The sequence below is a fragment of the Anopheles nili genome, chromosome 2 (assembly GCF_943737925.1).
Source record: "Anopheles nili chromosome 2, idAnoNiliSN_F5_01, whole genome shotgun sequence".
NCBI lineage: Eukaryota > Metazoa > Arthropoda > Insecta > Diptera > Culicidae > Anopheles > Anopheles nili.
In genome coordinates, this window is record NC_071291.1 from 65732003 (window position 1) to 65803720 (window position 71718).

Below are 71718 nucleotides of genomic sequence, written 5' to 3' on the forward strand. Positions count from 1 at the left end.
AGATTGCCTCGTACTACCCTCGACATATCGCCAGCGCTATCTAGATGTGAGAGAAGGAAATATTTATGCTACAATGTTGAGATATGTTTATTTTGAGTCAATATAGTGATAAATGTTATATTACAGAGCATACATGCAGTGTTATGTAACATTTATGTTGGTATAAGCCATTTCAAACCATTGTAAAAAGCTTCAAAATACATATAGATGTGATTAACATCTTTTGCAAATCTATAAATGTTTTTGAATTGTTTTTAAACAACGGAAATAGAATGGTAAGTGTAAATAAGGTAAATTCACTGCTTATCGTATATTTTACTACAAAAATTCAAATAAACATACTATTTTTCAATAATATATTCGCAAAGTGCAAACCTATTGAAATGTTTCTGAAATATTTCATCGCTGCAGTTTTGCATGCAAGTTCGTTGCATGCTTGTTGTGCTGTGCAACGATCTGCTCGAACATTTATAACGCTATAAACTGTATGTTTCTGTATAAAATTAAAATTACAACAGAAAAAAAGAAACTTATCCAAAACCTATTCAAAATATTTAATATGTTTATCAATATGTTTGTACCATAAATATATTCATTGGTCCTAAAATAGATAATCTTAGTCTTGCCATAAGTTTGCACATGTTGTTAAATTTTTTAAAATGCCTAAAAGCGTTAAAGATATGTGGTAATAATCAATTATTTTTAGTTATGTTAATTTTTTTACATTTTCATACACATCTCCGCTTTAATTTGCTACTTTTCTTTCAGATATACAACTGGACATTATTTGCAAAACTCTGCGTTTTCTTCCTCAGTCATATCGTTTTATTCTGCACCATTCACGACCATGACCCGACTGCATTTTGACGAGCGGTGCAGTTTTGCACAGTGTGTGATACAAAAAAGTGCCACCAAGTTTGTTTATTTGTTCCTCAGCTAGCTTCATGTGGACTCAATGTGGCAAACATAGTGGAACGATTGTGTCAATACCGATACGCTCTACAGAGATGCACAATATGTGCAAAATACGTTTAAGCACACTTCCTATCGAGCTACATATCAGATGGTTTCAAAAGCAATATTTGAAAGGATTGGTATTAGAAGCATGGTCAGAGTTACTAACCCTTTCGGCTTGTTTCTTCTCTCAGCGGCAATAATAGATAATAAACTCATAAAGCTGCATTGCAACTTGTCAAAATGTTTCGTTGTGCTATCTTCTTCCAAAGCTCAGCTCTGTGCAGATCATGGGATAATAAATAAAAATTCAACATATTTCGTGCCTCAAGCAGCCACCCTAATGCATCGCTGCACTGTTAGCAGGCTGGTTGGCCAATTCCTTTTCGCTGAGAGCCCTCGATCGGCTTCGCTGGAAGTCAATTTTTCTCCTCAATTCCTGCTTCGATTTCGTGGTCCGTTGTTGTTGTTTGAACCACCAACACAAGCGAGATCCGCCAGCTAGAGCACTGGGGCACGAATCGTGCGATGCACATTTTCCGTTAGTTCTATTTCTCGCAATCCCGGGCCCCGTTGCCGCGGTTTCGACAGCGATAAACACTTCTTTCTAGTGGTGGAAAACGTCGAAGAAAAACAAACACGGTAGCCCGAAAAGTGCGCCCCGTTTTCCTTCGGACTCGCTTCAGCTCTTACGCGCATCTCTCCCGCGGTGTGGTGGCATTTAAAATGCAACATTCAACCTGATGCCTCTATTTAGTCTATTTTGCCTAATTGACACTTTTAGCTCGCCACCGTCTGCGGGCGGAAGTGCATTCGGAAGTGGGAGGAAACGAGCGGGTAGAAGCGGCAGCGGAACGCAAGCGAGTGGAACCTGATGAGTGTGGAGCACGTGGCAGCGAAATGCAAGCGCTTTCCTTCATTTTTAGGTTTCGTTCTTTTTTAGTGTTTTTTTTTCTTCTGTTCACTCTTCGAGCAGCACATGTCGGGGAAGCTGCACCGTCCGCTCGGAAGGGGATTAGGTGCATCCGGAGCGGGCAGGAGGAGTGGTGCGTTTTTTTTTTGGTCAGGGAGTTAGGAAACACCGGTGATGCATTAGACTGTTGAAATGGGGAGTTTATTTCAGTGCGCACCGCTGAAAGCCTAATGAGTGAGCCCGATGAGCTGCAACCGATGTCGGCGCTGTCTGTGCTGTCGTGTCCGTGTCCGTTGCAGGGATGCACCGAAGTCCGAAGGCGCTCCTTAAACGTAGGGCTGGCCGCTACTTTAGAATCGCATGCGATGATGTCGCGGATGGGCATGAGTGGGAAATTTATAGACGCGCTGTGTTGCACGAATTCACGCATGCGAGGAAATTCTATGCCCCTTTCTATGAATTACTTCTTGCGAGGGAGTTTCGTTCGATGGATGGTAAAATTGCCAAAGCTAGCCTGCAATAGATAGCTGTGTGAAACTTACGAATGTATAGCTGTAATAGGCGATTTTTACTCTTCAAAATGTTGTTAAAATAAGTGTTTATTAATGAGTTTAAGCAGGAATGTGGCCTGAAAATGTAAAGACAATTATGTGTCAAAAAAGAGGAAACTTTGATATTAGTCAGTATATTTATTGCTTATCTTACATTATCATAGGTGTAAGAGTATTTTTGTTTTGAGACATTTTTAAAAGCTTTTTAAAGATACTGTTGCTCTAATTTTGTTTGTTTGTACAACAACCAATATTGCTGTTTTAAATTGGTAAATTACTTTTGTCGTTCTTCCTATTTATTTTTGACAAAAATGTGTTGTAAAATTTTTCAAAATTTCAGAGAGTTTTTACAAAAATAATAAAAAAAAACTTGTCTCTAAGAGGCAGGCAATACTTTATACATTATTGCTTTCATTTCCAGCGCATTATAGAATCACGTTTGTCGTATTTTCGTACCAAATGGACGCGGTTTTCCTTTAGCATTTGCAAGACATCGAAGATCGTGTTGCTCCTGCTTGGAAAATTCTCTCCCATCCAGCGAACAAACCCATCCCACCCCACTAACCCTTCCCTAGGGCACCCCGACGATCCGCTACGCTTCATTCCCCATCCGGCAACGGTCGATCGCGTCCAGCAACCAAAGGTCCCGCTTTGGTTCACCTCAGTTACGTTTTGCCCAAAAATGTTGCACCGTTCGGCCGGTGGAAACTCCAGCTGAAAGCCGCGGTGTAAACGAGACACGGGAAGGAGAGGGCGCGACACCGAAACATACCACCCCACGGGTGACCTACCACCCCAACCACCAGAGAAAGATCACCCCATCGCCCGCCCCGGTAAGAGTGCAGCGAACTCACCCTCGAGGGGGTGGAAAAAAAAGAAAAGTCTTGTGGCGGGTGCGCCATTCCCGGTTCGCCGTTCGGTGTTTCGGGGGCTATAATTAATCTAATTGATAAAAGCAAGCAACCAAAGCAACGGACGAGGAAATCCACGCCATCTCAACCGGCGGTCGTGGAAATGCAACCCCCGTACACCGGAAATTCGGCCGCGTTGGGGTGGCGAAGGTGCATCCACGTGTGTGTATGTGTGTGTGTGCGGGGGGAGGCGATGAAGATAAATTAAATAGGAAGGCGCAAAAGTTCGGATTTGCGAAAGTGTGATTACTCTTTTGTGCGGATTTTTTAAGCTCTCTTTCTTTTTCTCTCTTTCTTGCACCGACTTTTCTGCATCCATCGCTTTTCTGCTCGCAGTTTTTCTGGGGCCTTTCCCGCCCGGTTCCGGTGCGTTTTTGATCGCATTCATTTATTTGCTTCCTGCCCGATGCTGACCGTCCCTTTTTCGCGTGCCGAGTCTCTGACGGGTGGGATTTATGTGCGGGTAGGAAAAACTGGGGTGACATCAGCGCTGGTGGCCGCAATTTTCGGTTCGGGTGTTGTACTTCTTCCACTAGCCCGACTGCCGGCGGAAGTAAGAGCTCGAGGAAAATGCGCCCAACCCGCCCGATCGGTGGTTGACGATCGCCCGAGAGCGACGGAGAAACCAAAGCCACTCGCGATGGAAATGCTCGTAAAAAAGCGCCATCAAAATTCATTCGATTGATGGTGGGGTTGCGCCTAGCGGGTTGGGTGGTTGTTTCTTCTTTTTTTTTTCCTTTTCTATTTCATGCCCCTGTTTGACCGCACTCGGTGTTCGGACGCAGCTTTGGGGCGGGGAGGATTTTTCCTTTTCCTCCTAGCGCGTTGACACGGATTGGATGACTTTACAGTCTCAATTTTGGGTCCGTCTTTTTTTCCCCCATTCACCGTCATTTGCTGATTTTCTTTATCGGCGTTACGGGCTGCTTTTTTCCCTTTGTCTCTGTCTGTTTTTTTTTCACCGTAGGTTCATTTGCAGTCGATTCGATCGCGCGCAGCAAACACCCATAAACGCAGACATGCGTGGGATATATTCCATTCCCGTTAAAAGGGATGTTGAGGCATCAAAAATGCGTCACCCGGTACAGCCGGTATGAATGAGAAGTGAGCTTAATTAATGCCGTTGCTCAGTGCGCGAAACGATTTGAACTCTTTCTGTCACCCGTCATTTCGCACGAGGTGTAAAGCAACGAAAATGAGGCGCCAATGTAGCGAGAGGTCATTGGGAAATTTGATTGCATTTTTGAGTCCGAGTTTTTATGTTCCATGAGACTTTGATTAATTAGATGCTGATCGTGAAATGAAGGTTTATTACAGTTGATTAACAAAGCGAAGACTGATAGCATGCTGTTGAAGCAAAGCAATTCTATATCAAATTTTATTCCATTTCTATTCAGTATAGGTATAGAAAATTGTTTAACTCTGTGTGACAGTTTACAAAAACTTGTTCACCTTTAAATTGGCCCATACCGAGTACAAGAGAGGGCACTTTCTCGATTTTAAGCGGCTATCATTAGTACAGGATGGGTAGTTTCGATGTTTATGCCTGATGGATGGATAAACATGAACTACTTGTCGCTCTCATTCCGCAGATACACTAAAATCCACGGAGAGTGAAATCTATCGTATTTATGATAAAAAGTATGTCATTGTCAAAACGGTTCAATTGGAAGTACAAGAATAAATGAATAAAACCTTTTCTATCTGATCGAAAAACGATGATGACCTCGATGATGTTTTAATGTGACTAATCACAACAGATAAAATAAATATGGTTAAAACTATTTAGAAAAGGAAATGAAATTGTTCAAGAAAAAGCAATAAAATGGATTTAAAATTGTATGGAAAATAAGTGGAATTAATTTTAAATTGAACGTTTGAAGCTTACAAAATGTACAATAAATTAGAGAGCTAACCAATTTTAATAAAAAAGTCAAAATAATGCGTGCGGTCAAATTACTCAAAATTTATTTTATAAACACGGTTCGATCGCTCAACTGCCCTTTGATGAGTTATATTTATTTATTTATACTTTAAAGCAATAAAGTGTTACTCAAACGAGGTTCTAGCACGGTTGCGTGGGCTTGAAAACGTATCAGCACCACAAATCATTCGACAGAACCAATGAAAACGCTAATCCGATCGGTGGAAAAGCTAACAACGTGCCCGAATGCACTCGGTCCCGGTGCAGCATGCAACGCCGTACACCAACACCAACACCATCCGCACACCAAAAGGGAAATGGTGCGAAAAGCGATCGCCTCGGCAACGGCCACAAACACTCCGGTGCGGTTGGTTGGGAGAGTTTCCCGTTCGCTCCGTGGGGCTGCGAAAAATGGCTTGGGCTCCCACACCGAGGACTTAGGCCCCGGCAAAGACTGGGAATGATCGGTTAAAAATAAAATTATATACCTTTTTCCATCCCCTTTCCGCTACGATCGTGTTGCCTTTGGTCTTTTTGCTGGTGGGATGATCGCACCGACGCGATCGGTTCCCTGGGCGCTCAGCCTTCAAGCGATGCCAAGCCGCGCATCTTCCTTTTCTCTCCGGGGCAGTTTTCTTTCGGGTAGGGAAAACGAAGCTCCCGGTAACACGCCACGCGAAGACGGAGCAACATTCGAACGGGAGTTTTCCCGTCTTCTTCGCCGCCACATGGAAAGTGTTGGACCAGTGGAGGTTTTTCGGAAGCATATGTGCTCGCCGCCGATGCGTTGCGGTGTCTGTGTGCCTGTGTGCATGCTCGGTGTATGTGTGCGGGGGATTTTCTTTTTGTTTTCGGTGAGCAATTTCATCCGCGGTACCGTTGGACCGGCGTGCATTTCTGTGCCGTACCGGTTGTGGAAGCGAGAAGGTCGGACAAGTGCGCCCAATATGCATGTACTTGTATGAAGCCCGCGGGCGTGGAATTGGGCGTCCACGCCACATCTGCTGTTCACATGCAAACCGGCCGTACTGACGATAGGGTGTGATGAGGATTTTTATTTCAGGATTTAAATTACAATTATATCATGAGTGGTTGAATTAACATTTCACCAAACGTGAAGGAGTTGATTGAAAAGCGACGATATGGAAAGGAGTAAAAAAAAATTAGCGATCGCCATAGGCAAGTGGTCAAACAATTAAGCGAATCCATTTGCTATCAGGTGCTTGCTCATTCGAAACTCAAATTGCTTGTTTTGACAGTTGAGATTTTCCATTATTTTCTGTTGCATAATTCACATTAATTTTGTGTTTCTTTTATTTCCATTATGTTTTATACAATTAACCATGTGTGTAACAATATATCAATTTTATTCTGGAAAATATCGTTCCTTGATGTATTCATCACATTTTTTCATATTCAAGTTTTATAATTTATAAATATTTAAAATCCTTCAATTTTTTTACAAAGTTCGACGTCTAAACAGTATTACCAACTGTCGAAACATTCAATAAAATCTTCTAAAAATGTTTATTCTAATAAACTAATTAATTATTTGGACTATATATAAAGTAATTTTCTTCTACTTTACTACTTAGTCATTCTTTATAAGCATGCTAAATAAGGAGATCATGTATATATATACACTTTATTTGTATATTCGTTTGTCTGTGTCCTGTATATCCTATTACATTTGATCGTTTCTCTTGAACATGCATAATTCTGCTGCCACATTACATATATTGAAATCAATTTTACGTAGTGCCTTATATGATATATTAAGCTTACGATATTGATTTCTCAGCTAATTATAAATTTCAAATACAAAGCTATACGAGAGTAAAAAAAATGAGAATGTGCAGCACAAGCGATAGACGATCTTACTTACTGATTTTTGTGAACATCTGTTTCATCATACCTCCATCGGTGGTAGCAGAAAGTATAATCAATAAGTCATGCATATTAGTATGCACAAACCCATCCCGTATCGTGATCGCAATGTGACCGATGTTAATTTATCCCACCGTCACTCCGCAAAACGCCTCCAAAAGCCTCGTGAGCGAAACGATTCTTGCTTCATCGATCGCTTTTTGCTGAATTTTCCTACCCACACCCCCACGCACACACACACACACACACACGCGCCCACTGTCACATCCGATCGCGTGCCATCCGATCCGTGGGGATGCCGATCGGATCGGAGGATGATAAAATTTCCCCGTAGGCGCCACATTCCGGCCAGTTGCGGTGTGCACGTTGCGTCGAACGGTGGCGTTTTGCTCGTGGAAAAACTCTGCTTCGGGAAAACCCACTCCGGCTCTACTTCCGGTTGCGTTCGCGGTCTGCACGAGATCGCCCGCTCGAGAACACGCTCACTCGCACTAAGCTTACTCTCTTTCTCATCGTCACGGTGGGGTAGCTTTCGTTCGCTCGCCTGGTGAGAGCGGTTTATCTCACACGCACCTCGCGTCTCGGAGGCTCGATCGTTAGTCACTGTCGTTCGGTTGGTTCAGTTAGTTGGAAAGCCAGCTCGTGGTCGGATCGTGCTAACACTCGCTCGACACTCTGTCTCCGTGAACTGCTCGTGCACGTGTGCCCCCTTGGAAAAAGCGTCTTTGTGCCGCCAGGAAAAGCCAAGTGGAAACCAGTGATCGTGATCGGTTGAGTCTGCAGCTGCCCGAGTGCCGCTTCCGTCAAGTCATCCTTCGTCGCGTGGTCAAGGAGGAGGAGTCCTTTTTTTAACGTCAACATGAGAGAAATCGTGCATCTGCAGGCCGGTCAGTGCGGTAACCAGATTGGAGCCAAGGTAAGTGATCATTTGAAGGGCTTTGTTTGAGTGAAAAAAAAATCCTTCAACGATCGAGCACGATCCTGGTTGCTAGTGGTGGACTGTACTTCACGAAGGGCCGTTCTTATCGGGGTATTTTTCTCTCTCATTCATGCACCACTAACTTTCTGATAAATGATTCGGGGAAGTAAAAGCTGCATCGCCGTCCTTCGGGCATTTCTTTTCGTTTTTGAACGCGATAACAACCGAACTCGAGTCTTGCATTTCGCTATTAAATTCTCGACTCGTGCTATCTCGTGCGAGCAGTGACTGATTATTTTCACTAGCTACTACAGCCACTTCCATGTTGCCTGTCGAGCTGGAGTTGGAACTGGAATTTCCGTGGCTCTCCTTCTTCTCTCGGTGGTCTCCTCCCAACCCAGCCAGCTGACCACATCCGGTCCCGTCGGTTTCCCCCATCGGCTGTGTAATCACGGGCCAGTGCGCGAATTGCTTCCCATCGCCGACGGTTTTGCGAAATTGGCCACGTCTTGGGTGCCCGCGGGCCGCTCGATTGGCGTACCCGTTTCCTAATTAACGCCATTGGTTCGGCATGACTGACCGTTGGAAGCCCCCTGGCCGGGATGAAGGCTTTGTGGTTGGTGCCAGCGATTCCGAGCCTCACTGGTACTGAAAGCCAGCGAGGCGAGAACGAACGTTCGCCTGCAGCCCCGGCGATTCTGCAGTGTAACGACCTCCACAGCCAGGGGCCCGCAAGGGGTCTTTCCAGCTGATACGCAAACGCCCGGGTACGGTAGCTTTATCACCCTCGGCGAGTTTCTTTTTGTGCGATTTTTGCCGCCGTTTGCAGTGAAATATGTTTATCTTAAGATTATGCGAATGGTCGCTTCCAGCGCGGAATGCTGGCAGAAGGAACGTGCACCATTCCCGGTGCAGCAGCGTCCAGGCGTCCAGATGTTGGTCTGAGCACGAAGAAATAAAAACCCTGCCCTTGGGTGTGAGATAACAACCTTTCCCGGTGCAGCGTCAGCATCTCTTTGCGAACGTCACACGCTGGCTGTGACTAATTTCTGCGTACTTATTCCTTCAGGCCTGAGTAATGCGCTCTCCGAGCGATAAACTTCACTACATCAAGTGATTTTATTCCTCGAGCACTGCATTATTGTAACAACTGTTTGCTCGACGGCGCTTATCAATTGTACTGTGAACGGAAGAATTAAATGTGGCTCAAGTGGTACGTTTACAATGTGAGAAATGCCGGTTTATGGACGCTGAATAAGCCGCGCAGGCGAACCGTGCAATAGTCCAAAATGTGGATTTGCGTTTAAGACTGCGGTTGATTCTCACCATTTTGGGGTGTGAATTTCACTGCCTTCCTCCTGTTTTTTTTTGCCATCGAATAGCGCAGTGGCACGCATTTCTCGGGTTGCAGACGATATTATCTCTAATCGGACGGGAAGGCAGCTCACGCATGGGAAAATTTTATGTTATTTGACAAACAAAACCGAGAGAAAAATGCAACGCATTAAAGCCAAAATGATAGCGTGACCTCGGGGAGTACACGCGTGTTTTCAAAAACTATATAATAATATCCACGTTGTTCTGGAAAAAATGGAAGAAAATGTTTTGCTTTATTTATTTAGAGTTTTTTCGTGTAATTTGAAGGATGAAGGACTGCTTGGATTTGAAGCACAGAAACAACTACAGTGTGTGCCAAAAAACACGCATCGCAACCTTGACCCTCCCAGTGTCAGTCTTGGATTAGTTTTTTTTTTCCACACCTGTTTCACGTCGCTACTGTTGCGTGTTGATCCAGATACAACCCATTATTCCGCTACCATGCACCCTTGTCAGGCAACCAGAAAACAGGGCTTTTACTCACGCATTTCGCCCGTCCCAAATATTGGGGAGGTTCGCTTCACTTGGGAAGAAAGAAATCCTTTCACCAACCAGCCACACACATACCTGTGATCGTGATCGGATTGCAGTGAGAGTCGAGGATGGGGAACGTTGCGGGAAGTGAGGCTCCGGATAAGTCAGGTGCAAGTCGGGGGGTTTTAGATCATGATTAGTCGGGTGTCAAAACACCATTAATTAAGCCACGCACGGCCCCGTAGCCACGGGAAAGTTTTATGGGCGCCCTTTTTCCGCCCTTTCTCAGATTGGGTACCACTCACCAGCTCACTTGCTGGAGGTTGGAGGGCTTGCTTTCTTCCGATTAACCTTCTCCGGGTTACCCGCCGTGTCGCGACCCTTCGGTGGTACTTTCACCGAAAGAAAAGGGAACCCTCGAAGGTCGATTTCACCCGCGGGTCGATGGGTCACAGCCACCCGTTTCTCGGGTGCTCTCGTTCGATTAGGATCGGATGGAATTTTAAACTGCACTGCCGTGTGATTGCTTCATTTGCTGGAGCTGGACAGCGTTTGCTCGTATAAGGAAGCGTCTGTGCCCGCGGCGATGGTAGAGCTCGTTCTGATTACATAAATAGTGAGCCGGTTCGATTGCGTAGCTGGCCGGTTGCGCTCCATAAACGAGTTTATTTGCGAATTACGCTGGGGAATAGCAACCGAGAAGAGCAGGCAGCAAGAAAAAAAAACTCGCTTAACTCCAAATAGGGCTTCTATCGTTCGCGGTTCGAGGTCAGGGTTAAGTGGTGCTGCATCGATGCTGTTTTAACTGCTGCGAAATTCGCTCAAGAGCTCCCATTATGGGTGGGTAGTCTTGAAGTCGTCAATTTTTGACAGATGGTAGTTCTCAGCCGTACGGTTAAATAAAACATGTTATTGATAATCCAGTTTTCGAAATGACGATGATATATACTTTGACATTGATCATTTAAATTAATCGCAAAAGGATAAAGAAACCATAGAAAACTAAAATCCCCAGTTATCCTTCTAATGGCGAACCAAATTTGCAAGCTTTCGTCTAGTTTCCGCGAACGTTGCTGATTTATTAATCGCTAAATCTACGGGGCAAGAACCTTCGGCAGGGTAACGGTTCCGCTTGAAGTTCAGCAACAACCAAAAAAAAAGAGGCACGTTTGGAGATTTATGGCAAAAACCCCAAAGACACGCCTCTCGGACCGTGCCGGGCAAGTGAATCGTTTTACGGCGTCTTCCACCTGTACGGTTCGGTCGGTTTTGGTTAGTCACTGGGTTCATCAGTCTTTCCTGTGTCTATTTCCCGGACGGCTCGAACAGCGCAAGAAGAAGGAGGAAAAAAAGCGATAAAATGTCTGACCTTAAATGCACCGGCGGCGGCTTCTTCGGGGGGAGTCATTAAACCGTGGCCACCAGAATTCGCGCAAAAAGAGAAAATAAAACACACTAGAATACCCACCGGTGCTCCATCCACAGTGCACATGGTTTCGCGTTTCGTTCGCCCTGGCATAGCCGGAGAGTTAAAGCTAAATGAATCAAAAATTCATCCACGCTCGGTGTGAAACTTCTGGCCGTAGCAAATTCCGGTTATGAGTTATTGGCGTTAAGGCTCGAGGCTCGAGGCTCGATGTGCCAGGTGCTGGCGTAGATTCCGCGATGGTCGGCTGCATCGCCCATTCGTCTATTAGAACGAATTAAAGCGTGCTCGAATCGAACCGGCCCTCCAGAATCGGCCCTTTTGATCGATCTAGCTGGCGGGAGAGCTAATCCCTGGAGTGATCTGACGGCAGCGTACTCCGGTGGAGGCCGCAATTAAGGGCTGAAGGGCCGCCGGGCTTTCACGCTGTTGCAAACGGTGTAATGAACCGATTCCTCAGCCACACGGAGTACGATTTCGTTGAAGCGCGAAACGCTCAACGGAAGCCACCCGGTTCGATGGACTCCCCGTGAGCTACGGACTCAAATAGCGATTAGGTGATCTACTTCTGGTGCGTTATCGCAGGAACTCCACGAACACGTTCTGCGCGTCAGCGAAACATTGAGCGATGAGCTCGATCATGCTGACTTGAGGTCTGTCATTTGGCGTTGACAAATAGAGAAGCAGTTGAGAAGCGCAGACAACGGCTTGGATTGACACACACGCAGATAGCGGATTGTTTGTTGAGGACTAGAAGCGATAAGAATCGATGGCAGCTGTGTTGGATGTCCACCATGTTTGGAAGATATCTAACTGTAATCCGGCTGAAGGTTTATGAAGAAACTAGAACAAATTACCACCATCGTGGAAGAACCTCGAGATATCAGTCACGAAAACCTCCAATTCTAGAAGTCCCTTTTCGGTGCCTTCTAAGGCCACATCACAAGCAGAGATCTAGCAGATCGGTCGTACCACGAACGAACAATTATCGTCTTCATCGCAAAAGCCACTGTAGCGCATGCAACGCTGCTTACTGAAGCATGTCCATAGCCGTTCTAGCTAGAACACCTAAACGCTCTCTCTCTCTCTGACGTTCATCTCGGACAGCTTCATCAGACCCGTGCAGGTCCCCAGTGGTCCGGTTTTTGGGTTTGTTTTTCCCTTCCCCGGGTTTATTCCCCAACCCGCCACAGACAAAACGATCAGCTTCGTTCTAAACAAGTAATTAACATCGATAATTAACTTCACTCTGGCGCAACCCCATGGCTGCCGGCGCGACTTTGTGTGGTCCAGTGTCGACGACGGCGACCTGCCGCTGCCGAGATATGGTTTGACTAAAACGTCGTTTTCTTTCGGTGGCGGTATTTTTGGAAGCACACTACCCGGAAAACTAAACGCCCCGCACGCCGACCAGGCGGAGGTCTTTGGACTTTGGAACCTGTGCGCTTGGCGCAGGCGGTGGCGACGTCGTCCCACGTTCCGTGTGGCGTCTGTCCGGTGTAATTAGTGCAACCGGTTGCGGTTCGGGTCGGATGCATCCACTTTCCCCTTTTCGGGGGTTTTCCCGAGCAAAGGGGTCCGACCCGGGGTGGTGCGTAGGCAAATGTGGCGGCTGGCGCATCATTTTCTTTTGAGCGGTGACACGGAAATGGAACGCAACTTTTGGTGCTTCTGAAAACACCTTCTCATAGCTTCATCGAGGGGTCATTGACCGCCAAAGCCCGGTGCCTCGCTGGGGGTGGATCCTGGGAAGCGGAAGGTGATCTCGGAAAGAAGACCTAAACGTGAAACATGATACACGATCATACACGGGTGATCGACAAGCCGATCGTACGAAGCATAAGCCCCAATTATTGCCGCTCAGAGTTCGCTCGCTAGCGTGCGTTTCGGAGACGGAAACATGAAGGCTGTTTGTCAGGTTCTACGGTGCGATGTACGCAGCTGTCAGACGTGGATTTTGGAATTGGTGGGAGAGACCCGGGAAAGCAGAAAGGCAAGCCTAAACGATTGCTGGAACGCAGAGCACGGAGGCATCAATCGTGGAGATCGACATTCGATGTGTCCCTCCGGGCTAAAGTCGTCATTTGAGGTGCGTGACGCGAATGACAAACGTCAAGATTCGCACGCGTGTCCTTGGCTAGAATTGGCTAAGTGGGTTGCTGATCCGTTCTAGCTAGGGGTAAAAAGAAGCGAAGCAATAACAGCAGACATCACGGATCAATGTCATGGAAGTAAATGTCTTATTCATTTTCTTTTTGCGAATCTTTATTGGCTTGAAAAAAAAGAGAGATCTTAGAGCTACTGTGAGCATCAACAAAGGGTGTCTTTTGCATGTTCAGTCTCGGAATGTTTTGTGGGAGTGGATTCGTTCTCAATTAGCTATGCCATCGACGTACAATCGTATCGTTTCGAGTGGTCTATGATTGAACAATTGTCTAACACTTGGCATTTGATAGTTACCTGCGTAACGAAGGGTTCTTTTCTTTAAGTCTTTCGTTACAGGTTTTCTTTCGTAAATATCTCCACCGTACATGTGTAAAGTTTGAATGAAGAATCGATTCCGCATGAGGTTTTCAACGTCTTTAAATTGTTCTCACCTCATTAGAACCATCTCTAGTTCCACGACGTCTCGCGATGCGCCTTCGGAATGTGTGGCGTACTTAAAAATAGGCAGGTTGACAGCGAACAAGCGTTTAGGTTCATGTAGAACTGCACTTGCTCGTTGCAACAAGCTCAAACTGGCATCCAAAGTACTCCTGTTCGTCATACATTCACTCGGTGTTCGGACGAATGTGTCTGACAAGTTATCATCCGCCGAACCATACGCCAAACGCATTTCACGGTGCCACGTCGTGCGTAGAACACACTGAGTCAAGTGTTGCCATGTATTACTGCCAACAAAACACAGAGGTCTTAAGGGAGAGCATTCTGTAGGAGCTCTAAATTTAGACTTCAGGAACGTCGCCGTTGCAGAGGGCTCGTTTGCCTTCTACGGCTTCCAAAAATGTCACTCTCCCTCCAAGAAATTCGGCACAAACTGGCATGACTACTCGTTAGCGAAGCGCACAGTTTGCTGCAGTCCGGGAGTTTTCCTCTTAGCCAACCCAACTCTGGCACCGTTTAGCTGGCATTTCGCGAACGACTGAACGTCCCATGATTCGTGTTGCTTTGAAGACTAAAAATATAACTTCATCCCGCGAGTCTGGACGCGCGCATCTACTCTTGGGGACGCCTCGATAGCGTCGACCAGAGGGACCATGATTAAACACGAGCTAATTGCCGAGCGTTGTTGCGTTTCCACGGAACTGTGACTCACGCCGAGCGGGTCACGGCGATAGGAGCACACGCACGCGAAAGAAAGCGCAACCGCGTGGTCTGATTTGTGGCCCGTTTGTCGGCGCGAGGCGCAACGAAGCAACGACTTTAATTTAATTTGATACAATTAATTAAACTTTCCCCTCCAGCCGCGAACCAGCACTTGCTCAGTCGCTGCCAAGCCGGGTCTCAGTGTGACGATTGATTGTACCTTTTGTTGGTCACAAAACCGGGCGACCATCTCGTGCGGCTTCTTATCGCGGATGTCGTGATGATCGTGGTTTCTGGTGCTCGCGAAAGCGCTAGATTCCAATTGAAGCCTGGCCCTATCGGGGTCAGACCACCGAATTGGCGTGAAGAGCCACCGGCGTACGATCGGACGATCATAATCAGCTGCTACGGTTCTGCTTCGCCGGCAATGTGCCTGCTGTACGATCGATGAACTCGCCGTTATGCTTCGGTGGAAAAAGAACCAAACCACCGGCATTTCGGTTTCATGCTCCTGTTGCCTCCGTTTGCAGAAAGCCGAGCGATTCCGGTGCACTTTTTCTACGGTTTTAAGATTGCTTCCGACCGCTCGACGGATGCCAATTTCGCAAACAAGCTGCCCGCGCGCTTTTTAGCGCGCTTTCGGTCTTATCGATTTGCCGGTCGGTCGCGGGTATGTTTTTTCGCAAATGGATTTGGCCCCCATTCGGGTGCATTATGAGTTCAGTGGGGCTGATGAGTAGTTTGGGGTTTGTTGCCTTTTTGATTTTTGATTTTCGACACACACACACACGAAAAAAAATAAAGCAATAACAGCCCAGATAAGAGGAGGATGTGGGCTGAAACATGAAGCGAAATGCATAATTTAACGATTTCTTGTTCGTTTCTCTTTCTTCTCTAATTACAGGTAAGCACGCTGGAGAGGCTTTTAGCTAGAAAAATAAAAGCGCAGAAAAAAAGCTCTCGGAGACGCCTACTTTGATAGGCAAACATTGGGTGTTTTAAATGATTTACCACCGGAACAAGGTACGGTATTTATTTGATGGTACGCGATGCGCTTGTAATGTACAAAAAGAAAAGGAAAAAAAGGTAACTGCTACTCGGGTAATCCCCCCCCCCCCCCATCGGGAAATTGCCGCCTGGTCGCGCCGTGGCACAAGCGGGCAGGGAATATTCGCGCTTGGGAAAGAGCGAAGCAAATTCATTATCTCGCTCGAGAGCTCTAATTTGTTTCCGCTTCCCATTAACAATGTCATCAAACAAGCGAGTGCCGGTGCGGGTTCGCTTTGTCGCCACCGCATTATTTTACTTTTCCTTCTCATCCCACCACGAAACGCACGCGAAGTGTAGCTAACCATGCTCGCTGGACCGCAACATAATTCACGCGCGCCACCGCATTTGGTGCATTTAATCCGGCTTAGCGTGCTAATGCCTGCTGAAGGAGCTACTCCCGGGGGACACTTTTTCGATGGTGCGGTGCATGAGAAAAGTAATGGCACGTAAATGAGGCACAGACGGATCAAGGGGATCAGCGTGTGAGCCACGATCACGGAACGTAACAAACGGCTGCCTTCGCCTCATAAAGGTTGCCCGCGATCGTGGGGGTGATGAAAATGCGCAATAGTTTTATCTGCCAGCATTAATCAACCCACGGGGTGGCAAGTTGATGGTGGATGTTTTCAACCCAAAGTAGAAGTCTTTTCGCATGCACAAGCTGGAGATCAACCATGCACGGGTTAACCTTGAGCGATTATTATCACGATCGCATCGATCGTGAGTTTATGAACCTTGGTGGAAAGGTTTGGCTTTGATCGCGATCTCCATTTTCTCAAAACCGGGTCTCCTTCCGCTCGATTTAGTGAACCTGTCAGGTCGAATAAGTGCACGCGTCTGGTCGCGTTTGATCTGTCATTTCGGAAAGCGTTGACAGCTCACTTTCCAGCATTGTGAAGGATTGCGAGTGCATATTTTATCTAAGCCTCATTTTGTGCCTTCCTTCTCAAGGCGGTTGGTTCCTTTCGTTTTCAAAGTGGCTAGACACCTGCCTTGATTTATATCACGGCCCTCGAGGAAGGTTGAAGAGATGCACACACAAAAAAAACAAACCAGCAAACCAACGGAGACTCACGCGCGCATTCGAGCTGTCTGTGTGCCGGGAAAGCGAAAGTCTAATAGTGTACCGGCACCGGATGTGTTGCACGCAGCTGAGAAGAAAGGCTACTTCCGGTGGCATTTATTTGACCGTTTCCCACGGTAACTTCAATTTGCGATCGCACACATAATTGGATGTTCGTTTGGGTGGATTTTTTCTGCTTCTTTTGCTTCCTCTCCGAAGACGACAGAAGAGGGCAAAAAGCGCTCGTTGGAAAATCATCATAGCAGAGGTAATTATAAAGCCTAGCCTGATTATCGCGAACGGTTTCGATCCCCAAATGTGCTACACACATGCACCAAACCTGCCAACTCGAGGAGCTTACCCAAAACGGTAAGAATCTGCACGGTTCGCCCGAAATGAGACGTGGCGTGGAAAAGACGAAAAACCAATCAAGCTGAAGGTGGAGAAAACGGTCGAATTGAATTTCGCCGCCCGCTGAGCGGAACATTGAAACATCGAGATCAGTGATCGTTGTTTTCGCGATGTTTTGTTTTTTTGCGGTACCGTTTTGTCTAATTTGTTGCCACTTTTTTTTGCAAACAGCACACAGGTCGCTGTTGCAGACGAAGCACCGGTTTTTCTCGAACCGCGAGTCACGTTTTACCCCCCCGGTGGAGTTAATTGTCGCATCGTGATTTCGTTTCCGCCCAACCGGTACCGCACTCGAGCGATTTGCGAGTTGATTCGGCAGCGGTGCCGGCGCTGAAATTGGAAAATCAGGAAAACGGGGACAGAGCTAGGAGTTTCCGGTGGCGTGGCCAACGTCTGCGAATTGGAAAGCTTCACTGGGTGGCCGTTTTGTTTGCCAATTTTGGGGAAGCTGAGCACGGTATTAGCAGTAAAGACGTCATTGGCCGTGTCATTCGGGCGAATGGCTTATTTGCCCCCCGGAAAGCATTTTCCACCGTTTTCTATTACGAATCTCTCCCACTGGGTGGTGCGCTTGGGTGAAACATATCGTTTGGCATTTGTAATGAGCTATGAATGAATTAGTTTTTATTAACGCGAGTGCTTTTGGTTAATAATTCCATCAAACACGCAGCTATTGGTGTGCTAATGGTGCTGTTTGCTTCGGATGGTTTAATCCCGCGGAATCACGCCAACCACGAAGCAGACGATCGCTATCGCAAAACTGCAAACGGAACCACGGATCCTGGCGCCTCGCAACGGGACCGATAGCGGGAGCCCATTGGGATGAAGTGTGGCTTGTGCACAATTAATTGATTCGCGTGTCTTAACCCACCGTTGGTCCCGTTGTGGTGTACGAATCGTTAACGTTTCCGATCGATTTAACTTCGTTGCGGGCAATTTAGCTATCCCCGGGGCTAAGGGTTTTACAGCAGGAGAAAGCAACAGCAGTAGCGTCGGAATGTGGCCGAAAAACAATTGACCAAAACCATGAGCCGACAATTGATTCCTTTACCTTTACGAGCTCCGTGCTTGAAGCGTTTGCAATTTCGCTGTTTGTTTGTTTGAATGCGCCGCGGGCCAATAATCCGCAACTCGTTCAGGCTTCATTCATCAAATTCGGAGCTCTTACAGGGAAAGCCGTAAGCGGGTCAATCGCGTCATGAGATTGAAAGAAAAAAATTTGCACGACATGCCCTTCAAAAATCGCTTCCACGGGTAGGGAAAATCCCGCAACGGGATCCCGCAAGCTGCCTGTACTATGGGAGGAATTTTTTCTCGCTTATCCCGGTTAGCTTATTCGCAGCGTCCAGCCATCATCTGCTGTGCGAATTCGACATCTCCAGTTGTTCGTGTTACACTTTTTTAGTTGTTTGTTAGCTCGGTTGTCTTTGCTTATGTGCTTGGGGAGGCTTTCAGCGGGCTCGGGAGATTGAGTTCAACGACGCGCCGTGTAACGAGACGGGAGAGAAAACTTGACCGAAAGGCAACTGAAAAGCTCCATTGTCGAATTAGAAATGGCAAACAGCCGATGGGGGGATGAGGAAATGCGCACCGTATTAATGACACGGTTGGTGCCTCAGCTGGTGGACTTTCGTGAGTACGCGGAAAAAGAAGCAAAAGTAGAAATAAAACTCTCTTTACACGCGGCCAACGAGCCACCGATGCTGACAAATCAACGTCATCAAGCTCGCCAGTGGGAGCTTTTTTCTCATGGATCGGATTTTCTTTACACTCTTCAGCTTTTTTATTTCTTTCCTATCAGCTTTTCGCCAACCAGGCTAGCCGTCATGTCAGCCCGTGGATAAATATAATAAGCATTCCCTTGTAGCGTCCTCCTACACATCGAAAGATCGAACCCGAGCGAGCGTATCGAAAGGGGCGGGAACATAAGAAAAGAGAGAAAAAAAACCTACATGATTAAGCCGGCGTACATGGAACCGATTTTCACTCCCCACCCAGCGGTCTCCGATGAAGCGGGAGGTGGAAAATCCATTAATTATTGAACTAATTGCTCCTGCGAGTGTGAAGTTGGGGGCGGGTGTAATCACCGTGGCGAATGTGGGTTACACCATTACACTGCGCACCGGGCAATTATGACGGATTCCCATCCTTTGGCTGGACCGGGATTGGAATTTTGATCGATTTGATCGACGCTGCGCCTCTCCCGTGACCGTCGGTGGAAAAAGTGTGGGAGACGTTCGCACGTGGTGTCGTGATTGAGGTTACGTTTCCAGGTGAAATATGAGCCGGCTGTTAAGCAGGCGATCTTATCACGATCGTGCTGGGTTTTGTATCACTTTACAACTTATTTTAACCACAAAAAAAGTCTTCCTTTCTATTTCTGGTGGTTGGGTGTGAGAAATGCACTACAACGGTGAAAAAGATGAATGAAAAATGGCCGAATTAAAAACGAACTGATGCATAAATCAAAAATCCATCGTCACTTGGACATTTATGGGCACCACTTTGGCTGGTTCCCGGTACCGAAATGGAAATTCGGTACATTAATTAAGAGAATGGCACCTCGCCGGACTTTCTACCATCTTTTTTCCATGGAATCGAGTGTATTTAATTTCCACCACCGACGACGACAGGCTCGGTTACGGCGATAATTATGATATCGTCCCGTCAAACGGCCCGCTGCATTTGCATTTTAATCCGATACGCGCGTTTGTGCGCTCCCTTTCGCCCAATATTTATGAGGTGTGAAGCCAGCGAACGAAACCGCTGGCTCGTGGTTCGTGAGGATCGAGCTTTTCATTAGCTGGAAAATTTCAATTTAAGCTACGAGATCGTTACGCGGACACGACAGTTGATTGCGACAGTTATTTATGATGAGTGGTGTGGCTAAAATGGTGCAGCTTTCGTTTGATCGATTCGATCGCGTCTGGGCAGGAAGCAGGAAATCATATTTTAACGTTACCATTCGGTAGTTGGAAGCCTCATTCTTTCAGGGGGACAATTTAAGGTAACGACTGGAAAGTCGGGCGCAGGTTTTATGTCTCCCCGCGGAAAGTCTGGAGAAAAGCATCCACATCCGGCGGGACTCTCGCGGGACGTGGATAGTAAAACAAATGTAGGAAGAAATTAATTTCACCACCGAAACCGTTAGAGTGCGTTCGAAGAAATTGTCCCAAATTTGAGCACCGCTTTCAAGCAGTTCGGGATTTGTTTTTTTTTTCTTCACTTCTCCACCCGTAGCTGTGAGTAATTTACGAGCGACAAATAATTTACAAAAGCTCTCTGCCTGGAAGCTTCACGTTCCAGGTGGGAAAAGAAAAATCTGTCACTCGGAAACTAAAACTAGCACCCTTGCGATGATGCTCGATGCACGATAAAGTTCTCGAATGTTTCTTCTAAAGCACCACCCATCGTGAAGATCGTGGGGTGTTTGTTCAGCTGTTGAAGGAAGTCATCGCAGGAAGCGTCTCAACACCGAACGGATCGGGCGGCCGATCATCAGGAACCGCTACTTCTTTGGACGTTAAACTGAATTAAATTGCACTCATTACACTAATTGCGGCACGGTCGGTCCGCTGGCGCAGCTCGAGGTCGATCCCTTCGAGTTCCGGGACGCTCGACTGGGGAAGTCGTTTCACACAAAGTGAGAGAAAGACAGAAATAAAATCTATCGTGTGGAGCGAACATGAGCCCAGCTGACAGGGAAGTAGACTTCGAGAGCCACCGAAATCGGTCATGCTGCGCTCCTGTGGCCGACATCACCGGGATGCGTATCGGTTAGGGGTGGAAAATGGAATAAAAACCAGGTTTGTAAGACACCTGCTTCTTCTTACAACGCTCTTCTGGTTGCGATCGTGTACGCGAGATCAGGCGAGATTACCGCTGTTCCGTGGCCGAAGATTGATGTTCCGTATCGCGTTCGCGTTTATGTGGGTTTATGAAAATGTTCTGCCCATTGTCGTTGTCGGGTTTTCTTTTCTTGCCTGCAAGACGGACGTTTATCGTCGTTTCGGGCTCACATTACACATTGCCGAACGAAGAAGCTGTAGTTTGGGCGATCTTTCTCGCCGGATGGTGGTAATTTTGCTCTAACGATCGTGGCCATTTCTCCCGATCAGCTGGGATGGCCAGTTGCTTTCTTTCCGTAAGCTGATGGACAGAGTGTCGCTGCTATTTTATGGATGGTCATTTCTCCAAACGGTTTTGTGGGTTCATAAAACGAAGATAGATGGCAATGTGTGATGAAGCAGTAAGATCGGACGTGCGAGATATTAGTATAGTTAGGCCCGGGATTTAAGAGTGAATTTGAGAATACAAAAGATAACTATCAGAGCTTATGAAATTGAGAAACAACTGATATAAATAATAATTAAAGTTGCAAAAAGATTCACATTCTGAAGTTCAAGCATCTTAAGCTTCATGGGGATGAAAATAGTCCAAATTAGTCATATGAAGAACCAAACAATAGATTATTCTTATTTAAACGTTTGGCATCATTAAAACAGTTGTGCAAACAATTGCTCAATAAAGTCCATGACTAACTGTTAGCCCATCTGCACAAATGCGAGCCCCGCCCGGGACATTTGTATTAATCACACTGGCATGACACATATTAACTGTGCCTTTAGCTAATTGCTCATCGAGCATGGTACCATCAGAGCAGCCAGACGCCAGCAGAAACCAGCAGCCACAATTGCTCGCGACCGATTTGTTCGCCATCCGGCGCACATTCTTCCACAATCGAGCTCGTTTAGCGTCGCGCCGGTTCATTTCACGGCGGGCGTTAAATTCCGCCATGAAATCGGAGTTCAAGCGTTCCACATGCGCAGATGATGTCTTTTCTTTTCTCCGTTGCCTTGGCTGGGTTTGGCCGGGATTCAGCTTTCGTTTCGGAGGAGAAAAAGTCGCGATCGCAGACAATAATACCTCATCGGTGGTGGCGACGATGGAGACATTCGCGACGTATCGCATTTCCAGCGCCATTCTTGTCGGCATTCTCGACCAGCGGCGCTGAACACAGCCGACCGTGAAGTCTCGTCAGCGAAAGTGCGAATGGTCCCCCCCGCTGTTTGAAGCCCTTGTGAAGAATGACAAATGAGATGGGGTTTGGGGTGAAGCGAGCAGAAGAAGAACACGTACAAAGGGAAGCTGGAACCATCGGTTGCATTATGCTCGAGAATGATTGCTATTTTTCGCTCATATTTCCGAAGTGGAAATTAGGATGGAAGAAAGCAAAAGAACACTTCTGCCATACGTCGTTTGCTCGACGGAAGCGTCTAGTGTTGCTTCGATGCAATATTGCACCGGCTTTTAGCATAACGATGGAAATGTTGAAAATAAACAGAACGCAAAAAAAGGGCCCTTCCCTAACGCTCCAGCCGGTGCCGGCCGGCAAAGCGAGGGTAACATTGTTGCAGTTTTATGCATTCCACGGCGGCTGACCTCCGATCGGGTTCGATCATCCACCCTCGATGGGTTCAAGCGAGAAGATTGAAGTTGTGTTTGCACGTTTGAATGCACCAAGTGCAGCTGCCCGGTGCAACGTTTTGCAGACAACGTTGCAGCGAGGAAATAAAGAAACGTGATCGTCCGATTTCAAGAACGAACAAGATCGTCATATTTCGAGAACGGCGAATGGAAAAAATGATTTTTAAGCAGCTCAAACCGGTGCTGATCTGAGCCGACATAATTTTACAATAAATCATGATCACTAAAAGCTAGCAATTAGCCAGTTTGCGTAGTCAGCAGGCTCTCTTTTTCGGTTTTCCTCGAGGTGCAAATGGATCTAAATAGACGTTTAATTTCCTGGCCACGACTCCCCGATAGATTTCTCATTTAAACGATATAAATCATCATCGGCGAACCGGTAAATCTTTGCCCGATCGGTCATAAAACCCAGCCATCATGATTCATCGCCCCGAGAACGATGCTTTACTACGATGCACCGGCCCAGCCCTGCAGGGTACGAACGCATTTAACGAGCGCATTCGGACCCTTTGATATTTCCGCGTTTGCGTTCGCGAGCGCGCGTCTGCATCATGTAATAACTTTCTCGCTTATCGCATCGATCATTGGACGCCGCGATGGCGCAAAGATGAGCTCGCGCACGAGCGCACGCACGTCGCAGGCCATAAATTATGCTGCCGCGTCTAAAAATACTAATAAGCCGCATGGGCCGCCCGGGCCCCGGTGTGGCTTGAGCTGGCTCTGCGGTGGTGCATTTCGGTGCGGGAGAATTTCGACTGCAGTTTTGCCGCAAGGTTGCGGTAGAAGTTTTTCGGAAGGACAGGGGCGCAATTTCGACTGCTTTGACAGATGCCTCGTGCTTGGGATGATGTGGATTTGGTGTGCTGAAAATAGGCGATGCTAACCTGATGGGAGATGGGAAAGATAAACCACAGGATGCTGCTGGTCCGTGGTCAAACCCGTGGACAATGACCCCGGGGTGAGCGAGGGTGAATGACCTTTCGGAAAGGTACTTGCATGTTCAGATCGAAACCCATCTGATGTGGAAGATCTTTGAGAAGAAAACCTTAGCAATCTGATGTCCACCACAATCTCATACCTCGTACAGGTTTCTGAGAGTGGAGCTATAAATTGGTCTAGTCACGTGCGATGGCTCCACTAACGGTGCGTTTTCTGTGCCGGAAGCAAGTTTATTGTCCTGCATAAGTCGCTAGTTTTAAGGAGGCCAGCGGCCACACTAAGCTGGCTGCCCTAATTGCCCGGGGTTTAGAAGTAACGAGTATTATTCGCTATCACCGGTGACATCACAATCGCGTTTCGTAAAGGTGTTCTACGAACGACATAGAATTGATCACTTAGTTTGGAAGGCTTACAAATGATCTACCACGATGGTTGGCTTGGTATGGAACCGTGCAAGACCTCCAACGCTCACGTACGCTAAAGACGACCTCACGGTAGAATTAACCACAGAGTCACGTAAAACCCATCCAACGATGGTATTCTAATGATTGTGGGGTGTACAAAAATGTGTGCATCCAACGAGGACATCCAGACGGTGGAGAAACCTCCCTACCATTCCCTCATTGTCTTTATGTAAATCAATGACACAGTTCCTCGATGGCGTTACCAGCGAGACCACACGAAACCAACCTTCCTCGTCATCGGAAGTGACAGTTATGTAGTAACTCGAGTTGCAGCATAGTTTTTGGGGGCATGCGAGATCCCACCCAGCTAGCGGATTCCAGCACGCCAACTGTACTCGTTTTGGATACTTTTCGGCAACATAGGACGCCGAAGGAAAGCGAACAACTCGTCAGCAGGAACGGAAGCCAGAGCCACGTTCATCCAGTCCATGGAACGATGCGTTTCACGTACCTTTAGGGCTACCGGCAAAGAACTCACGCTAGCTTTTGGCAGGCGGAACGGTATTTTGGGGCGGGTATGTTGAATTCCGCTAAAACAATCATACATGGAGCAGTAAATTATTTTGTCACGCGCTGTTAGGCAGTGCGTGCGCGGATATATTACACGTCTTTCTCCGCTTTAGGCTCCGCTTTTTTTCGGGAACAGAAGTGAATATGACGGTGGAAACGGGGGAGGATCCAAAAGAAATGATCTACTTGAAATTTCTTTGAAACAGGCAAGCATGACAGCAGCTCGATTGGAGCTAGCCAAGAATTGTTTTACGATTGTGTGATTCCATAAGCCCCAACCGGTTTATGGTCTCTGATGAGGTCTGGTGATTTTGAAGTTCTTGTTATGGGCATTGAAAAATTCAGCTTTTATAAGGCGATGTTGTGGAAGAATTGTAAAGCAAGGTACAATTTATGATGCTGTGGAATGTTTTCTGATAATTAAGACAGAATATTCATTTAGAAGAAAGGGCGCTAAATAAACAACGTCTTCCTTCAAAATTGCTGCCAGTCTAATTATAAAGATATTGAATTCTCATCTCTTGTAGCCTCACCATTTTTAACAGGAAACACCTTCCAAACGCCCTACGAACAGTTTGTTTCAAATTAGAACTTCGTCACTTCCGTGGCGTCGCCCTTAGCGCCTGAGAAGTGCAGCCAGCCCGGTAACCAAAACAATGCGTCGAGAAAAGAGTTATCGCTTGACAGCCGAGAAAAAAAAATGCCCTCCAAAGCATGGGTATCTTGGATTTCCGAGATTTCGGTGCAGCGGATCGAAGGGCCATTTGTTTAATTTTTCCTCTATTCGGAAAAGACAACCCTTTCGTTGAGGGTTTATTTTTGGTCGATGGTAGCTCTGTTGCTGACCAGCTTCCGGGAACCAGAGCGTCGAGATCGGATTTCGATAGCGCAGCCAGGATTTATGGTGCGCTTTCGCGAGTGATATGCTGTCACTTCCGCACCGTTTTAGGATGTCAGCGCGGTGTCAACCTGCGGCTACGCTTTCCTTGGTCCTTACGTTCAATCGCGTTAGAACTGGCGGTTGCGTAATAGCCCAAAGGTTTGTCCGGTCTCAGGTGGCAACCTCGAATGCAACGAAAACAAATCATTCGGTCAATCCCGGGCTGGCCGCTGTCAGCGGAAACACCCAAACTGAAACTCAAACTCTCGAGCAACGTCTAACGCCCGGAAAAGCCCCATCACACCCGTGAATGGAGTAGGATTTCCCCGGTAGTTTCCACTCCCATCCCGGGGACTAATTGACGATCGCTGTCACCGTGGGCCGATGACAAAGCGCATACGGCGGGGCCTTTGGTGCACACCCGGGAGCCCCGAGGCTTATTTATAGCACCCGCGTTGGAGAGCGGTGAATGTGCCGCTGCACTTTGGTATCCATTTTATTTTTAAAGACCCCCACTTAATGGCTCCCGGTCGGTCGTGGCGTCGGAAGCCACGGAACCGCAGCCAAACGACTCGCCCAAGTACCGCACGAATCGTTAAATCTAATTTTTATTTTTATGAAAATGTTAACAAGCCCTCTTGTGGTGGTGGCGTCCTGCAACGATGTCTCTCACGCCGGGAGTGGCTTCTCGGAGATCGATACCCGTGGGTGTGAGCCTGGGACACCGATTATGGCCACCGCGGATTAGATGAATTGCAGGCGAGCCCGGCAGGAGTAGTCGAGCCGCTCGATCTCAAGTGTTTGTTTGAATGGGTTGTACCGGTCGTAAATATTTTCCTTTGAGGACCGGAAAACTGCACCGAGTGGGAAGCGTTTTTCCTCGCGCCCCTTTTTCGTGCGCGATGAATAATGGTCAATATTTCTTCGCTGTCACCATGGTTCGATTGAAATGAATTTGGGAACTTCCCGATGGTTTGTGGTGGTTGGAAATTAAAATCCCTTAGGAAAAATGGGCCGGGATGGACGCTAATGGGGTCGCGTTTTGCGTTTCGCTCGCTCGATCGCACGCTGTAGTAAGTTATATTTTAATGATCTCATACGGAAGTGCTGCATGACACACATCTTGAGTATTTGAAGAGCTCGAGGGCGTAAGAGGTCATCGGCATCCTTTGGTGTATTTTTCTACGATATTAAACTTAATTTTATTAGCCAGCTGAGGCTGAGTCCGATGGCGTAAGCCAAACATATGGTTCGATTTGCAACGCTCTAATGGGCCGTGTTGGGTTCGATTTAACTATCGGCTTCCGCTCGTCTGAAAGCGCTTACCGATTTATTACGCACCGTAAATGGTGGGAAAGAATCGAGGGTTCGGCATGAGGCACTGTTGGCCGCATCTGGGTGACGCCGTTTTTAATGTCTTTTTAAAATTAGATGCAATTTAATGGATGACAGACTGCAGCGTGCCGTTTGTGATTGATTTTTGAGCATAAACTGTAAACTTTCTGAGAACTCAATCAGCAATAATGAAGTAGTTCACTATGAGCTGGAACTGATCTCTGTTTTCCTCGTTCTGTTTCAGTTCTGGGAGATCATCTCGGAGGAGCATGGTATTGACGCTACCGGTGTCTACAATGGAGAGTCGGATCTGCAGCTCGAGCGCGTGAGCGTGTACTACAACGAAGCCTCAGGTGAGCTATCCAAAAGCGACAGATTTCTAAAGCAACAGACGAACTAAAACCAGAATCAGCACGACACCCTCGCTATGTATTGCATCGATTTAAACCGAGATGGAAAGTGCGAAGAAGATCAAAGACACGTCGCTGTGCTTCCAAGTGCTTGTTCTGAGGTTGACTCATCATCCTGCGGCGAGCAAGTCTGTTGTTAATGACTTCCGGTGGTAGAAGCGATAATAATTAGAATGCAATACAGAGCGATAGGCCAGCCGCGAAAGTTGGCGCATCAGAGAGGAGAAAAACGTGTGCAGAATTGCATCGTGTTGCAATGCGCGTGAGTCATGGCGTGTCATGGTGGACTTTGGTGCTGGTTCGTGGTTTGCTGTTCACCGCGGAAGTAGCACATCTTATAATTCGCCGCGTGTTTGTCGGCAATGTTGGCTCTTTTTAGCAGTTTCACGGGCGTCCGGTGGCAAGTATGTGCCGCGTGCCATTCTGCTCGATCTGGAACCGGGTACGATGGAGGCGGTCCGTTCTGGTTCGTACGGCAAGCTGTTCCGTCCGGACAACTTCGTGTTTGGGCAATCTGGAGCTGGCAACAACTGGGCGAAGGGCCATTATACCGAGGGTGCTGAGCTGGTCGATGCCGTGTTGGATGTTGTGCGTAAGGAGTGCGAGAACTGCGACTGTCTGCAGGTGAGTTGGGTGCACGGGCTTTCGGACAGCTTCAGGAGGATCCTTACGTTGCGTTTATGATGTCGTTTTAGGGATTCCAATTGACGCACTCGCTTGGAGGTGGAACCGGTTCCGGTATGGGTACGCTGCTTATTTCGAAGATCCGCGAGGAGTATCCGGATCGGATCATGAACACGTACTCGGTCGTTCCATCCCCGAAGGTGTCCGATACGGTGGTTGAACCGTACAACGCCACCCTGTCGATCCACCAGCTGGTGGAGAACACCGATGAGACGTACTGTATCGATAACGAAGCGTTGTACGATATCTGCTTCCGCACGTTGAAGGTGCCGAACCCGAGCTACGGTGACCTGAACCATCTCGTCTCGCTGACCATGTCGGGCGTGACCACCTGCCTGCGATTCCCGGGTCAGCTGAACGCTGATCTGCGTAAGCTGGCCGTCAACATGGTGCCGTTCCCGCGTCTGCATTTCTTCATGCCTGGTTTTGCCCCACTGACGTCTCGTGGATCGCAACAGTACCGCGCACTGACCGTGCCGGAGCTGACGCAGCAGATGTTCGACGCTAAGAACATGATGGCTGCCTGTGACCCGCGACATGGACGTTATCTGACAGTTGCCGCCGTTTTCCGCGGCCGTATGTCGATGAAGGAGGTCGACGAACAGATGCTGGCGGTGCAGAACAAGAACAGCAGCTACTTCGTCGAGTGGATCCCGAACAACGTCAAGACCGCCGTCTGTGATATCCCACCGAAGGGTCTCAAGATGTCGTCCACCTTCATCGGCAACACGACCGCCATCCAGGAGCTGTTCAAGCGCATTTCGGAGCAGTTCTCGGCTATGTTCCGTCGCAAGGCTTTCTTGCATTGGTACACGGGCGAGGGCATGGACGAGATGGAGTTCACCGAGGCCGAGAGCAACATGAACGATCTCGTGTCGGAGTACCAGCAGTACCAGGAGGCCACCGCGGATGACGAGTTCGAGCAGGAGGACTGCCAGGACGAGATGGAAGGCGAGTGCGTTTGAAAAGTGTCGAGTAGCCCGTGACCAATGCGCACTTCCTGGCTTTGGCATTTTTTTTATTATTTATTAAAATTTTCGTAGCTAGGCAAACGATTTTATATTCCGTATACCGGAGACTGCATGTGTGTAAAGAAACGTTAACATAACATAAACGAAGAAAAAAAAAAGTGCATAAAGTATCATAAGAACCTACTCGATTGATCGTTCGATCATGCCTCAAGATCTTTCCGCGAAAACGAATACGAAGCGAACGCAAACCACTCAATATCATCTTGGATCTCAAGAGAGGAACTATTTCAGAGGGGATTTTGTAAATTCTACACGACTAGCCAGACAGGGACTACCAAATAGAACCGATCCGTTGAGGACGGTGGGAAAGGTTACGCTTTCTTGGGGACGGGAAAAACGGCTCCTGGCCGTGAGTGGGCTCCAGCAGAGTTTCTCGATACTGGAGAAATCACCTAGAGTCCCGAACGAACGCGAGTAAACACATCGCACACGAATACGGTGGAGGAGGATTGTTTTTCATACCCATCCCTGAAACGCGCTCAATTAGTACCCGAGATAGTGCCTCTTGAGCGTGCAAGATGAAGCGAATATGAGCAGTGGCTGGACACTACCGGACATGACGTACGAATTAATGAAACGCTGATCTTACATTTGATTAGAAGTTATTAGAAGACTAGACCTCTTGACTTATCCGTAGACAATCCGTCGCGTGCAGACACAGAGCGGTTGCCTTGGCGGTTGGGTTTATTTGCCAGCCAAAATGGCATCGGATGAAGACCTCGAAGGCGAGATTGTAAAGAGGTGCGGCAGTTGTAACCATACCGGCATATCGTTGAACGGTGACCGTCAAGCAAAATATATCCTCATTATTTAAATCATATAGATGTTCTGAAATGGTGGTGTATTTTTTCTTCGCTTTATTGAGATAACAATCCAGAGAAACTGCACTAGCTGGAAAAGGATGTCCATTTAATTCTATTGTGTGGATTCTTAAGCATTTTGGTAGGTATTATAATAATTTGTAACTGTTTAAATGACAGTATAATTCTACTAAACTATATTGCGAAAAGGCTCATAATAATATAATTTAAATTTCTACTAGGATAGGCTTAAGATACTACACACCCTTGTGCAACAATTGCATATCTATAGGCGTTTACTGGTTACCTTGTGAATTGAAACGTTTCGTTTGATTGCTTACTTTTATTCAATCAGGAGTTGCTAGAATAATGATAATATTATGTAAAAATCATTGAAAGGGATGGGCCTTTAGTTCAGAAGGTAGTAAAAGTATAATAATTAAAAGCTTCTTCACATTTTACAAAATTGTTTAAATGTCTTCAAATTCGAAGCGTTTTTCAGTCTTGCATGCAATCTATTTTCTTCTATACAAAGAAAGCTTATCTTTTTAGTTTTTCTTCGATTTCCTTGGAAAATGTCTATTTTCATAAGAAAAGAAGAAAATGGATACGCGATAGTGCCATTTTTTACTGTATGCGTATACATTACTTAAAACCTATGAATCGTTTTATACTGTACCATGCAAACCATGTGGTGCTTTTTCACGCTTTCCGTTTTTGTTTCTTTGGATATAAAATGCTATATTTTTATTTAGTTACATTTCGTATAATTAGACGTAAATGAAACAAAGTTCAAGAAGCTGTGCTTTACAATCTTTTTTTTTCAGAAAACCCTAACCAACTGTGTGTTGTATGTAAACAGTGTTAACACTGTTAATATTCATTTTAAAAAGACATTGTTTTCAAGTCCTTATGCCTTCTGCTTTCTTACAGATCTATTCCTGGAACACCTTCGAAGGGTTTTCAATCCCAACCCCTCACTTAACGCCCTGCTCTTCCAGACTTAGTTTCACCCACCTTTCCAACGCACACGTGTGCTCTTTAAGGAATACAGTTTCCCACGGTGCTTCCCGCATGTCTGTGAAAGATTTTTACCGCAAACGCGCCCCGGTAAACGAGATCGCGACGAACGATCAACGATTCAATAGATGCAGCCTAGTGACATGGGTTTCAGTTCTGCCGGAGCTGGTTTTTTGTTGTTTGCGCCGCGAACCGCACGGAATAGAAAGCCTGCTCGTGGCGAAAAAGAGGAGCAACACCAGCCTGAAACCACAACCTCAAAGGCGAACGCGGCGGCATCGATACCGTGCGTGATAATGAGCGAAGTCGCATGGAAAATGACACCGCACGGTGCCACAATCGAGGGTGAGAACAGGAACGAAGTGGGAGAGAATCTCCTTCGACAGAAGAAAAACACAATACGTGGACGGGGAAAAGCCTTGGAGAAATGGAAAAAAGCGCAGAAAATCAAACCTACCACGGAACCGTTACGGGAATGCCGTACCTTCACTCTGGCACGATGTAAACGGGAGGAAAACGAGGTTGATCGCGATTCAACGGGTGTTTGGGTGGAGCCAGCGGTTGGAGGGATGTGCCATCCTGCGTTAGTTGCATTGCATCACATCGATCGACATGTCTCGGGACAATACCGCCGTTGGTGTGGCGAGTAAAAGGGCAGAGAGAAAAAAAATCGAAACACGTTCCAACCGCAAGAACTTTTTCGCGTACCGGACTTTTCAGCACGCACATGACAACAGCCGCGTGGAGATGGAGGAAAAATGGCAAAGAGGAACAGTTTTCTCACACATCGGGAATGAAAATAAGTGCATAAAATTATGCCGTCTGATCGTGAGCCTGGGTGGATGGTTATGTGATTTACCGCAAGGGCTGATGGAGCGCTGATTTCGCTGATGTCCTGGCCAGAATATGCGGCGCTTTCGTAGAAGCGATCGATGCAGTACACTTTGTAGGATGAAGGATCAAGGCATATGATAGCGTATGTCCTTTTACTTAATATTTCCGATAGCTATACGAAATATAATATAATGAAGTAAGATGCAATTTAACAAAACATGTTTCTTGATTTTTTAATAATGGTACAAAACATACTAAACCTAACAAAAATACTAAAAATATCTTCTTCAAATATGAAAGCAGTTAATATCCCTCCAATTTAAATTAATGAGAATTATTTAAGGAAAAAGTTGTTGATGTGTGTATTATACAGCACTTTTAAAACCAATTTTTTTCATGCGTATTTACGCATTAAACAGCATCAAAAACATATCATAAAAAGATTGAATTTTTTCTTGATTTAAAGACAACTTAAACAAACCAAAGAAACAAACAATCATAGATCTTTGGAAAACATTTTTAAAAAGCTGCTGTTGGTCTATTAGTTCCTGTTATTGTGCAATATTTTTAAACTCAGACATTTTCAGTATTAAATTTTTGGTGTCACCGATGATGATGGAGCCCTGCATGATGGAGAATGCGTCGATGCCATCAACAGTAAAGAACATTAGCTTCAACATCGTTGTCAAACAAACGCTTTATGGCCATTCTATCGTTCAATCACGCTGCCATCGGCTCCGGAGCGTCAATCAGAGACCCATCCAAGGGACATACCACGGGGACTCAATACCGGCCAAGTTGCCACAAAGTCTAACCTGAAACTCTCGTTTCCCATGCTTCCACCGAGCGCTTTCCTAAGACCATGCCACAGGCCAGCATTCCCGTGCCTCCGGGGAGTATCAACTCCACCGTGGCCACGAAGGGCTCCTGGGCAACACGCGCGGAAGACACAAAACCCGCAGTTCGTGGCAGAATTCAGCCCGGTGAAAGCCGCAGCTCTCCGGTTTCGTGCACGGCAGGAATCCTCCCGGGCAAACGTGAGCAGCATTCGCATCCCCCCAGGGCGATGCGCAAGTGCATTCGGGGGGGATCTGCTGATAAGCGAATGAGAGGAATAAAAAAACAACAAACACAGAGAGAAGCATAAACGGTGGCCACATGGGGCAGCATAAATGAAGTAACGTTTTGCCTCACATCATGCGCGACATCTATCGATCTTCTCGAGAGACGCGGCACTTGTCTAAGCGCTCGTGTCCCTGCCAAAGGAAGCGAAAGCTCGCCACCGCTCGGGGAAGACAAGCTGGCGACACATTTCGTGATGCTGCCTTCTATGGTGAAAAATGCACGCGCGAAAAGCGACCCTTTCCGGCCGGTGCGGGATACGGGAACTGGCGAGGGATTTAACGCGGGCAGGTGACGTGCATTAAATAATTTAATAGCCCCAAGAAATGGGGGCTCAGCTTTTCCAGCCATATTCGTGCGGAAAATCGTCGCCCGATCGGTGCTCTCATGGCCCGGCTCAAACACGCCCCCGATTCGCGTTGCAATGCCGATCGAGGACAGCAGCGAAAGGACACCCGCGTTTGGGGTCAAGCGGGAAGCAAAACTTTCCGGGTCGAACCGTCGCACGCCGACGGACCGCCCCGGGTGAAGGCTTGCAGGAAAAACACACACACAGACACACGGACACTGAAGGACGAACTGGAATTTATAATTGCGTGTGATAAATGCGACCCCGACCGACCGAGCGGCGGTATCGTACGGCCAGCATCTCGCGCGCGCGCTGGCCGGAATAATAATCAATCCGGTCGCAACCGGTGGCCCGGTGCGACCGTGCCCTCGGAAATATAAATCAAAAGTCGAAATCGCGGGTACGGCTCGCGGCCGTCTCGTTCCCATATTGCCACCGGGAGTCTCGGGCACGGAACAGGCCGAGGGATCGGGTCGCTGAACGCCCAGGGATGTCGCACATTTAATGATGGGAACGGGCTGCACGTCAGCACTTTAATGAGCACCCGCAATTGAATGTAATTAATGTGCCGAGGGTTCGGGGTGGGAAAACGTGGCCTCCCGGTGGTTGGCGGTGTTTGATTGCGATCGGTTGTCAATTTCGCTGACGTGTTCTCGCGGAAAGTGTGCTAAATGTGATGGTAATGTAAATCGGTTTCAGGGAGTTGTGTGGTGCCGCTCGAAAACAAAAAGGTCTGACTACCGACGGCTGCTATCTTATATCTTATTTATAAAACATCCTTCGACGTTGGGGCGCTTTTTGTTTGGGTATTCTAACGAACAGTTCACCGGTCCGCAAGTAGGGACAATTTTGGTGGCAATTCAGTTATATATGAAAAGGATTTTTGTTAAATTTAAATATTGCATCCTTTTTTGAGCATGTGGCTATGTTAGGGAGCATTTTATAGCAGAACACAGGGTGTGATAATATTTAACAATACGCAATATATTACAAGTACTTTTGTTAAAGCAAAACGTAGCAACGCTGATCAGAATAACTTTCTTATAACTTATCAAAGCAATAAAATCTCGCACAAACATGGTCATTGTTTTAGCGCGATTCCCCTTTTGGGTCCGATGAAATTCCCGCCGACGGGAAAGGAACTGCTTGTCTAGCTACGGGACCTCCCAATCAACTATTTACTGGCGCCCGTTTCATTTGCAACCAATTGTCGACGTATTAGCTTGGATTGATTTTCGGCGACCAGACGCGCGACGATGATGCAAATGGATATATTTATATTTTACGGTCAACCGAGCATCATGCGTTTTATTAGCGCTTTCCAATTCGTTAGCCGTGCTTGCTCATCCGGGGTGTTATAATGTGTGGTAATATGGAATCTTCTTCGGGGGTGGTCCACAATCGCGTTGTGGGAGGTCTTATCAATTAGCAGGGAATGCTTCTTCAAAGAGGTTTTAAATTCGAAGGGGTGTTTTTAGGGTTATGCATAAGATGTTTTCTTTTTCTTTAATATTTAGCGGTTTGGTTGCAAAATGTTTTATATGGAAGAGTTTTCAACACTCTGATTGATTACGAAAGGGCTTATTGACACGGTATTATTCATAATTTTAAGTACATGATTCGAAATAATTGGTCTAAATAATAATATTAATCCGTCTTCGTGGGGAAAACGAGCGATCTTGATTGATTCAATCAACTACCAACATCAGTTGTGAGCTGCGTTAAATATCTTTTAAACTATTATCGCCCTAAAATATTAATCATCCCAAAGTAATAATACAACGCCCATCGTAGTAATAATGCGTAAAACAAAAGAACCGTCCGAAATATATACCAATATTTTCGAGAAAAACAAATCATCATCTTAGGAAAATTAAATTAAAGCTCCTGGTGTACCTGAAGATATGAAAAACAAGGCACAGATTCAAAACAGCTACCGTTCACCGAGCGTGACATTAATTACAACTAATTGTTCCCACTTGGATATGCAATCCGTATCGTTCCTGGGTGTGCCGTGGGCGCGAAACAAACCCTCTTCGCCAATTCTACGCCCTCTTAGCTATTCCAAACCACTCGCTTCCGGTCAGCACCACGTTTGGGCGGTGGGTTCTTTTGCGCTTACCTCGAGTACGACTTTACTTCCTAATCCGTCCGTGGTCGTTCTGTTTTTACGAGCCAGCGACGGCACCAGCAACAAACCCGAGGACTCAAGACTCACTGTACGCAGAACGGGAAATTGATTTCTCTCGGTTGTTGACACCGCCGTTGGTTTCCGGGTTTCCTTCTGGCAGGGGGAAAACACCGAACGGAACCTCCCGGCCAGGCCACGAAACAATGAAATTGTTTAATCACCGAACGAATTGTTGTGCTGGCATGTTTCGCCAATTGTTCTCACCCGTCGGTACGGTTGTCGAGGATTTCCGCACCGTGTCGTCTTGGGGGCCGGGCTGTCAATCACGTTCGCCTGAGATCGAACGGTGCAAGACAACGTCGCATTTCATATGCAAATTCGGTTGCGCCTCCATTGCGTCCCTTGGCAGGTCCCGAAGTGTGGCCACTCTCTTGCTGGTGGGCCTCCGAATCGATAAGTGGCTCTGAGGGCGGAAATGTGGCCTGCGTGATCGACTGGTGCACTGATGGAGGGGTTTCCGCCTGCTGGAATCGGATGTTCCCTTGGGGAAGAGGACAGTTGCAACCTCGAGGGGCCAAATGTCACAGTGGAAGAAGGAAATAGATTTGAACGGGCGAATAACTGTTCGTGCTGGCTTAGAAGGAAATGGTAGGATCTGCATTTGATTAGGCAGTGACAATTTATGCGTACCGGTGCCCAAAGCTAACGGAATAGTAGTTACAATGTGATCAAGTAGAAACTTTAGAGCTTCGAGTATGTGATCGCAATAAACTTACACCTTCTTCCTTGAAGGAAAATGTCCTGCACACTAAAATTTTTGCAGCTCTTACATGGATAATTTGAAATCGAACAGATTGAAATCAAATTAACTGTGAACATATTTGTACAATATTGTTTTGAAACCTTCTAATTACTTAATGAAATATGTTTTTTAAATGAACTTTATAAATGGAGGAGGATCATTTGCTTGTGGTTTTTTGTTTAAAAGATACTCAAAATAAGTGATAACCAACATATGATTCCAGCTGACCGCTGTCGATATAATAAAATTACGAAAATAAAATAATATCAACCCGAACGCAAGCGATCGCGGCCTGCTTCGGGGCGCATGCCACTGTGTGCGTGTGGGGAGTTCGCCACGATGCGTATGTGTTCCGCGGATCGCCAGCGGATTCTGGCCGCGGGCCGCGATCTCCCCAACGTCAGCCATCCACGCTGGTGGGGACGATCGACTCGTGGTGGAGCACATGATCGTATGGATATGAGTCGTACGTGAGCGTGTGTTGGTGCGGCTCAAGACGATCGGTGATCTCGCGGTTCGGTTCGCGATCTTCGGTTCGCAAAACGTTGTTTGTTGTACGCACCCTACGGTGCGTTTCGAGGTTCGAACGATCGATCTCTCTACTCTTCACTCTGACTTGCATCCCTTTTTTTCCTTAGGCCCCAAGATTTCCCACAAACGCATACAGACAAGTGCCAGCAGACAGCTTTCGGATTTCCCCTCTTGCGTAGTGCGCACACAACGCTAGAGACGAAAGTTTTCCCCAGCTTACGATCGTCGTCCGTATGATCGAGTGAGATCAACCTACGAGCTTCTCCAAGGCACTGTTACTGAAGAAAGCCATCCAGATCCGAGCTTTGGAAACGCCTCATTCCGGTGTGTTCACTACCATTGTCTCTATCACACACGATCTCTCCTCGCACCCGAGAGTAAGGTGGTCTACTCTGAAGGGTGTGATAATTAGCTATGGGGCTATCAATAGTATGTTAAAAAGTTTGATGAAGTATGAGAAAACTTCTTGTGTATTTTTATTTAGGCTTAATAATAGCTGAGCTTCTTAGAAAAAAAATATAGTTAAATTGTAACACTACCATTCTACTACCATGCTGCTGCCAAATGTGGCTGCGTACGGTTTTAACTTGACTGTTACGATAATTCGAATATTGAGTTTTTTATTGTTCAAAAATCTTATAGGTTTTGGATTAAATGAAAACTGTGCCCTTTCGAAGATCTATATTGACGATCTTGAATATTACTGTGCATTTATTATTACAACAACTTTTTTAAAGGAAAGTATTTTTGATTTGATGTATACAATGGCAATTTCAAAAAATAGGCTTTAAAAAACTTAGAGTTAAAAGATTGTAAGCTTATTAATTTTGTCAATGTATTAAATTAACTTTAAATCAATCGATTGCTTAGAATATTGTTATGGATAAGTTGGATGTATCTCCCAAAATGGTGAATATCGTAAAGCGATAAGCGACAGCAAAACCATGCTGGCTATATTGTAGGATCATGCTTCTACTTTATACGTCTTCATGATTTGTAAAGATATATAAAACAGCTTATATATGGTGACACAGTGTAACAAACAATTTGACTTAGGGTGGGTGGATTTGGCGATAGAATAATAAAAAGATTTTGTATCTTTAGCTTTAAATTTTAGTTATTTTTAATAATATATCAAATAAGAAATTTTTATTATTGGTTTCGTTATTGTTTGCTTTTATTGCTGACAATTTGAATTGTTTAACGGTAGAGAAAAACAAAACAGGCTTAAAAAAACCATGTTTAATAACCCCATGCATACCAGAATTAATAAACGTTCAATATGATGCATTTATTGTTGAAATTATGATACTATAAATAGTAACTCAATATTTACTAAAAAAAATTAACGTAATATTTTATTAGGATAGTTATATAGTATTTAGCAAAACCTTCCAGCTATCTGATCGTTTTAAGATAAAATGTATTTAAAAAAAAAAGCTACTCAATTGATAATTGTAAATTTTAAGGAGTTTAATGTCTCAACGATGATACTACCGATAGCCCCATAGCTAATTATCACACCCTTCAGAGTAGACCACCTTACTCTCGGGTGCGAGGAGAGATCGTGTGTGATAGAGACAATGGTAGTGAACACACCGGAATGAGGCGTTTCCAAAGCTCGGATCTGGATGGCTTTCTTCAGTAACAGTGCCTTGGAGAAGCTCGTAGGTTGATCTCACTCGATCATACGGACGACGATCGTAAGCTGGGGAAAACTTTCGTCTCTAGCGTTGTGTGCGCACTACGCAAGAGGGGAAATCCGAAAGCTGTCTGCTGGCACTTGTCTGTATGCGTTTGTGGGAAATCTTGGGGCCTAAGGAAAAAAAGGGATGCAAGTCAGAGTGAAGAGTAGAGAGATCGATCGTTCGAACCTCGAAACGCACCGTAGGGTGCGTACAACAAACAACGTTTTGCGAACCGAAGATCGCGAACCGAACCGCGAGATCACCGATCGTCTTGAGCCGCACCAACACACGCTCACGTACGACTCATATCCATACGATCATGTGCTCCACCACGAGTCGATCGTCCCCACCAGCGTGGATGGCTGACGTTGGGGAGATCGCGGCCCGCGGCCAGAATCCGCTGGCGATCCGCGGAACACATACGCATCGTGGCGAACTCCCCACACGCACACAGTGGCATGCGCCCCGAAGCAGGCCGCGATCGCTCGCGTTCGGGTTGATATTATTTTATTTTCGTAATTTTATTATATCGACAGCGGTCAGCTGGAATCATATGTCGAATGTTGGCAGGTTCACGCGGTGCGCTTCCCGGTCTCACTCGGCAGTGAACGTAGTTGGTCGATTAGTCGTTTTGGGGCGAATGTTGTGATCGTTTTTGGCTTTGGCGCCTCCGAAACTAGTTTTGCCGTTCTGGATCTACGGGCTCAGTACAACCGATCGCGCTGTAACGTGATAGTTTTTTGTTCGTCTTCTTCTCTGATTGCCTGTCGTGTGTTTCGTGCACTTGTTGCTGTGTTGCGAGAGTGTTTTACGTTGCTCTGCCCAGGATTCCCGGCCCGCAAGCGCACTAGCGTGCCGGATGAGATCGCATCTGCTGTTCAACGTCAGTTTCGTGCCTCGCGTGACGCTTCGGACAGTGACAGCACGGCGGTTTTTCGTGAAACCGTGCGACCACCTGCTGCTTCTTTCGGCTGCTGCCGGTGAACGCGTCGCTCGGAGAGGGGCTGTATCCGTGCCAGTGGAAGGAGCCTGCGAAAAGTGCTAGTCCTGCCGATTTTGTCCCACAGGAATGTGATCTTTGCGAGGTGACGGGACAGAAATGAGAGATACACCAAACACGAAACACACAGTGTAATTGATGCAAGAAGTATGGTAGTTTGCTCATGCCGTATGTTGAAGTGAAATTAGAGGCTTGAAAAACACACCGTCGGAAAGAAAATCGTTCAACACTAGAAGGAAACAGTTTTTATCGAAAACGTGGAGTTCTAATCTAATCTTTTGTTGAATGACATAACACTAAAGTGAAACTAATCGATAGGCTGTAAGCTTAAACCAGTGTAAAGAGGAATGTTCACGGAAAAGCTGTGAAAAATAAGGAGAAAAAAATCACACCTCCCAGGAATGCTGTGTGAAAACAGAAAGTGAAACTGCAAAGCCACGAATAAAATATTTTCGTTAAACGAAAAATATTTCTGGCCTCTGTGGAAATCAACTTGGAAGGAATCGCTGTGCTGACATCATTATCAAAGGAAAACGCTGACCCCCCCCCCCACCGGAGCTGTTGGACGCCGTGTGGATACCCTTTTCAGGACGAAGCTGTTGCTGCCGTAGCTGAGAAGACATCGTTTGCTGCCTTTGCCGACTATTGCTGTGAATGCCGCTGTTCCTTGCTGCTGCACCGTCTCATCCCGGAAGAAAAACGTCACCTGGACAAGGATAACCAATTTTCACCACAGGAGCACGTGTGTACCGGTCGTCGCTGTTCTACGCAAGGAATATTTCCCGCATCGTCCCACCCTGTGCCGCCGACCCATGTAACCACCCTGTGCCACCGACGGTCACTCACGGTTAACGTCAACTGTCAAACGGGAGCTCACGCACTGCCAGAACGCCACGCTTTGTTTTGATTGTTTTCCAGCGGAACCGGGCGCGTCGTGGGTTTTTTTTCGCGATCCGCGAAAAACCGGGACGAATCGCGTTTCGGGGGCGTCGCGTATCGCGTGTCCGTTATCAGGCAGGTACCGTGCGCGTGTGTGTGAAAGCGAGCAGTGAGATAAACCCCCCTAAACACGGCTTTCTGTGCGCAAGGAGCAGCATACCACTATCAGCACCATCCGCGTCCGGTTTGTTTCGATTCTGTGCGATTATTAGCTGCCCGTAAGTGGTCCAGTGCAGTGCGTGTCCTTCGCTGTGTTATTGTGTGCGATAGTCCTGTTTTGCGCAATCCCCCATTTCCTTTACACGCGTTTCCCTGCTACGACAGCCGGAAACACACAGGCAAACAGTTGCACTTCCGCGCGACCGGCAAACCCCCCTTTCCGGTTCCGCTTTCGTATCGGCTCTCCGGTAGTGGCGTTGTGAGGCTCTCCATTTCTTCGTCCTTCTCGACCGTGCCACTGCGCCCGGTACCTTCGGCAGCCCCGGCCGCCCATTTTCTTTGTGACCCCCGGTTCAGTAACAGCCGCAAAAATTTGGGAAATAATGGATCCCACCGGTGGGCGCGATTCGCGCTACAATCTGAACTACAGCATGAGCATGATGAGCGAATCGCCAGAGATCTACGGCAACCCGAACGTGTCTCTGGCGCGTCCACCAAGCGGCGGGTTGGTCGGGCAGGTGATGTCCCGCGGTGGGACTGGTGGGGCCGGGCTGATGAACGCCAACGGGCCACAGTGCGGTAGTGGCGGTGGTGGTGGCGGCGGTGGTGGTGGTGGCGGTGGCGGCGGCGGTGGCGGAGGTGGGCTGTCCCGTGGAATTAAGCGCACCAACTCGGATTGCTACGACGACCGGCAGCAGTTGGTCGGGTCACAGACCATGACCGGGCTGGATGGGTGTACCGTCGGGTCCGAGGTGGTTGACGACAGCTACACCTCGCTGCAACCGAAAAAGTCGCCACCAAGTAATGGGAAGAAGACGAAGGGTCGCGTTAAGATCAAAATGGAGTACATCGACAACAAGCTGCGGCGGTACACGACGTTCTCCAAGCGCAAGACCGGCATTATGAAGAAGGTAAGCTATGGGGGGATGTTGCGGAGTTGTTTGGTTTTTGTTCGCCGATGTTGACAGATCACAGCTGAGAGCGTTTGAGCGCTGCAGCGTGAGTGACCGCGCGCTGTCAAATTCGGTGTAGGGAACTCAAGCGGATTTCTGTCTCTTTCTTTCTGTGTGCAATTTATTCGCTCATACGTTTGTTTTTACCGTGGAAAACTATGTTTTCCCCGGAAACTCAACTGCTTTTCCTAAGGACATGTTGTTCAAATTTGGAGCGGATTTACAACACCATTTACTTAGTTATTTTACCCGAGATATGGTCACATCAGTAATTTGAACTAGGGTTGAATCATGAGTATATCAATTCTTTATCGTTCGTTATCACAAACATTCTATATGCAGTGAATCGGCACGTAGATTCCTTTGGATTTTGTTTATCTTATCACAGTCAATACGGTTGTCTTATCAAACGTCGTGCTTGCGGACTGCGTTGAGATAATATTGGTGCGAATAAAAATTCGCATTGATTGATTGACACCAAAGCCTACTAACTTTTCAAGCAAAGGCAATTTTGAATTAACGCTTTTCTATGTTACAAGAAACTAAAAGTAATTGAATATAAAATTATTTGCTATCAATTTAAATTGGGAAGATAAATTTTACTGTCTTGTCTGTCTTGCAATTTCAATAAAGCAAAAAAAAACTGTCTCCCGATCACATCAGCTATCAAAATTTCTCGCAATACCTGCATACATCGGTGATGCATCACGTGAATGTAGTTGCTGTTTTGTAAAATAATTAAAAAACAATCACTCTTGCTCCGTGGAATGTTTATTTTAATGTGCATAAATTAACATTCTCCCCAACATTACACGACCCCCACACATTATCGATAAGACGAACGCCAACGAACGGAGGAAGGAAACAAGCCAAAACACGCTGCTGATCGTTCGATCGAACAATCCTCCTGAGCTATCTTTTTTTCTTTCCACAAGGAATGGGGTTGGTGACGAAAAAAAAAATGCTTTCACCTCGATGCGGGGAACCATCAAAACAAATCAGCTACTAATTATATTTGAATGTTTCCCAAAAATGAGCCACACCAGCTCAATAAAACTGTCATCGACATTCTTCGCAAAAGCTTCGAACGAGGTTGGGCTGCGTGTTTTTCTTCTTTCCCGTTCGAATGATGGAACCGCAAAATCTGTCGAAACACATCTTCTCGCACCTTTTTTTTCTCGCGCCACTGCAAGCCCGAGGACGTGAAGGAGTTTTTCGCTCATAAACTGCAGCCGAAAGAAAGCTCCCCGAAGGTTTCGGTGTGTCCTCGAGAAGTCGTTTATTTCGCGTGGCTTGGTTTTGGCGATCGTTTAGTTTTTTGTTCCCGTTCTTACCACACGCTCCTGGATGCAGTGGTAATGAAAAGCGAGGAAAAACAGCTCCTACATGCGGCGTTGCTGCGGAGCGCGTCGTTAAAAATTCGCAAACGGCCACGATCTTGTTAATAATAAAATAATTACCTTCCTGACTCTCTCTCGCGCGGTTGCACGTGGGCCGTAGCTGCAGTCCCGCTAGGCACGTTCCCAATAATTAACGACACTGAACCGCGGGTCATTCGGTGGCTCAAGCGGGCGAAAAAAGAGAACCCCTTGCTGCTGGCCCGGATGGGTCCAAAGCTAAATGAATCCGCCTCCTGATCCTGGCCCAAGCGTGCCCAAGTGACAAACATTAGACAAGCGCGCTGCGTGTGCCCGTAATTGCCGAATTGCCAATTATTCACCCTTTCTCTTTTTTTTCTCTCTCCGGTTCGGCGTGATTTTTTGCGCTCTCAGATTTGGAAGCCCTCGTTTTCTCGACGTACGCAAACCACGGATAGCGATAGCTGGATTGATATCGCGATCGCGCGGATTGATCGTCAGTATCTCTCGAATCCGCCATCGGGTCGAAGAGATTAATAAATAAATAAAACACCAATAAAATGTGTTCATTAATTTTTAAGCCGATCGTTCGGGCGTTACGTCCTGGTGTTGGTTTTTTTTTCTCTTTTAAATTTGCTCTTGCGGTCGCAGATTTTTTGCACAAAAAAAAACATGCACGTAACTACACCGGTTGAATGATAGTGATGTTTTTTCTCACTCGTCCCCAAAATTCGGGTGCCAATCCTTCGGCGCTCGACACTGGAGGAACCCTCGTTTATTGGGCCCGTGGTGGTTTTGTGGGGCTGGAAAAATAAATAAATAATTACCATCATATCCGAGCGGCGCGAAGGAGCGGGAGTAAATAATCAAATAACGGCCCGCCGGTCGGGACACCGAGGGCTGGTGAAGGTTGAAAATTTATTGCAACTGACGATCCCCTTTCCCACCTTCTCGGGATGGTGTCTTTTATTTTGCTGGTACACAAAAAAAGGCTCCCCATTTTAATGCCGCTGCGTTTATAGCACCCGCAGGAAGCTGTCGTGCGGCGTCGCCGTCGTTAGGCCGGCAGGATCGCCAGAGAAATGCATCCCCAATCCCGGCGGTGGTAACATTCAATTATTTGTTCGCACTTTTCGAGGCTCCCCGAGCTCGTTGACCCGCACTGAACCTGGCCATCGCGATCGAGCAGAGGATGACGTTAAACGACACCTAGTAAACGACGTGAGGCGCATCTTCACGAGCTCCCAACTGAAGCTCAGCTGCAGCTACGGCAAACGCTACTCGGTTGCAGGAACCAGACACTTCGTCAGTGCCCTCCGGGGTTCGAGCTTCGGTTGCATGCTGAGGATGCATTTTGGGGACGACTTTTGCCATCCCGAGCGCTTCGTGCGCTAATAAAAAGGTGCCCGCTTGCCAGCGGCCAGCGTCCATGGATGGGTCGTTTTTTTTTTCGAGATGTCCAGCCGAATCCGCTGCTGGCCGTGTTCGTTATCGCGTCTCGTTGCCGGTGCTCGGAGTACAGATCTCCACTCCAATGCTATAATTTAATTAATCTTTAACCATCAACTTTTATCATCGCCATCATTATCGGGCTCGTAAAAAACGTGTTATCACGAGTCCTCGCGGGGTTTCGGGTTACGCGTCGGGAAAAAAGGGCGAAAGCCGCCTAGTTCAGAGACTCCAACGGGACGCTCGGTGGCTCGATGGGAAGCTGAAGCTCGTTTCCCAATGACGGCAAGACACCGCTCAGGTCACATAACGCCGTCTGCTCGGCTGATAATGCACACGACCCCCAGATTAAGCTAAAAGGCACCGTTTAACCACGCAGAGACCTATTTTAGATTGATGCGATTTTAAGCACAGCTTTCGCCAGCGTCTCCTCGAGGCCGGGTGGACGGACAGCCTCCACGCTGGTGTGCCGGGCGCGAGACGTTGAAGCTAATTGTATGATCGTAATTTGATGTTTACGCGCTCGCTGGTTACGCGCCGGGGTTACGGCGTGAAATTCCGCGCGAGCGCAGGGTCAAAAACTCGGGGCGGGAAGCCAAAGAAAAACCGGATCTCGGCGTGTTTTTGCTTTTGCCTGCCTCGCGTGTTTGCGTGATCGGTGCCACTTACGCGGGAAGTGTTAAAGTCCTGTGGGATGGCTTAATTTCGGGCGGCACTAAACACACGGTTGCCGTGACTTGCTGACCCTTTTGCCGGCCGCTCGAAATGTCACACTCCGAGGTGCAAAGTAAGAAGCGGAAAAGTACGAAAAATAATTCGACACCCGTTCGGCCAGGCTTTGTCTGGGTCGCGGTAGAAACGGCCAGGCGTTCTCGATTATGATACGATCAATTAATGTGCGCTTTCCATTCCATCGGAAGGGTACGTAATGCTGGCCACATCAGGCCCGCTTTACGGCGCATTTCCTGCCACCAATTGGGGGAGCGCGTGCGTGTGTGCAATGGAATTTCTTTTTAATGAGTTCCACGCTTAAGACGCGTTGCCCTCGCGATTCTCAATGAATTAGCAAACTTTACGGCGTGCAGTAAAATCGATACGTTGCTTAATTCCCCGGCAATGCAGATAATCGGCTCAGTGGAAATGGAAAGTAATCGCTTATTAGCCGTGTGCGTTCACCTTTAGGAGGTTGGAGTTTTCCCTTCATTCTGATAGAACGAGCGACCAACTGGCAGTTTCGACACGTCACCGATCGACATCGCTTCCATCATCGGTCGCGCGTTATGAATGAATGAAGAGCCGCGTTGGCGCTCGCGTTGATGGGCGCGTACGTTTTCCCGGGTGCGGAGTTACACCACCGGGTCAGACTTTCCGCCAAGAGCGACACACACACCGATCGAGCTCGATCAAGCGAAACTCGAGGCGAAAGCGAACCCCGGGCCACGCGAGCGAAAGGGAGATTCGGCGAAAGGGCAACCCCCGGGGTCTGGTCGGTCGCGGGAGATGTATTTTTGTGTAACTGCTGGGTGAGACAGAAAGAGCGAGAGAGAGAGAGAGAGAGCGTGCTGGTAACGAGAGGAACAAGCGAGACCTCCGGCTAATGTGCGCTTTTGGGGGGGGCGAGGAGGTTGCGTGCTGTGACGGAATTCTGCACGGCACATGTTACTTGTTTTGCATGTTTTGCCACTGCCAGCCGGAAAATGGCACAAAGTGTGTGGAAAATTCGCAAGCATCCCTTCGAAACGTTCTGCTGCGCTAGACCTGCTGGTTGGGGTGTTTGTGGAAGGTCCGAAAAAGGCCTTCTAATGGTACCAGTTGCCAGGTCTCAGCTCGTCCGGGTGTCGAACCTAACAACCCTCCTCGTTTCGGGGTCGAACTGCCGACGTGAAGTTGCGCAGTAGTACCTCCAAATTCCCTTGGGTGGAATGGGACGGTTGGCACGTTGGTTTGGACTTCCGAACGTGTCGTTGTTGGTTGCTCAGTCCCAAGACCCCAGCCGCAAGACATGCTAGAGTTTCTGCGTGCTGTTGTCGGTGTGCCTTTCGGACACTTAGCGTACCGTTGGAGAAGACCCACTTGGTCTTGACCTCTGAAGCCAGCGAACCGGGAGGGCGCATGTTCGCACGCCAGAGAGAAGGCTCGGAGCTTCAGCAAAAGCAAAGGAAGCAGCAAAAAAAAAAAACGCCACCCATGAGTCAGTTAGACACAGCCGCCGTCGATGTTGCTGGGGTCCTCGGGAACGGGTTTTCAGCGACACTGGCAAAAGTCCGAAAGCGTGGAGCTCTAGCGGCGATTAGATAAGCCACAAAACCGAGCGCCACGCACGAGTGGAGCGTCGGTAGGGCTTTGATAAGTTCTTCGATATCGCTTAGCGACCCACAGGGAAGGTGTTGGTTAAGCGCGTTTCTCCAGCAGCGCGCACGTTATCGTTCACGCGGCTCGTCGGAACACGACCTTTTTCCACGGTTGTTGGGTGGATTCCGTTCCGTAGCCAGACGGAGCTAATCTAGGAAAAAGGCGGCACATCGCAGGCGTCTATCTCAACCACCTAGAGGTCGTCTATCACATAATTAACACTTTTTCAATTAGATGCTCCCCCGGACGCGGGCGCTGGATCTTGTTATACTCCACGGCTTCTCGTCATGTGGTGCCCTTCTACTCGACAGGGACGCGGACCTAACATAACGGGGCCATCATAAATCTGCGGGCTTCGGTGGCGGCGTTTCGTGCGATTCGTTCCGCGTCGTTTCGGGCGTTGGTTTGTGCGGGGAAGCTAAAGCTTGCCGGGCTCGGTCTTGTTTCTTAAATTACTTTTAAATTGTAAACCCATTGTGCGGTTGGCCGTGTGTCCTAAACGCCTTTAAGGGTGCTGCTTACTGCAGGGAAAAATGGCGCCCTTCTTCACGTTGCTCAATCATGTTTGATGAATGAGACGAGTTTAGCGTTTCGATCGATGATCTTCATCTTCATCATATCGCATCGATCGGTGTGTGCCAGATGGTGGCTGGTACGCGCACCGGCTGTATGTGTGTGTTTGTGTGCTAAGGGATGAAGAAAAGCGCCGATCGATCGTCAGATCAATCGATTTTCGCTCACCGCTTCTGGTGTGGCTGCCGTGCTTGTTTGCTGGCGGTGAAGAAGTCATTAACTCCTCTGGGATATCGTTCACTTTTTCTCTGATCCCGATCTCGTGTATCTCTCATGGAGCCTCGCGGGCACTCGTGCACCTTGCGCGCGCCCCCAGGACACCGCTCGAGGGGCTTTATCAGCTTCTTTTCATCGTAATTAAAGGCGTAGAAAATGAACTTAACGAGGAGTCAACGAGGCCTTTTTATCAGGCGATCGAAAATCTCTCAGAAGCCGCGCGCGCGCGCACGCTCGCGTGCGTTCGTTCAGCCGAGCCTTTCCTCGTCGACCGCCGGGGCTTCCTTTAGGGAAAGAAGGCTCACAGTGGAATGTGGTACCATGAATAAAAAAATTCCACTCCCGTGCTGGTGGCGCTCCGGAGCTGCTTTGTTGGCGGCCCCTTTCGCGTTCACGCTTATCAGTCGAAGGGAATTTATTTTTTGTTTTCTATTTCATGTAGATGTTTTGCTGCTGCTCCTTTTGCGGCAGTTTTTTTTCTTCTCCAGCCGATGTTCTATCGGCGCCGTGGATAACGCGATTGGATCGTTTCGTGTACGGTGTTTTTTGGAGTCTGGTGTTTTTTTTTGTTAAATGCCCTTCGCTTCATTGTTTCCTAGGACAGCGTGGCTTCCTTTGTCTCGGACCGTCCGCGTGCGGGAAGAAAGAAACTAATTGCAGAAGATTGATTAGCGAGAGAAAGGGAACGTCGCAAGTAGAGGCGCTTCGCGTGTAGCGTTTCCTTGGGTTGGATTTTTTTTCCTGGCTTCAGGCTCGTCGTTAGTTCATTGGAAAATTGGAGATAGATTAATGATTATGATTGCGGCGTCGTTGGCATGCTGTGTGAGTATTTGTGGGGTTGGCTAATTATTGAATGAATTGTGAGTATGGGGCCTGCGTGTCAATGAGACCTGGCACAATGATGTGGACGAAATAACGGATATTGCTGAGCTTTTGGGACGCACATGTTGTTAAAATGTCAGTTATTTATGTTTTGCGCTCCTTTTTTGAAGATGGTTTTTTTGCCATCAAGCACAGCACTTTGACATGAATTGAATGTTATTCTAACAATCTGTCATAACTGAAGCTTGCCTGAAATGAGATCATTAATTCCTTTAACAAGTTCCGCTAAATGACACTTGTGTAATATTATTATTTTAGCATCCCTCGAGCATGATTCAGTAAATATTAGCACATAATTTCTGCGAGTGCTAATCATACCCCCAAAAATGCATCATTTTCCTTTACCCAAACAAGCGATGAATCAACGCGAAACCTCTCGACCGGAGTCATAACACCTTTTCCTGCTCATCTCTCACCCCACCAGCGATCGCATCTCGCACAAATTTTGGCAACCAATATCGCGATCCCGTAATTATGCTGCCTCACGCTCTACTAAGAGGTGCGCTTCCGCATGTTGGCTCTCTCGTTGAGTTCTCGGAAAAATCGCATCGCAATTCTACGCTCCCTCACGCGACCTAACCCCCCCCCCCCTTCCCACTCGCGTAAAGTCAGGGAAAACGCTCACCACATCTCGGACCCATTTTCTAAATAAACACAAGAATTCATCATTTGCTCAACCCGGGATTGGGTTGGCGCACGTCGGATGTGTGTGGGCATATTGGTGCGGGAAAATTGTTACACCATCGCGGGGAAGGACGCACCCCATGCGTGGTGAAGGAATGTGCGAGGATCCCCCTTCCACTAGCCACTAGCGGCTGGTCCCTCCTTAGTAGTAGTGGATTTGCTTTTGGCTCTAGTGACACGGCTGGGAAAAATAGGTTACGCCCGTCCCGTTCCCGACGCGTGTGAACAAGTGTGTGATTTGGCTTACGGCCCTTTTGCCCACCTTTCCGTTAACTCCACTTCCCCCCTCCACCGCCCCATCGATCCACATCGATCGGTGACCGGCTGACAGATGCCTGTTCGAGGGGAAAAGCTAGACTCCTTCGCTATGCTAGAGATGGCTAAAAGACCCCTCCCGGGAGCGTGCGCAGGAGTGCCAGCGCGCGCAGTGGCCGGACCGGTGGTGCACGTAATCGGGCCCACGATCGGGCCGCAATCCGATCCGAAAATGGTCTAAATATAGCGGGTCTAACTGCCGAATCGGTACGACACTGCCGGAAAATGCCACCCCCCAGCGGGAGCAGCGTGCCAGGGTTTTTCGCGCGGATCGCCTTTTTATTTGGTGTGCGCTCTCGGTTTTCTTTTCTTCAAACATGGCGCTGCATTTGGCTGTGTGTGCAGGTTGTTTTGCTGCCAGTCTGCCGGTTCGTACGGTATTACGCAAAGACCGCACCGACGGCATCGTCTCAATGGCGTGAGTCGTGTTTACATCGACGAAATTTTCCCAACCCCCTGGGATGGGTCGGAAAATGGGGAAATGCTAAAAGCGAGAGTCTCGCGATCGGCATTTGGGGTGTATATTTTAGGGTGTAGTTTTGCCTGCCGACCGATCAGAGATACAATTCCCTCCCCATCTTAGTCTTTCCTTTGCCCGGACCAGTTGCTGCTCCACTTTCCAATTCACAAACACACACACGCATGCTCATCCGGGGTTCGTTTGCATGCGCAACATAATTCACTTCCAAAACACACACGCGCTGGGAAACCCACGCAATCGAGTGTCATCGTCGTTGCTGATGCGTCCAGAAATTTTCTTCCTGTCTGTTTTTTTTTGTAAATGACAACCACCTACGCCGTTTGAGCCGGCTTTGAGTGTGTTTGTTTTAAGAGACGGGGTCGTGGGTTTCCCCCGAAAACGATCTCTGGCCTGATGCCATGGCGTCTTGAGATGTTGTGCCGCACGAATGAGCAAAGAACGTGGGGGTGAAAAAATGAAAAAAATATTAAAACCTCGCTACTATGTTGTACACCATCGGTGGGTGAATGGAAAGCCGGCTTTTAAAAATATGTCTCATCGCTTCTTTTCCCGCTGGCGCAGACACGAGGAAGCCGCACGCGGTTCGCCGTTAATTGCCGGCATCGTCGTGAGATTTGCTATCGATCTGTGCTGCAAGAAGTGCGAGTGAGCCGGTGCGACAGAACGCATCCAATACTTGCTCAAGAAAAAGCGTAAAATGAAGGAAAAATTATCGCGATAATACAGGGCCGTGTTGGTCGACTAAGGGGGATCAGTCTGCAGGTCCCGTCCGTAATATCTAATCTCGAATTGGTTGGCTTCCAACTTTGGGTTGCGATGACGATCGGCTCGTTTTGGCGACGATGAACCTGCCATTTCGCGCCCGCCAGTGTGTGTGTGTGTTTTTGTGCCAATTTTCGTGACTCACTCGAGCGCGAGGATATGCTATCGAGTGTGCGACAAATTAGAATTTCGCAGCTACCTACCCACGGGCGACGGGATGCGAGAATTAATGGCCGTTAATTTTGCGATCCAAGACGTGGTACGTTTGGGGCGACATAAGCGACGTTATATTTATTCCTTTACGGTGCACAGATCGTCCGAAGGGGTCACCGGCTTAAGCGCGCCTTGGTGCTAAGGGGAAGCGACGAAATTTCGAATGGATTAAAATACTTTGAAAAATGTACCGACAGCTCGTGGGTGGGTTTCCATTTTTCTTTCTATGTATGATTCATAAACCGCGATAAAACGTGTTGGAATAAAATTAGGGTCTTATCTGCGTGCGGTTGATAAGATTATTTGTGCGTATATTAAACTCACACCCGTGAAACGAAAACGGGGGTTAAAAATGCTGTTAGAAACAGTGCGCGAGTGTGCTCAGTAGAAAATATATGCAGTATTATATTTTGTATCCTCTCTTCGATAGGAGTTTCTCCTCCGTTTTGGACTGTTTTGCTTGTTTCGTTCACAAACAAACAGAGTTGTTTATTATTCAAGTAAACTAACTTAAAGATACTGATAAATATATTACAGGGATGGTAATTTCTAACAAAGTAGCTTTGAGTGATGATATCAATTTATAAAAACGTTTATATCATATTAAGATCATCTGGTATTTTGCTCATAACTCCTTAAGCTTAAATGTCTTCATTTGTGATGTGTAATTTACACATTTGTCAAACAAATTCAATCGATACCCCTGTGAAAGTTTGCTACCGTCTATGGGCAAAGAGCAAAGCAAAGAGGTGCTCGCGAAGGTTGGCTTAGTTTTATTCACCCCCAAAGATAAATCGCACCCGTACCGCAAAAGATACGCAGGTTCGTTTGATAATGAATATCGATACAGGTGATTAATTTGGTGTGAACTGAGTTCGAGCCCCCGGGGGCGGTTGATTGGAATGTGTTTCATCACTCGAGTAAGGTGACGCTTGCAAATTTGCCACCTCTCAAGTATCTGCGGAGGAGCAACAGGTGTCCTGCGAAAGCGCTAGCTGCTGGTGAACTTGTCGTTCGTTAACGCTCGAGTCTGTCGATCGAGCTCCCAGAAACGCTCGCTGCAACCCCGAGCTGGGGTTGATGATTGTGCAAACCATTTCGGAGGCCCCAAAACACCTGACTTTCCAACGTTCGGGGGAGGTCGCTACGTGGGCTCCATCGCGTACGTTACGCCGTTAGGTTGGCTTAGCCGGCGGTGGAGTATGAACCATTCTCTCTCGAGCGGAGATTTTCGGGTGAGCTTCGCGCCGTGGGCCCCGGCCGGTATTTAGGTGCTTTGCACCATTAATCATTTGACACGTACGAAAGCATTCTTCCGCGCTGCCGTCGCGATCGTTTAAAGGTGAATGCGGGCGTCTTCGTCTATTATTATTTTGGCCGACCGTTGAAGCCGCGCTCGCGGGCATTAGCCGGCACCTTTCGGGCGGGACTGGCAGCGCAATAGCGTAGTTTTGAGAAATGATGAGTCGCCAGCTTTTCCAGCCCTCGTCGAGAGGGGGTTCCCGTTTTGCGCCCGCTCGATCGCTATCACTCGCGAGGTGCCAAGCAGAGCAAACATATTTACATACACACCTGTCCGGTGGGTGGAGCCTAGCTTGGGGGTGGGTTTGAATATTTGTAGAAGCACCCTGGCTTTGTCGAGCCGTGGATCCGTCTGCTGTCGGCCTCGTCGGCTTCGAAAGCGCACCAGATTTAATGAGTTTTTTGTTGACGTTAGTTTGACACGTACGCGGTGAAGGCGGTGTCGATGTCGGAGGAGAGCAGGCACGCGAGATGGAATCCGATCGATCCGGGAATGCCGATAGCGGGCGCGTTTGGCGTTTCTTCCTGGGTCAAAATTATCTCACCAGCGGCTTGGGTGAGCGTTTTGGGCAGGGCGTCCTGGAACCGCATCCCGTTGCACGCGTGCTGGGGCCGAACCGCGACGATTAATCTTTTAATTATAAACCCATTCATGGGCGATCTTATCCGCGAGCTGTCAAGCGATGGAAAACTGCCACGTTTAGAAGGCATGCTTCGCGGATTGGGGCTCTGAAATCCATGCTCTAGCGGTGCTGAAGGTTTTTGTTTTCTCGCGGTGTTGTTTTATTTTGGGCAAAAGCAAACAAAAGCTGAATCCTCGAGGGGCTGGCGATGGGTTGCTGGGGCGATTGATTGCATTATGATTATGGATATTGGCTGGGCTATTGTTTCGTGGTGTGATTGGTTTGCATTTGATGCTCCCGCGTGCAAGCGGGAGTAAACGAAAGAGCACAGATAAGCGGATTTAATGAGAAATGACTCGCAACAAGCACAGAGAGAGGGACGCGGCGTGTTCGGGGTGGGTCATTTGTCATTTTGTTTCACTTCTGGCCCTTTTACGCCTTCCTTGTGTGCGTTTGCATACGCGATTGATGAGCGCCGACGACAGCTGGTTGAAGGGTCGGAAAAGAATGGCAACGATGTAAGAAGAATGTGAAAAAAAGGCAGTGTCCGACCCCCGAATATTGGTGCGCTTTTGTTCGGCTTCAATGGTATGAAATCAGTTTTCACTTTAATTAAAATGTTTTCTTCGAAAATCAAAAAAAAAGAGAGAAATGTCCTGACCGGCTGCCTCTTCGAAATGAAAGAATGGCAAATGGGCTCCATTGTTGGGAGGATTTTGTGCGAGCTTTTATTTGCCCTCAGCGAGTTTCATTGTCGCGAAAAGGATAATGAAAGGTTACAGACGATGCTAGTGGATGCTCTCATGTAAGCATCAATTTTGTTGGATTTAATTATTTAAGTAAAGCGTGGAAATTTTTGTGGTGTTTTGCAATGGTGTATTTGATAACTAGCTGAAGTTTGTTCGTGTTGCAGATTATATCTCTGTTTAAATTGAAATAATCCCATACCAATGAAATAATCCTCCTTTTGCGGTGATTTTATCTTGCGTTGACACGATAAGCCCAGCAACAAAAAGTGAGTTTAAACCTACCGACAATTATCACGATCGCTATCTTAACATAAATCTGGTACAAACGATTCGAATTCACCAACCATTCCACCGTCCACCGATCCCGGGGCAGATTCGTTGGATTCGTTTTGTGCCTACCGTGGTTACGCCGCCTGCCACACACGCGCCCAGTTGCACGTCCTTTAGCTTTTCTGGTGCGGCTTTCAACTGTCCGGGGTGTTGAAAAAGAAAAGAAAAGGGGGTCGAAGATGCGACACAATACGTTCGTGCATCGATGCGCATGCATCGCAGCACAAGCGGAGGCTGCACCGGGCTTCATTCGCACCTTGTGCAGTGATAATTGATCAATTGTGCCTTCTTCTCGTGGTCGTTCGGTGGAAAAACTCCACGTCAAATTCGCGACGCAGCCGAACACAAACGGTATTGAATTCAATTCGGTCGTTGTCGGTGTTGCGGCTGGAGTTAGCTGCATAATGCAAGATTTTTGCACTTGGATTAAGAATGGGGTCGAAAATTGTCCACTTTCGAGGCATGTGCTGTTGGTAATGTTTGCGAAGAGAGTGTTTTAGTTGAATATTTGGGAAAGAGTGAAAAATTGTTGAAAGTAAAGTTGATGTGAGCTGAATTTAATTTGTTTTTAAACTGAAAAGTGCAGTAGGTATTCATTAGAGTTTTATTATGCAATATTTGCTCAAATTCTCAAACATTTCTTAATCATTTTAAAATAACAATTTAAATTTGTCTTAGTTATTGTATAATGGAGAAATAATCACCTATATTATTGAGACTTCCACTCTAAAATCGTCTTCAAATTAAGACACCAGCCTTTCGGAATATCGCTTTAGGTAAAGAACATTTTACACTACCCTCCACACTACACGAAGGGGCGTTTCATGAGTCAGAACTTTCCACAAGCGTCTTAAATTAATTTGACAAAAAATCCACCTATCACACCTTTGCACCGACTGCCCTTCTCTCATGCGGTAGCGCTAGAACCAGCCCCCATACGCAATGTAAGATGTGTATATCAAAGGTGTTGATTTTACGGTTCATATTCATAAATTTATGCCTCTTACGCCTGCAGGCACGCTCTGTTGTACGATCGGCAGAAAGAAGCAAGCAAAAACAACCCGCATCATGCACGTCGTTCGGCGCACTACGATGCACTTCTCAAGCACCCGGAGAGCGTGGGCGCAATGGCCGTGCCCTGGCAAAACCGCGGGATCCCGTGTGCGTGTGAGCCGCGAACTAAATTTGGTTCATTTGCATGTTGAAGGAATCGCCGCCACCGAGAAGGGTTTGCATCGGTGCGCGCGCTTGCGCTGCACATGTCAGATGCGACCGGTCGTGTGAGTGTGTGTTAAGGGTGGTTTTAGCTACCGTAGCCATGCCGACTACTGCACTTTGGTTGCCGCTTGCAGTTGGATGTGGGGACGATTCGCCCGCGGCTTCCGGAGGTATCGTCATAAATAACGAATGCCTTCGTTATTTGCGCCACGATCGCGGACCGATCGGTAGGCGAGCTGGAAAAGCGGTGGCCGGCTTGCGTGGTCTATATCCACAGGATCGCCGGGTCCGTGTGATCCTGCTCCTCGATTTGTCCGATTCTGCTTTGCGCGTGAACGCGAAACGGTGCAACGATCAGCAACAGGACCTAAGGGACACTGGCACTCAGGGTGGGGATTGGGGAAAATGTTGTTATTGCCGGCAACGGTTCGATATGTTTTGCTGGCTTCTGTTTTCGCTACCGTACGCGCCCGCCGCCTGATACATATATTTTCCTTCTTTATTATATTTCATTTCCTGCGAGCCGCAAGCCTACCGGTCCCAGGCGCATCCGCTAGCCCGGGAGATCGCTGCCACGATGCCGTCGGTTGGTGGCATTGTTGATTTTTGCAGTGTTTTGCACCTCGCTGAGGACCGACGAGGGTTGCTCTAATAAATAAATATCGTCCCAAGTTTGCTGTGGAAGCCGCATTGGCTTCCGTCGCCCGTCGAAGGACAACGCGCAGATCTTGTGCCGAGCTTGTATTAATACCATTTTATCCACTCGCTCGCCTTTTCTCGGGTGAATCCTTTCGGCGAACACGCGGCTTGTGTGTGCTTTTCCATCCACCGTTTCGTTTGTGGAGCGAAATGTTTCGGGTGTGATTATTATGCAGTGTTAAGTTTTCGAAACAATTGTGCTGCATACAAATTTTTTCATGTTTTTCCGTTCGCGCTCCCGCCGCGATTGTGTAGAAACCGATGGCTTCAGGCTTTTCGTTGTGTGCGCAGGGTTTTTTTTGTATCGTTCCGAATAGAAGGAGCTTTTGTGCTTGCCGGTCCTTTGATTGGCGGGATTCGGGACGCCTTGCGCGTCGCGATCATCCCGCCGCTTATCTTTCCGGTGGTGAATATCGTGTTCGGGATCATGTTGAATTTTGCACAATTATTCCAACCAGCTGGCCGGGCCGGATTCTTTTGTGGCACCGCGCCTCACGATATCAGGTTGCTAGCTTCCTGCCCGAGCAGGAAGGCTATCGAGCTGTGTTTTTTTTGTGCTGCTCCGTTCCGTTTCGCTACCGCATGCAATTTCTGCCCCGCCAATCGTTTATCGAAACGTTCGCTTTGATGCGAATCAAGATGCTTATCGTGGGGTGGAAATGCGAGCAGAAACATTCCATTCCGATTTGGCTTCCCGCGCCATCGCAGGGCCTTTTTCCCGGGCGCGTCCGTTTCGGAGGCTTGCGAGGAATTTCATTATAGGCCCTGGCGATAAAGCCAGCCACAGATGTTGATATCTGCTACAAATTTCTCCCACCGGTGAATGATGAAGTGGTTCCGTATCCACGGTGGGGTTTTTTTTTTCTCACATACCCGTCCCTTCTCACTGTGGGCTTTGGTAATTTAAGTGTTTTGATTATATTTTTATGTTCGACTTCCGGAGATCGAGCGCGTTGATGAAAGCGGTCCCGAAACCGGTGTCGCGATGTTATCGAGGGGTATTAATCATTTTTATTGCCGTTTCCGGTGTGTGGCTCTGGCTTTGGCGCTGCGTGGCAATGCCGTAGGACGCAGGAGCTCAACACAGGAGTGTGGCTGTGTGTGCGCTATTCTAATATTGTGCCGTTTCGTGTGACGAAGGCTTGGAGACGCCAATTTAAGGGTGACTATCAAAAACATTGATCTTCTCTACACGATCGTGCTAGAAGAGGCATAAATTATTGCTCTTCCGTTGCTCTTAATGGGAGCTTTTTAAATCGATCAAAAGTTTTTTTTCTAATTCAAATACATCGTGGAAAGCTACTCTATCTTATTTTTTAGGTAAATAAAAAAAACCAAACAATTGTTGAGCTTCGAACAGTTTGCACAGAATAAGTAATATTTGAGAACACACACGATTATTGGATTTGCCGGTAAACGCGACAGGAAGCACTCACGATCGTCCCCGGACGTACTTGAGGTGCGAATCTTTGGAGCGATTTTCGTTGGCCGTTTTGTTTGCCTTTTTCGCAACCGCGAAAGGACTGCCACACGCGAGAACGCGCCTCAAGCGGTTCGAGCGATGAATTTGAACCATCTCATGAATTTTAAAACTATTTGTGTTGCGCACGCGAAGTACGAAAAGCTCTCACTGTCCGTTGTCTCGCCCACCTTGTGGAATGGGATTACTCCTCCTTGTACCCATCCTGATCCGCGCAGTGCCATCGTCGAGCACTTTGGATGCTTATGTTTAATCATCAGCCTCGTGCACCCTCGAACAAACCCCCTCCCGGGGCGGATTCGTCCTCTCGAAGGGTGAAATAAATCGAACCGGAGCTTCGAAGAGGACTCGCAGACCCAAACGGTGACCTAAAAATGTTTAATGCTCCTCCACTCGGTTCCGGCCAGATGTGCCTCCAGGTTGGAATGTCTCCCGACGTTTGGCTTCTGCTCATTATGCTAAGGAAGCGTTGTAAAGGTACAAAAATGCCGCCCTACCCGGGTGTGAGGCTGCACGTGCACGTCGCAAATTGGCCGCGGATTGTGTGTGTGTGTGTGTGTGTTCGGTGGTTTTATTATTTATTTATTTAGCTCCACCCGTGACCCCGCATGCGGCGATATATCCTGCCCCATCGCGGGCTCTTCTGCGGTGGCTTTTGTGCGCGCCGACCGATCAGATCGCAAAGGAGTGGAACGAAAAATCCGCGGCCGTGAAGTCTCGTGCCACGTTCGTTCACACCTCGCGCGTTCGGGGTCGCTATGTGGTCCCGGTACGCTTGCCGGGAGGTTATGCTAATTTCGCGCACAATTCGTGAACCCACCCGCACGCTTTCCCAAGCCTCTTTCTGAATGGCGAGGAGTGTGGATACAATCGAGAAAGTAAATAGCGCTTCCTCACATCGGGAGCAAACGTGAAAGATATGCTACCGCGTACTGAACCCGTGGCGATCATCTCGCGACGTCTCGACGCACCGCATTGTCTTTGCGGTGTGGTGTGACTTGGTTGAATTCGGGGTTTGGGTTTTTCCTCTTTGCCGCTCGATTGTTTGGCAGCTCAACCAGCGAGTGCAGCCGCTCGGGTACGACAGCAGGGGTGCGTGAAAGGGAGAATACTTCACACCTTCACCTTCCGGTTTGCGGTTGCATTTTGGACGGTGCGATTGGGACCGCTGGCTCGCTGGGTTGGCACCCATCCGTTCAGGCTGAACGTGCCGAAAAGTTGAAAGCGAAACTCTCCTCTTCGCGCTTTGCTCGCGAACGAAACACGACCCGGTGGTAAGGGATGGGACGGTGAAGGTTTGCCCTTTTTTTTCCGTGCCCATACCCCTTGGCTGGTGAAAGAGAATGACTTACGAGGCGGGCGAAAAACATATGTTCGAACATAAATTCACACTTTGGGTTTGCCGGGGCACAAATGCAGCGCGTAAAGCGGACTCGGGTCCAGCCACGACACGACCTGCATCCGACCCGAATATTCGATTAAGTGTCTTCTTGCGTTGCCGTACGCGGAGGGAGCGCGTGTTCCGCGTGGCGTAAATGGCAATGGCGATGGAGATGAAATACAATCGTCGAAAATTCGTATAAATTGAGATCCATGTGCCTTGGCATGTGCTGCAGTTACGCTTGCTTCTTTGAGTTTGTGGCTAAGTGATGGAGGCGAAGGTATACTTGAGATTATTTCCGTTGGTCGGATGCAGCAGGAAAGTTTTGAAAACGTGTTTCGTGTGTTTTAAAACGATTTTATACCATTTTTGTATGTTTTTACACGTTTGTTAAGTCAGAAAAGCTCTTATATGTGTTCACAAAGAATAAAAATAAAATTTAAATACTCTTGTTTATAGAAATACAATCCTTCATCCAGTTTGAACTTAGTTTTTATTAAAATTTAGTCAGTTTAAAGGTTTTAATTTAATCTTATTTTAATTTAATTGAATTGAATTTGCAACTTATGTACCATTTTAAAATCACTTATCAAATCACGTTTCAAAAGGTGTCATTGATGGCGTGATGAAATGCCACCAGCAAGGCTTAATTTTGTATTGCACATGTGTCTGCATCCTCATTAAACTGAAATGTGGAAACGACCAAAAAAAAAAGGCCGTTCCCGTCGAGTGTCGCTCAAACGAAGGTGTAATGAGTGATGTACGAGCTGTGAACTTGAACACAGAAGTGCCATCAGCGGAGGCGAAACTTTTGTTTCAAGGAAGCGCTCCATCGCGAAGCCTCTCGATTTAATGGCGCAAAGCTCGAGGCTCGAAATCGGGTAATCGGTGCTTTCGTAATGGTCCTTTCCCTGTGGTAGTTATTCAATTTTGGCCTCTCTTCGTCACACCTTAAGTGAAGCGGTTGGTTCGCGCGTGATTTATGCTTCGTGCGCAGAACGACTCCACCCCCGTTCTAAGGCTGCAAGGGCGCGTGCGTGCCCGAACTATGTTCATTAGCAAATTTAGTACGATGACGCCGTAATGATCGACCGCCGCAGGGCTCGCGAGCAACTCCCGTTTCGTGAGATAATTTCGATTTCGTGATGATTGTATCGCCATGAAATTGGTGCCTAATTTAGGGAAGCAACCAAAAAAAGTGCGACCGAGTGGATGAAAGATAGAGGGAGAAAAAAAAAGAGCCGATCGTTTGCCGGTGGCGGCGCGCACGTGCTCGCACCTTGATTAGAAAGCACGAGCTGCCGCTCAATTTCGGTCAATCAGTGATCGACGATACGTCGGTCAGACAGTGGCTTTGCAGGAGGGAAATAGAACTGTCCCCTGCGGCTAGAGCTGCGTCGCCGGCGTCAACTGCGTGCGTAATATGCAAATGATTTAATCAACGCGTATCGCAAATGAACGCCCCCTCCGGGTAGGTGTCATAAATTTGATTGGACGAAATGGGGCTGGGGGTGCGTGAGGGAAGAAAGCCAAACCAGCGTCCCACTGTGAAGGCGAATCAGCAGGTGCCTTGTGCAGCAGAAGAGAAAGGAGCGAATCATCCCTGTTGAAGGGTAGACAAAGAAGAGGCCTGTGCGTGGCTTTACCCATGACCAAGTTTTTCATTGCGCGGTGTGCGAATTCCAAAAAAAAAACTGATACACGTCCTCCTCCTAAGGCTGGTGCTACTCGAGATCTGCCGATACGTACGCAGATTGGCGTTTTGCGTGTGCGCGTTGGCTTTGATGAATCACAACCGGTTGGAAGCTTGCCGCTTGGTGTAGTGACTTGTGCGCGGGTTCGTCGCTTGATGCCTGCTCAAGTCTTTTGTGTGGTTTTTTGTTGTTGTTGTTGTTGTATTCAGACGAACTGTCATACTATCCCCTTGCTGTTCATGCGTGGTTTCCGAGCCCGTGGTCGAAGTTGATCGATAAAACGGCGGCGCCAACCCGCGAGGCCAACCCCGCCTGGGTCTCGCGATGCGTACGTTCGAAGGTCCGCTGGTGCTTTGATTCGCGCGGGTTCCCGTTGCTTAGCATTTCGGGTGGGTTTTGTTTTGCCACACCGATCAAGCGGTCCCGTCCACCGGTTTATTGAGTTGTGCGTAAGCATGGGCTTTTTTTTGTTGCGTCGACCACTCTCCGGCCGTTCCGTTGATCATCTAGCGGGGTATTGGGTGGCTTAGTTAATAGCTTAAAAGCTCATTATAATATGTTGTTTTAAATTGAATCAAATCCCCAGGCGGCGAAGGCAGCAAACGCCGCCGGCCCACACACACGTGCGCCTGCAGTGGATTGATGCCGAGCTTAGATCTGCATGTTCGCAAACAATGTTGTTTGATCGTGCTGTTGGCTTTTTTTTGTGTGTGTTACTTTCCGCTTTGCTATCCCTAAACGCATCGCGTTTCGTTCTTTTTTTCCCCTCACAAACTGCTACCAAGCGGAAACCGCTACGGGGTGAAAAATATGATTTTAAAAATCGTATACACCCTCTTCGAACGATAATCTAGTGTGTCGTTGATTGAATAATTTATTTCCTTCATCTGCGATGAAATTTATCCACAACCACAGCATTCAGATTTCCCAGCACCGTGCGCAACGTAACGTGGGTGTTGAGACTCGGGACCGATCTGTCGGTGTTGTTTCGCGGCCTGCGTCAGCACTCCGAACGGGGCACCCTACACGGAAGATGTTTGGCTGCGTGGTGAGATTAGAGTTCCCGGTTGTGGTTGCTTTGTGTGTGTGTTTTCGCCCTTCGCAACTCGTGGAAGGTCAAGCGTAGGTGGCCTGTCGAAGGGCACCCACCGGTTGTAGCCCTCAGTCTCGTTTGGTTGGCGATGACGATGAAATTAGTAATTATACAGTATCTATCTTTTCGAAAGCGAACTAAAACGCAAAGGTGGTTTGGGTGTGTTTGAACAGGTGTAGTATGATTTATTGCAAACTTAGTGAGGAGCCTTATACGCTCTGGTGGGAGCTCTTTAGCGTAGGGGAAGTGTGCATGATGTAATTAATTCTCATTATATTTCTCTATTGAGCCTTGTTCAATGTAATGTGTTTTGTGTTGAGGAACATTTGATTTTGAATTTTTAAATTGTATCAAAATTAGCTCATCTAAATCAGGATAATTATTTGAATGTTTGCGAACGTATTGAATCGTAATTCAATGGTATGAAAATTCACTTTACTTGTATTACAATTTAGTAGCAAAATTGCATAGTTGTTGTACAGCGACGTATACGCATTAAATACCTACAAAATTAAACGCAATCCGCTTGCAGTGGCGTTGTGTAATTAAGCAAAAATGAAACGATAAATCAACGAATACGATAATCCACAAAATAGGCTAATTTATTCTTCTTTTATTGTCATTGCAGGCGTACGAACTGTCCACGCTGACAGGCACGCAAGTGATGCTGCTGGTGGCTTCCGAAACCGGTCACGTGTACACGTTTGCGACGCGCAAGCTGCAGCCGATGATCACGTCGGAGGCGGGCAAGGCGCTCATCCAGACCTGCCTGAACTCGCCCGACCCACCGACGGGTTCATCCGGCGACCAGCGCATGTCCGCGACCGGCTTCGAGGAGACCGAACTCAGCTACAACATCGGCGACGAGGACTCCAAAGTAAGGCAACTAGTGTACGGCCACGGCCACCACGGGCATGCTCATTTAGGTCACCCCCAGACTGGCCACTACGGGCTCGATCAGGGCCTGATGCAGCAGCCGTACCCCGGCGGTCAGGGATCCCCGCTCTCCCACGCTCAGTCCTACCCGCCGCACTCCGGCCACACGCACCATTCCCACATCCCGCACCACTCCCACACGCACATGACTCACGCGCACGCGCAACGGTAGTGCTGTTCTTCGTTTTTCCCTGCCAGGGATTCGCGCACACATTCCCTGCCCTTCCCAAAAACGGTGCACAATGTAACGTCAAATTACGCTTCCCTCCCGGACGACGCTGCTGGTTTGCTGCATCTTTTCTTCACCAACGGCAAGCAAGCAGCAGCATCTGTGTGACAGACACACGGCGTGGTTCTCGTTTCTTTTTTTTTCGGTGTTTTTCTGCGCCATTGCTGCGCCTCGACGGGACGGCGAAGGCCCTGTTAATTATTATCAATTTCTCCCGTGCAACTCCGAAAAAATATGATGCACAAAGTAAGCAGTCGTCGCGTCTCCCCACCGGGGGGGGGCGGCTCGCAAATCGTGAAAAGAAACCGGTGCGCGAGCCTGGGGCGCCGCCAGGGGTTTTTGCGCGACTCGTAGCAAAATGAAGAAGCCTTCCATCCGGGTCGGGCTGCAATAAATAAATACAGTGTAATAATTTATGAATAATCTTAAACAATTTCCCCCAAGATCTCACACGTGGCGGAGACCGGGAGCGAGCGTGTTGGAGGGTGGAAGGCAAGGGTCCCAATCCAATCACCAATCTCACGCAGCTCACAGTGTGGGATGGTGACTTTTCCTACCCCTCTTTTGTCAAGGGCCAGAAAGGCAGAAAGGCGTAGAGGTAGAAATGTTTTTCAGAAGCTCATCAACTGTCGCGTGCATTTCTTTTTATCTCTCTCGGTCTCATTTCCTTCCCGAGTTTGGGGGTCGTTTTATGTGGCGTGGAGGAACTCCTGGGAAGCGCGTATGCCAAAAATATAAAATAACGAGTAAAAATCGTTGTCACTTGGCGTGAATCCCGAAAGGGTGCATGCGGGGAGCGTTGATTTTGCAACCGCTGCATCGTATCGATGACACGTATGCATTCGCGTACCTGCGTTCACTTGCGCGTGTGTGTGTGTGCCTGTGTGTGTCCTCGAAACCATGCGGTGCTCGAAGATCCGGTGCGATGATGCAGAATTTGTTCGTTGGATGTGTTTTTTTTTCTCGTGTTAATTTCTCGAGGGTGAATCTCCCTGGGGCGGTTGTCGATCTTTTCGATTCGCGAACTGTCGAACAAGAGAAGAGATTCATCACGCTTTTGATAGTGACACTGCTTACAATAAAACTGCTTATGATGCGTCCGCGTGTGGTTTCGCATCCGCATACCGATGGGCGATGATAATTGTGCGCGATTTCGATCGTCCTTCCTGGTGGGAGTCATTATCGATCGATCGATCGTTTTTTTTTACCTATAACTGTTTATTTTGCCTTCATTTTTGTTCCGAACGGAATATTGTGTGGCGCCTTGTTGGTTGTTTGCACGAAGATTCACGCGGAAGCTTGTGAATGGTCAGCTGACGCTACAATGTCAACCCAGACGCTGAATGCCACGATCGAAAAGAAAGTAGTTTGGTGGATGTGGGAGTCATTTTTGTTTTTCATCTTTTTACTTGAAGATGAGCTTTGCGTCAGGTTGGCGAGTTAAAGGTGCGTGAATTTCTGTTTTAAAAATTCAATTTTAAATGTTTGTTCAATGATTTCTTTCATCGGAGATTGCTGCTCCTCTTGTAAAAGAATTTCGTAAGATTTAAGCTTCCGGAATTAAGGAATGATACCATAACCCCCTTCTACCTGATGGCGCGCTATTTCGTCACGGCGCCCGCCGGAACGGTCGGTGAAGTGCGAAAAAGTTTCGGTTGCGGTCCTTTTCGCCGCAAACTTCAAACGTCCAACGAAAGCCCGGCGCTAATTGACAGTAATTTACTTCTGCCGCCTGCATCGGAAACAGTCTCCGGCTGCCCAACGCTCTGCGACCCGTTTCACTGTTCACGCGGAAAAGAAAACAATCCCTGCACTCAGGGAAGGCCTCTCTTTGATGGCGTTGACACGGCTGTGCGCGAGTGTTGACACTTGCGTGTAACAGGGGCGAGTGTGTTGCACTTTCGCAGTGTAGAAGGTGGATGCCTGACGACGACGCCACCTGTCACCTGAGGGTTCCGTCTGCGCCGTTTTCCGTCCGAAACTTTGTCCCGCTTTTCATCCCTTGCCCTCATGATTCCTTTTTCACCTGGTGGGCCCATAGTCGAAACGAAATCTTCCCGTGACCCACAAATGAGCATGCCCGTCCGTAGCGTTTGGATGTGTGTTTAAGCGTGTTGCGTGTTTATGTCTGTTTTTTTTTAATTGTCATATGTTTATGTGTTTCGTTATCGTATTCAAAATTTACGTTTCATTTTTATCCCCTAACCGATGCGCTACGCTTTAATTGTTGTGTTGTTTTTTGTTTGTTCATTACGCATTAAAATTATGTTCTATGAAAAAGAACCCCCCTCACAATCGTTCGGCACTATTTTGTTCTTGTAATTTGAAATCGTTAAGAAACTAAAATGTATTAGGAGCCAAATTCATAACGAAAACAGCATCAACACTTATTAAAGCTTTTGTTATTCGTTTCCGTTAGCATCATGGAACAGTTTGTATAAATTATAGAAGATGTATCACACAGCAAAATAGCGATAAAAATACCGCAAAAAAGAACGCAGGCAGGAAAAAGGGGTAGTGACGCGAGTAAACGATAGTCCGAGTTATTATAATTTTATCATCGCTAGTAAGCATTCTGCTAGGCATCTGTTGTTAGGCGTAGTATCGTATTTCTTCTAGTAGCTCCAGTAAGTAGCATAATCATGCGTAGACGTTCGTAAGTTCGGTTGTAAGTGTACAACGTTACAACACCGCGGCGGCGAAAGCGTACGCGCGGCAAAGTCTCAACACAAAGAGTAGTGCAAGTGGTGTAATATTGTAGCCTTTAAGAAGCCTAGATAGTGTGGTGCCAGCAGGTGCTAGGACGGCGGCTGTACGCTTAGGACTATTTATTTGTTTTCGAGCATCATCTCATACGCTTCTTGTACATATACTTCAGCATTCAAAGACTAGGTGTGGTTGAGCAAGCTAGGGACGAAAGGAAATAAACTGACGTAAGAAACGTGCCGTCCACGTGCCCGGTTGATTCGGGTGCCGCTGTACAAAAAACAAATGGTCCTGCAATCGCCTGCTGGCTAGTAGTTGAAATTAATTTAACAAAATCACGCTGAAAATGTATTAACTTATTTAAAGTTATTTTCTTCCAATCGAAATGTAACTTGAACGAAAAATGTAAGCAAAAAAAAAAGAAAAACTCCATTAAACCCGATTAATATTAGGATGCTAAGTGATAGCAGTAGGCAAATGAAATCATCAAAAGTACATCTATGCGAACGATAAGAAGTGAACGTAAGAAACGAAATATAAAAAATAAAAGAAAGTAAACGATATGATACAAAACTCCCCAGCCTAGGTATCCTGTTGCGGATGATGAAGAGAGAAAAAAAAGAGGTCGCATGCATCGGCCAATTAGCATTTCAATTTATTACTTAGGAGTGAGAAACGCTTCAACCCGTGGAATTCTCGATCATCGTAGTGCCATTGCGGTCGTATCGTGTTGCCGGAAGGGCAAGCTAAAAAAAATCAATTGCATGTTTTTGTTTTGTTTTTTTTTCCCTTCAACGTGCCTTCTACTATTTTGAATTATAATTTATCATATGTTGAATGAAAGCAGAAAACAAGATTGGTGTTTTATTATTGTTTCTAAAGGATTAGTTTTCCCGTAACCTGTTGTTGTTCCGTTGGTTTGTAGCTGTTTTGTTGTAGCTGAATGTGTTCATTTGTGCGAGTTTCAGAAAAAAATGATGTCCGTCATGGTAGGTGGTGACATTTTAGTTCATAAGTTAAATGTGTAGCTCATTTATATACATTTATTTTTCTTGCAAACCTTGCAAATCATATTTAATTTTTATATACCCAACCAATAAGTGGTTGATTTTTTCGATTGATATTACTGATATGTATTTCGTTTTCTTAAATATCCTATTTTGGTTCAACTTCAACCCCAGTTGAATATGTATTACCAAATTTTATATTCGCTATTGAAATGAGATATTTGTTCCAAACACATGCGTAAATCTTCTTCATCGTTAACACTCATCCTAGAAAGGGATTGGTTTCTTCGATCGTGCTTCGAATACGACAACTGTCTCGTGGTTGGTAACCAAATTGGGCCGACGTTGCGTCCCCATTGGCAGGTGAATTGGCACACAGCGATCGAATGGTACACATAAATCAAAGCTGGGAAGAAGCAGCAGCAGCATCAGCAAAAATACACATTTTGCGAGCGTGCGTAAAAATGATAAATGATTCTGACCGCAAAGGCTTCCTCACGCCTGGCGGACTTCACTTCGGGGCGGCAAACCAATAATCCGCCCGTCAAAATCGATGGCACCTGGCTTATGATTGGGTAATAAATAATTCATTCCCCACCAGGGTGGCTTTTCCAAACCCCCATCCGGCGTCTGGGAAAACGAAACGCTCGAGAACTATTGGCGGACGCCCCAAAAGGGCGGTTACCGCCCAGTGTGGCAGTGTCAATGGAGCCAGATCGATTACTACATCGACGCATGAAATGTCGCACGAAACAATCGGCTCCCGGTCGCTCGACTGGTGAGGCATAAAAATGATCGCCTCAGAAGGATATGCTGCCACGGAGCAATTTGTTCCGCGAGCCGACAGCGATAGACAGCACAATGATTTATTCTGGACTGGTACAAACGGTCAGCAGGCTTACAGTCGCGTAGGGAACGGGCTGTCGCAGAACTCGTGAAGAGTGTATATAAAAAAGTGAAACGAAAATTCCTACTAGCAAACCGTGACTAATTATCATTTGAGCATTTATAAACTGCCGTTTCGCTGCAGCCTGTTTAGCGCAGAGAAAGAAAAAAAATAAACAGGCCATGACTCTGCAAGCGGAAGCAACCGGAACGGAAGTCGCTCTCTAGCTCGATCGATCAGGAATGTGCGTGTGTATTTCCACTTCCTTCCACACGCGAGTTACCGTGGTTGGAGAAATGCGCGTCGGAATTCGCACCCAGCGCGCTATGAATCGCAATGCGCTGCGATGCGTTCGCACATAATTGCGGTGTGTGAAAACAATTAGTGACGTTGCAATCGACGCGAGGCCTTGGCTCGATAACAAGAATAACCCACCGCCCCACGATTAGGACGGAAGTTAGTGGCGGCGCTCGCTAATTACTTATTCCGGTGTGACACTAGCGTGCGGTTGGAATGATTGATTGGTTGAGTTTGATTTGCTGTTGGCACGCGCCACCGCGAGCGAGCCCTTGGTGGTGATAGTTAGCGCACGATTAACGCCCGAAGTGATGCATTTGCATAAATGCGTTCCCGTGCGCGGAAGCTGCATGTGTCTGGCCCCGGATTGACGGATAGCGTGGTGGAGTTGCGCAAATGGATTGGATGCAAATGACAGACGACAGTCAAAACCAATTGGATGGGTTGCCTGTGGGGTGAAGAGAGGATTTATTGATCTGTTATTGCGTGGAAATGATGTGAGGCGATCTAGCGTTAACGTAACGCAAGTAGATTAGTTAACCACTGGTCGTGGAATTTTCCGTGATTTCCTTATCACAGTGCTAACCGTGAGGAATGTTAGATGCGAAGAAAGTTATGCTATAGGGTAACTACACTTTTTATTGGTAACAAAAAAGGAAATTTCTAAAATACAAATCATTCTTTATTGAATGAACAAAACCGATAGTCACCCTGGGGAATAAAGTAAATAATGATTTCTTTTTTGGGTTACTATCTGTTGGACGTCTGGTCTATTATCCGTTGGTGGTATACAATATTTGGGCAACATTCACAACATTCGAATATTTAAAAGTATTCTGCATGCTTCATTTATAAATTTTAGATCATTTAACGAAATGATAATCAAATGTTCTCTAGTGGCTATTAAAAATAGATATTTTTAACAATATTCTCCACCAAAAGCGAAAGAAAAATGAAGATAGATGTTTAAATAATATATGCATGAAGCGGCGGCTGATGTGGATAGTTATTTTGAGGGTTTTTGTGGCTTAGTTGCGCTTTGTCTGGTCGTCACCTAAAATGCAAAAAAAAAGCAGCCAACCAAAGCGCTGTACCCCAGTGCGTGGGTGGTTTTTATTGTTAGCTTCATTAAACATCATCCGGGTGTTTGACGTTTGGGTGGTGGCTTTTGAAGATTTCCGTTCCACTAAGCAGTCTCTTGCGAGGTCCTCGGTCGTATGTAAATGCCGGCAGAATATGTGCGCTGCCGAAGTTATGCGGCAATTCAATTTTGCTTCTTGTTTGGTTGGCTCTACGGAGGTCATCGGGTTAAGAGACCCAGCGTTTGTTCGAACGGACTAGGGGCGTTTTGGCACGGATACATTGTTAAAAAATGCCCAAATCGTGTCGAAACGTTATGACCCCCCCAAAAGTTGCGTTTTCTGCCATCACGAGAAATCTAGTCTCACCCCGAAACGACTGCGTGGTGGTCAATAAAACTTTCGCTACAGCGCGCTCTCGGGTGTCCCAGGCGAAATTACATCATCCGCGGTTTTGGTACCCTAAATTTTGCTCTAAATAGGGAACATTGAATGGCTTGAAATGGCTAACCCGCGAAACAAGCGCGGTGTACACGTCACTTATCGCCGGTACCTCGCCTAGGCGTACGATCGACGCATGCCCTTCTGAAAGTACATCGAAGCGAGCTCCAACGCGCCGGATTAGATCGACAGGGGATTGGATCCACGCGCGGTGTAGTGTTTATTTTTGTCAATCCTTTTCCTGCTCTAGGGTGGTACGCACGGCTTCATTCATAAACCGGTCAAACGGTACGATAAACATGACCCGCGATCTGGACGAAAAGTGTGTGTGTGTATGTTTGATTTCCCGTTCGAGACGTTGAGGGGATGAAAATTTTCAGCCAAATTCGTGCATGGACGGGGCACGCAAGAGGACAGCAGAGTAGGGGCTGGTGTCACGATGCAACAACTGACCCTATTTGGAGACCACCGCGTGGTTGTCCGATCGATACGGCACCAACGAGGATCGGCTGGCGAGCCGGTGCGGGAACCAGCTGTTGAATACGACTAAATATAGAATCCAACGCCAGGGGGCACCAGATTCGTCCCAGGGTGGTTTTTTTCTTCCTCGATCTGGATGGAGAAAAGTTGAAACTCCAGAATAGAGACATTTCTTAGGGGCCTGCAATTCGGTGATGCGGTGAAATTTCGGTTGCTCTGGCTAGATATTCATTGAAAGGCATTTTCTACTTCCATCCATTGGGAACCCATTTTGCTCGAGCATTTCCCGAATATTTATCTAGCATCTTCTTCAAGCACGTTCACGTCCTTCCCGGGCACATGACACGCCAGCTTAAATATGGCAGCTTCGCTAGACAGCAGACGGCAGCGCAGTAACAACACGTTCGGTGGATGTGTAAATATTTCACTTTCAGAAAACTGTTCGCTCTAATTAGCCATAATGTTCGCCGTTGCGCTCGATGACTCAACGCGCTTCGGCAGCTGAGATCGCTGCGCTCGGAGGTGTTCTCGGTGGGTTGATTCTAAATAAGACCAACCTGGTGCTAGCTCGGTGGCCTGAGCTGCATCGGGACTCCCGCTAGTACCGTTCCCGGCGTGGCCGGGATACGGAGAACGCAAACATAACGCTCAATATGAGTCCGGTCCATTCTCGGAGATGATGTAACTCTGACGCACACATACATTTGCGTGCGGGCATGATCATGATCGCACTAGCGTTGCTCAGGGACAGGGCAGTTGGACCCAGCTAGAACTGCTAGGGCCGCGAGTAAAAACTAATTTTATGAGTTTCAAGGCGTCAATGATTTACGGTACGCACGGGCCCGGGTTTTTTTTTCGTGGGATGCGCTTACGGGCTTGAAGGCGGTGGTCGCAAACAAAATTTCGTAAATTGGACTGTGGCAGGAAAGGGATGCATGTTAATTACACACGGTGACGGTTTGGTGCCGCTGGGATGTGTTTGGATGGTGAAGTCCGTGAGATGGATCTGCCATTTACGAAAGATAATGCCTGCCACTTTCTAAATGATGCTCGTAAAATCTGTCACCAGCGTGTCCCGATTTGGGTGTACAATTTTCGCCCATTAGCCGCGCCTGTGTAGTGTATGGGTGCTGTTGGGATAGTAGAACCAGCTTCATATAGCTAACCCATGCACAAATGGGTTGAGAAGATTGTTCTCTAAATTACCAGCGTGAGATTTGACTGAAGAATCTGGTTTTTTTTTCTAATGAACCTCAGAAGAACCGACTATTTATTTGTGAGGAAAATTGCTTCTTTAAAAGATAAAGGTAATCAAAAGCAACATTTTTGGCTTCTTGTGTGAAAAAAAAAACCGAATCATAGCATGATGACAAGGCAATGGAAAAAGGCAGTCTCTTTCTTCCCCGCAATAAAATTGCAAAACATTTAAAACTCATGCAATGTATACATCTGTTTTTCTCTCTGTTGTGAACACCACTTCAACAAGGTATATTCAACCGTAAATTTATGAAAGGAAAATATACCAATAAAAGGTCAACTAGTTTTGCTTTTTCACCGTTGGATTAAGTACTTGTTGCGATTGGCTGCCAACATCTTGACGGGGTCGTAAAATCGAGCGTAATTTCATAACTGCGACCAATTACTTAGCCCACGAGTCCGTTCGACTGCACGCCTGAATATGGCGCAGTAAATCGCTATTTCCAATGCACACAAAACGTGAAAAAAAACCCCTTTAAATCGCTCGCTTCCGCGAGACATATGTTCTATTGTTTCGTGGCAATCAATTACTGCAATTATACACGATCCCAGGCACGTCGGTTGAGCGTGCTGTTCGCCCGCGCCAGGATCGCCGTTTTCGCTCGGAATGGATCGAATAAAAAGTTTACAATCCTCATTACCTGCGCCTCTAGTGGGTCATCAGCGTGTCAGGTGCAATAAAATGGCATACTATATTCATCATGCCGTGCTGAGAACCGCACCCTCGTCCGCAAAGGGGATGATCCTGCCGGATGATGTGCAGGCGTGGTGAAGCAGGCTCGCGAAGGGAGCGAGAGCCTGCCATAAATGTCACGATGAATCAGACCGGACAACCGAACAAATGGCCCCGGGACGCCGGCAAGGAGCCGTGCCGGTGCGTGCTAGCGAAAAATGCAGGCGCGCTTGGGAAAAAGGAATAACGCCCGATCGGGCCCGGGTCGTAAAGCTTTCTAAGTTATAGGATTTTAAACATTTCAATACATTTTTAAATCCCTTCGCACCGCTCTTATACACCGCCGGACCGTTTGGATATGATTTCAGATTCGTGTTTTTTTTTGCCACGTTTCACCTTCTTTCACTTCGAAAGAAAGAAACCACGAAATCATAAAGCCATTCGAAAGCGCCCGAACCCACGGGCATCCTTGCGTCAGCTATGGTGCGAGCTTTGATGTGTTTTTAAACGCTCCTTCGAATCCCACTTTTAACGGGCAGAGGCTCACTTCTGCGTTGTTTCGAACCGCTTGGCATAAGTGTATAAAAATTGATTCAAATGGCACCGAGCGTGAAGAGGAGGCAACGTGATTCCCAACAA

The 71718-nt window shown here is 47.3% G+C and overlaps 2 protein-coding genes across 3 annotated transcripts; both read left to right on the top strand.

Annotated features, from left to right (window-relative positions):
* Positions 1-7820: 7820 nt before the first annotated feature.
* On the top strand, positions 7821-29706 carry LOC128721594 (tubulin beta-3 chain). 2 transcript variants are annotated; one of them, XM_053815362.1, is made up of 4 exons: positions 7821-8056; positions 27026-27134; positions 27571-27815; positions 27887-29706. In XM_053815362.1, the coding sequence occupies exons 1-4, from the start codon at positions 8000-8002 to the stop codon at positions 28838-28840; spliced, it is 1365 nt and encodes a 454-aa protein (XP_053671337.1). In that variant the 5' UTR covers positions 7821-7999; the 3' UTR covers positions 28841-29706. The 2 variants fall into 2 exon arrangements, with proteins under 2 accessions (XP_053671337.1, XP_053671338.1); XM_053815363.1 differs by having other exon boundaries at positions 27574-27815.
* Positions 29707-40664: 10958 nt separating this feature from the next.
* Positions 40665-62196, top strand: LOC128730754 (serum response factor homolog). The gene is made up of 3 exons (XM_053823834.1): positions 40665-40860; positions 40921-41192; positions 61717-62196. Exons 1-3 carry the CDS (start codon positions 40665-40667, stop codon positions 62194-62196), a joined length of 948 nt encoding a protein of 315 aa, XP_053679809.1.
* The last annotated feature ends 9522 nt before the right edge of the window (positions 62197-71718 follow it).

Coding starts and splice junctions, on each gene's coding strand:
- LOC128730754 (XM_053823834.1), top strand. CDS start 40,665: ATGGATCCCACCGGTGGGCGCGATTCGCGCTACAATCTGAACTACAGC. Junction 40,861..40,920: donor CGCCAACGGGCCACAGTGCG/GTAGTGGCGGTG, acceptor GCGGTGGCGGAG/GTGGGCTGTCCCGTGGAATT. Junction 41,193..61,716: donor AGACCGGCATTATGAAGAAG/GTAAGCTATGGG, acceptor TTGTCATTGCAG/GCGTACGAACTGTCCACGCT.
- LOC128721594 (XM_053815362.1), top strand. CDS start 8,000: ATGAGAGAAATCGTGCATCTGCAGGCCGGTCAGTGCGGTAACCAGATT. Junction 27,135..27,570: donor GTACTACAACGAAGCCTCAG/GTGAGCTATCCA, acceptor GGCTCTTTTTAG/CAGTTTCACGGGCGTCCGGT. Junction 27,816..27,886: donor AGAACTGCGACTGTCTGCAG/GTGAGTTGGGTG, acceptor ATGTCGTTTTAG/GGATTCCAATTGACGCACTC.